This window comes from Haliotis rubra, unplaced genomic scaffold (genome assembly GCF_003918875.1).
Source record: "Haliotis rubra isolate DU_JTF1 unplaced genomic scaffold, ASM391887v1 Scf595, whole genome shotgun sequence".
NCBI classification, from domain to species: domain Eukaryota; kingdom Metazoa; phylum Mollusca; class Gastropoda; order Lepetellida; family Haliotidae; genus Haliotis; species Haliotis rubra.
In genome coordinates, this window is record NW_025767296.1 from 301249 (window position 1) to 373337 (window position 72089).

The 72089-nt window shown below is 41.3% G+C and overlaps 3 protein-coding genes, 1 long non-coding RNA gene and 1 pseudogene across 4 annotated transcripts; 4 read left to right on the forward strand and 1 right to left on the reverse strand.

Annotated features, from left to right (window-relative positions):
- Positions 1-1853: 1853 nt before the first annotated feature.
- LOC124255163 lies at positions 1854-4357 on the forward strand. Its single transcript, XR_006892633.1, has 3 exons — positions 1854-1939; positions 2555-2653; positions 4195-4357. It is a non-coding gene; the product is annotated as an uncharacterized LOC124255163 (long non-coding RNA).
- Positions 4358-13272: 8915 nt separating this feature from the next.
- LOC124255162 (acid-sensing ion channel 1A-like) lies at positions 13273-13958 on the forward strand. The gene is made up of 2 exons (XM_046688996.1): positions 13273-13485; positions 13739-13958. Exons 1-2 carry the CDS (start codon positions 13350-13352, stop codon positions 13882-13884), a joined length of 282 nt encoding a protein of 93 aa, XP_046544952.1. The 5' UTR covers positions 13273-13349; the 3' UTR covers positions 13885-13958.
- Positions 13959-22737: 8779 nt separating this feature from the next.
- On the forward strand, positions 22738-32913 carry LOC124255156 (alpha-glucosidase-like). Its single transcript, XM_046688992.1, has 11 exons — positions 22738-23003; positions 25015-25194; positions 25938-26092; positions 26884-27009; positions 27933-28058; positions 28563-28678; positions 29191-29373; positions 29654-29663; positions 30111-30296; positions 31155-31289; positions 31889-32913. The coding sequence occupies exons 1-11, from the start codon at positions 22760-22762 to the stop codon at positions 32231-32233; spliced, it is 1806 nt and encodes a 601-aa protein (XP_046544948.1). The 5' UTR covers positions 22738-22759; the 3' UTR covers positions 32234-32913.
- Positions 32914-36616: 3703 nt separating this feature from the next.
- On the forward strand, positions 36617-52864 carry LOC124255145 (annotated as a pseudogene).
- LOC124255157 (mucin-2-like) lies at positions 43081-44430 on the reverse strand. Its single transcript, XM_046688993.1, has 2 exons — positions 44314-44430; positions 43081-43884 (listed from the first exon to the last, which is right to left on the reverse strand). The coding sequence occupies exons 1-2, from the start codon at positions 44428-44430 to the stop codon at positions 43081-43083; spliced, it is 921 nt and encodes a 306-aa protein (XP_046544949.1).
- Positions 52865-72089: the final 19225 nt, after the last annotated feature.

Below are 72089 nucleotides of genomic sequence, written 5' to 3' on the forward strand. Positions count from 1 at the left end.
TTATCCAATTGTCAAGCTCTCCATACAATATGTGTTTGATGTTTTTTGTTTTTGTTGTTTTGGGGGTTATATTTTGTTTTGTTGTTGTTTTTGGATGGGTGGGGGGATTGTCTATATTTTGATGTTTGTTTTCTTTTGTTGTGATGTTGTGTGAAGTGTTTTGGATGTTTTTGTAACGTTGATGAAAACATATATGAGGAAATGCGTCTACGAACCCAAACATGTTTAGATTGTTACATTGTATACTATCCCAAAAAAGAAACACATAGATCAGAAATCTGTTGCGAAAATGATGTATTTTCAAACATGTATAACTCGTCCACAAATATACTTTAGTGCATGAATTTGTACACCAGTTTAGATGAAGGTAATGTCTATACCACCAAGTGCATACTCTTAGATAACGGAGACGTTGAGCGCGATGGTGACGACGTAGCGCGGTCCCGACGTCGGTTCTCCTGGCTCTCAGACCGATCTCTTTCAACCTGTTCCGTACAGTTTGACCGGATATCTCCGAAGTCCAGGCATCCTGGCTGCTGTGCTCTCACCCGTGGCAGTACGATCATTCAAATGTAGTACCCGGATGTACCGATCTTGGGCTGCAGTGGTGACTCGAGGTCTGCCTGTACGGGGAGGGTCATTTGTTATACCTGTTTGATTATAACGAGCTGCAAGCAGTGATATCGTGCTCAGACTAACATTCAGACGCCTGGCAACAGAAGATTGGTAATCTGCAACGTGCATTCTTTCAATGGCGATGTTCCGTGTCACAGAGTCAAGACGTGGCGTAGTGATTTGACCTTGAGATTCCTTCAAAACGAATGCCTATTTCCGAAAGTAATCTGGATTTTATTGCCAGACAGTGCATGCTCTTTGCTGCACAATTTCAACTGGAAGGTGATTTCTGTTGCGTTTTGGCGATGCCTTTTTAATCCTTGTCAGAAATCTCATCAAAATTAACATTTTCACGTAAAAATCGATTCTTTACTTGTGCAATTGTGTAAAATCATGTTATCAACACTTTTGTTACATATTTTGTTGATTGTTTGAACACAATAGGTAATAAATAGCTTTTTTAAAATACAAATCACCTATGCGTTTCCTTTTTTGAATAGTATATTTGAATGTTGACAATGAGTCATTTAGTCTCGTGTTTCTTAATGCTAGTCTAAGTTATCCACAGAACAGCGATTGGCAGAATGGAGTTTAGATACGAAGTGTCACCCTATCCCAGAAACCGGTTTGGTGTGAACCATTTCAAACTTCAAGATTACACAATTCTAAATTTTCCCAAAGAATTGATTATGTAGTCTGGTTTCTTCACAATTAAAGCAATCCTGCACAGTACCGAATATTCTTGTGTTTATTAAACTTGAAGTTTTCGTGTTCTTGCTTCAACAGATTGGCATGGATTTTGGCCTTGTGTTCAACTACGGGGTTTCTCGTCTATAACCTTGTGGGCGAGATAGGAACCTACTACAGCTACCCAACCGTCACCAAGATCACACCCCAAATCAAACATTCAATCAATTTTCCTGCCGTCACCATCTGCAACAGATGCACCTTCAACAACACTCGTCTTGAGGTTTACCCAGAGATGGAGAACTATTTTTTCAATATTTCTCAAGAAAGGAAGAGGAAAGCCTCAATTTCTGATCTAACTTCAGATGTGTTTCAGGAACCGTTGTCTTTAGAATGGTTGCAGAACATGTCAATGGAAGGATCCAAAATGTTGTTTAAATGTGTCTTTGGTGGTGACGACTTTGATTGTATGACCGACTTCCAACCTATTTTCACTTATGAGGGGTTGTGTCACACCTTCAACTTCAATGCCAGTAAAATTGTGAGGGCGGCAGGTGACGACGCAAACCTCATCGTCACTTTCAACATCAACCAGAATGACTACACCTTCATCAAAAACAAGGCAGCTGGGATTAAGGTAAATAGCCCCTTCACTAAGTAGCTCCCTAACGGATCGGAAACTTCCTAAAATCATTTAGTGTTGAAAGAATCTGCTAACTGTCATTAGAAATGGATATGATGTGCAAATACATAAACTGGTATTATCTACTCATCTGCGAAACTTATAATTACCGAAAAGATTACGTTTGTATAATTCAGCCACATGGCCTCATGAATTGTTTTGATTCAACTCTGTAAAGACCTTGGCTTTTATTTAGGGAGGACGCTTCCGGTTGGACAGGAAGTCCTCGTCCATAAACTGGTTAATTACTGGATGGATGTACATTTAACAAACACAAAACTCTTATGCAAAATCAACTAATCACAACCGTCAGATGGTTCAATCTCCACTGATGGTTACGAAAACTACTTGTTAAATTACGGATTCTGATTTTGTGTAGAATAACTTTCAGGCCGTTATCCGTGTAGGGATATTGGCTCAAAGTAAATATCCCATTCCATAAACTCTGGAGTAGTTGGTGTGAATCTGGGTTCCTGTAGCAGAAGTTGGTGTATGTGTGCCCAAGACATTTCATAAATAGCTCTCACAGTGTAAAATGGATAGAAATAATTGTTCTGTGTATGTTCGCAGGTATTTCTCCATCATCCGGACGTCCACCCAGACGCTAGCTCTACTGTGGTGATGGCTGCACCCGGGTTCTCAACATATGTTGCCATACAAACATTTCAGGTGGGTATGTGTGTTGTTGTTTTACGCCGCACTCCGAAATATTCCAGCTTCATAGCTTCGGTCTGTAAATATTCGAGGCTACCAGACAATCCACTGATCAACAGCATGAGCATCAATCTACGCAATTGGGATGACATGTGTCAACCAAGTCAGCGAACCTGACCACCCGCCCCCGTTAGTCGCCTCTTACGTCAAGCATGGGTTGTTGAAAACCGATTTTCACCTAGATCTTCATGGGTGACAAGTGCGTATGCTTGAATATAGGTGGGTACGTTTGAATATATATTCTAATTACTTTGTGACACGCTCACAGTAGCATTGACTTTGCACTAAGGACGCATCCTAGTTATATCCCTTGGAAAGTTGAGAGCTCCACAGAAGAATGATCAAACTCGATAATGTGCACTTATTCATGGTCATGTCTACATATTTAAAGAACGCATTAAAGATATTTATATTCAGAATTGGTACGCATCAGTAAATTCATCCAGTTGTCTTTATTGTTACTGACAATGTAAATCTATGTGCGGACCCGAAAAATATATCAGTGTTCTTAATGAGTCCCTTTTAAAAAAATTTATTTTTAAATTTAGAATCTCTCTATATGCCGTAAAAATACAACGTTTTAGAAAAGATAATAATACATTGGAAGATGTATCATGTTCTTATTGTTCTGCTGGTAAAACTGAAGACGAACGTTACTTATTATTACTCTGTGAGGTATTCTCTGCCTGCCGAGAATTTTAAGTTCTCTAATGAAGCCCCACAAACGATATATAATGTACTTAATTCTAATAATGCTGATATTTTCCAATCTGTTGCCATTTTCATAAAACATTTGATGTCCATCCGTAAAACTCATGTAAACCCATAATTTCATGTCACGTGACCAGTAGTTGTAATTGAGCAACTTTAATTGTACTTTGGACCACTGGGCCTTACCTACTGAATAAAACCTGTCTGTCTGTCTGTCTGTCTACATAGTCACTTCCCGTTAGCGATATATACCAGTTCGTTTGGGGATGTTTTTGCACCAATACAAAACATGGGAATTTCCAAGCACCTGCATACAAAGTTTTATGAAGGAGCAAACATGTATATGATATGGTACAAAGCTTCACAAGTCATGCAATCATATGACCATATTTTCTGTGAGAGAGAAGGACATGGTGTTTTCTCACGCATTTAACTTCAATACTTATAAACTTTATCTCAACTTTTAGTGTCTATAAATCTATAGAATCAATTATGAAAATGAGTGCCCTAATGTTAATTATTATCGCATTATTATTATATAATAATAATAAGGGTCTTCATATTGCGCAATACTCCATACCACAAAGGGGCATGCTCAAAGCGCGCAAAAATGTTTAAAAACAAACACATCAAAAAGTCAAATGAATATTAGGTCGTTGTGTATTTGGTGGTCATATCCAATGCAATGTCCACCATCCTACAACCAAGAACGCTCAATATGCATGCACGTACTTGACCCCACAATTTCAACACATTTCAAATAAATTATTGACTTTTGTTTCTAGTATCTTTACCTGCCCCTCCCGTACAAGGCATTTGATGACACTAATTGTCTGGACACAAACAGTCCCAATTTTGTGAATCCCCTGAAGATCTACTCCCTCTACACCTACGACCATTGCGTCATGGAGTGCGTACAGATGGAGGCATTTCGACAGTGTGGATGTCTCGGACCTTATGTCCCAAGTAAGTATTTGACTGTTTTGTGAGACATTTACACCACTTGTTTAAAGACATTCTCTTCCCACAGAGGTTACTTGTCATATCTTCCTACGAACCTCTGTTCTAATACGGCCATATTTCCCGGTTCTCGTAAAATCCCCTAGCGGCAAAAGATCGCAACACGAATGATCTCCCTTCTTTCTATCCAATCAGAACACGTGTTACATCGACTTAGATTCAACTTGACTAACACAAGCAAATGTGGGCCACAAATATCCCTCCGCTGCCGGGGACTTGTGTTGATGTTACACACAAGACGTTTAATGGCTAGCGTGTCCGTTGTCAACGAGGGCGATGGAGACGCCACTGATCCGCCATAACATGACTGAGTTCTGTCTAGAAGAAACGTTTGCGCATCGCGCAGGGGAAGAGGTTTAGTTTTCTCGAAGCATACGGAAATTACCGAGGCCTTGCGAATGATCACTTTTGAAACAACGTCGCTGATTGCACAACTAAATCTGATTGCAACCAATCACGAATCCTGAACACTCGCACCATGAAAGGGCCGTATTAGAACAGAGGTTCGTAGGAAGATATGACAAGTAACCTCTGTGGGAAGAGAATGGTTAAAAGAAGGCACAGTTCATATTCAGTGGAATACTGCAGTCCTTCAGGAACGGTACCAGAACCTTTTGACGAACTGCTTGTAAACCTGTATAGAAACAGTAACTGAGGACTGACAGAGGCATCAATGAATTAAGTGACCTACCATGGTGATACCACATGTTGACACTTGTGCTTCGTGTAAATATACATATTCGTGTTTCCACAATCAGGCCATCTACCGTCGCATGAGTGAGTCAGAGGAGTACAAATGTACACCTTGAGTGCGGATGTACACTACACTTGGGTGGGGGCTATTGTATTGGGGGAGTAGAGGTGTAACAAGACACAGCCCTAAGGTGTACTGTACATACTTGCCAACTTACGGTCTTATTACTCTCGTCACGCTCTCAAGACAGAACTGTTATCTCATGCTAAACTGCGTCTATATGTAAACATTTCTGGGAAGGGAATTTGCAATTATGTACCAGGCCGTGGACGGCGGCCCCTGGACCGCTATGACGTGTTGACCTCGATGAACAGTTTAATGTGAATCGCGTATGATCTCTTTGGTGTTCGTGATAAAGGCTTGCTGGGCTTTTTGTATCCCCTGTTCTATGTACTTTTTTATTTCGTCTTCGCTGATAGCAGACTTACGAGACTTGGAACGGATTTCTTGTTTCATCTTACGATACTTGTCGAGTTCAGAGAGGATTGAACGAAATTCCTCCTCTGAGATCTTACTGTCAGTGAGTGGTGTGGAAGTACGCTCGCTTACCGTGTTCAGCTTTGCTTCGGCTAGAACCCTGATCTCGTCATGTTTCAACGCTTTACGATGCAGTCTGCGGGCTACAAACTTAAACACCAACCCTGCCACCCCTACCACCCCAGCTGTTATTTCAATGCCTAACACTATAGGTGCGGCCACGATGGTGGCTAACAACTCAACACCTGCCGCCCCTAGTCCCATGCTGGTTGCCATAAGGGCAGTATCAGTCCCGTCCGTGATATTGAAAGCTCTGTGGTACTTCTTATATAGTGCTTTCCTCGCGTCGCGGTCTTGTTCTAGTTGGCGTTTTACATCACATAACTGTCTCAAGCGGAACCCGTCTACGGTTTCCAGTGTCTTCGCGACTTCCTCTACGACTGGGTACAGACTCATTCTGTGTGCATATAATATATCTTATGGGATATTTTTTCATTGGGCTTCAGTTAATGGTCGCTTAATGTACTTGAAGCTTATAAGGTCTAGATCTCTGTGCAGGGAAATAGGCGAGAGGCTAATAGGTAACACTATGGATACACGAACCCCCTTGGAGGATAAATAGGGTATATAATCCTTTCGGGAGTCCAGTTGTATGACGAAACGGTGGCGTTGTGTTTCGAAACTGGAGGCCAGGGGTCATAGACCAGGTAATCCCAGTATATTGTCACCCCAGGTAAAAATTGTAGTTCTATTGTTTCTATTGTTTCAGGTAGGGATACCTGGCGTATGCTGAGATAGAATTCTATGATGATTGTGAAGTCTTGTCTCGCAGTCATAAGCCCCGTTTGGGAAGCGGGACCGTCAAACCTTAACTCCCCCTTCACAGGTGAATCTAACATGTTGCCCGTGTCATCTTGTGTTAGCTTAGGAAGTATACCAGGCCCCGGAATGAAAGCCCCAGGCAAGATACCGTTGTTCTTAATTTCGGAGATATGTCCCTCTTGGTGTTACGAGATATAAGGTGCGGTGAGGGTCATGTTGATCAACCATTTGGGCTCTCTAAGGGCGTCTGCCAGAGGGTGCCGCACGTACACGCCGTTTTTTAAGTGTAGGACGTACGAGGTGTATTCCTTGCCAGGCTGATCGAATCCCTCCGTGTCTCCTAGACCCCCGAGTGTGATTTTGGGTAGATGGTCGGCCATTGCCGTCCGCCTATACACGTTGTTTTTCAAGTGTAGGACATATGAGGTGTCTTCCTCGCCTGGTAGATCGAATCCCTCCGTGTCTCCTAGATCGTTAAGTGTGGTGTTGGGTCGATGCCGATTGGACATTGCTATAATACTATTACGAGATAGTTTCCAATTGTTTTTCTGATAATTTCTCAGGGGTGCACTTCACCCCCATGAGGTGTATGTTATCAGGTAGGAAGATCTTGGTGAGTGATATCGTGGCTTCCACGGTCAATGTGACCCCTTGCAGACTGGTGTGGGAGTCGACACCCAACGGCACGCAAACCTGATACTGGTGTTGTTTCCCCCACCGGAGTTTGCCCCCCTTCACGATTTTGACTTCATCCGTCGATGGTTCCCCTAGGTAGACTTTGATGACCAGCGTGGAGTTCACCGGTAGGCTGGCCAGGATGTTGGCCACGCCAGCGAATTCAGACACCAACTGCAATGCCACATCTTGCACTCCCGGTTTACTCAATAGCATGTGGGCTGCCATACTGGCGACTGGGCTGATGACTACGCTACGTCTCTGAGCCGGGACGTAAGCCACGAGCAGGGTTCCGTTGTTCACGACTTTGTTTAGGTAGCTGTCTTTGTTCTCCGTGAACACTTAGGGGGAGCCGAGCCTAATGTTGAGAAACCAGTCGACTTTAGCGGGCAACAACACCCACTTGTCATCGTTGGTGAAGACGAGCGTATATGGCTTGTTTCGGGCGACCGTCGTGCTCTCAACATCTTCTAAGTCGAACAGTTTGCCTCCGAACGATGGGTATATCATCCATTTATCATCACTGGTGCGGACTAGGGCGTACCTAGTGTTGACGGTCGCTCCTGAGGTATCTACTATATCACTTAGGTTTCTAGTACCACCAATGATGGGGACTTCAACGCGTTTGTAAATGTTGTTTTTCAGTTGCAAGGCATACAATTTACCATCTACTCCGGGGTCGTCGAATCCGCGTGTGTCCCCGAGTTTGGATATCCCCGCATTGATGCATTTTTTCAAACTCATCCCGGGGCCTTGTGCGCTAGTCATTTTATGGGCAGCATTATGCTGAGGTATCTTATATTCACAGGATTATGATTTATATCTAACACCGATATTATCAGCTCAGGGATGTTGCCCCGAGTTAACATCTTGAACTGCCGCTGTGAAAACGACACGGTTCTACCATTGTTGTACTTCTCCGTTTTCACCAGTACGGCTCTCAGTATCGTGGAAGAGTGCCCCCCTTGAATGTTGTCCGTGCTCAGCTGACCAAGATGAACTGAGCACAGCTCTCGGTACGGTACTAGGTCGGGTAACTTCGTGCCTGTGACGGTAGTTGTTGGTTTTATCTCGTCTGGCGGCATACCGAGTGTCCTCGCCAATGGTCGGCCGAGCCTCAAGGGGTTTCTTCCGTTGTTGATTAACACCACTGTGCCGCCGTTTGAGTCAATTCATCTTGAGGTTGGCTCCTCAAGGGTTTGAAGACCTTGTCGCAATAGCGAGCGAGCACGCTGTAGTAGCCGTCAGTTATCTGGTTGCGCGTACCGGAATGACAAACAGCTTGTTGTTGTTGACATTGATGTTAGTCCATCGCGGTTGGTAGGTGATATCGCAGAGTGCGACTTCGAGTTGACCAGACGTGTTATCGATCGCGTGCATCAGCTGAACGGACTTGCCGCTCGTTATTCCTAGAAGTGTTATGTACATGTTAGAGTATATATACTCATTATAAAATACTTTAAAAAAATGTACTCCCCAGGAGTGTTTTACCCTAAACTGGACATAGATTTCCCACACAAGATCGCGGTCGCCGCCGGCTTGTACCGGGCCCAGCTCATATTTATAGATGTATTTGCTAGGTATAGGTTTTCGGTGACTAACGCTAAGGTAGTTCATGCTTGGTTCAACACCCGATGCAGTTCTGGCAGAATCAACTCAACTTCGCTGTGTGGTGCTCTACAACGGGGTGTGGTGTGACATTGACCGACTACTCGGCGGGACCATTGAGTAAGTCTGTGTTCACGTTCCACGTACTACCAGGTCGTAGGCGTATCCTCAAAGAGATCAGCACCCTGCTCCCACAGGACAAGGCGTGGGACGCAGTAAACAACCAGTACGATAGACGGGCCTAAGAACGCGTTTGCAACGAATTCGAACTAAACCCGAAGACGCATTGGCGTTTGTCGGGGCCAAACCACGGGTTGGGTATCCCCATCGTTCACAATATGCCTATCGCGGATGCCAGCGAGAAGATGAAAGAATGGGGGTACAAGTCGTATCATCACCTCACAACAAACGAGTGGGATGACCGTTACATGGCTTTTGACAACAGCAAGGATTACCGAGTCTGGAGGTTCGAGCAGGGGCCCACGGATGATGTTCATGCTGGACACGTCGAAAGGGTTTACTTCGTACGGCACCGAACGCTTGAACGACCGCAACGATTCGGAACGATCGCCAAGCTTGTGGCTGTTAGGTACGCGTTCCAGTATTATTTGTAAGGGAACTGCTTACAACGCGCAGAAACAGTTCGTTGTTAAAGTTGAGGATGCTATCAATGCTCCAGTTGATCTACCGAGTGCCATCAAACGCTACCAAGACTTGTTGGAATACGCCCGGTCGAAAGTCGACTACGTGTTCGACGTGGGACTGTGCATGGCTCCGAGCGATATGCAACTGAGAGTAAAAAAAGTGGTGGGTTACAACAACGAAATAGTCATAGCCACGGTAGACCAAAAGTTGGGCGTCAACCCCGATGTTAACACCCCCCACGTCCCGCCACCCACGACCGGTGGAACGGGTATAGTCGTACCACCCCCGGAGTCCAGAGTTCAAGCCACACCCCCACAGCCCCAACCCCCACAATCCAATCAGCAGCACAACGGCCGTAAAACAGCCCTGGTGGTTGGCAGGGTCGCGGCCGGTTTGGGACTCATTTGGTTAAAAATTCCTTAGCCGCTACGTACACCAGACACGCAACGGCGACGATGGCTGCCCACAGGTTTTGACTGAACCACGTGGCAGTTTTAGCCAGAGCGCTCAGCAACCACGAGACGATGCTACCCAGGATGCCGGGCAGGGCTTCGTCGGCCTTACCAGCCAGTTTAGCCAGGGCCTCCCCGCGGGATTTCAGGTGTTTTTCTATCCAGTCTCTGATGCCACCACCACTTGGGGGTGTGGGGGTACCACCTGGTGTACCACTGCCGCCGGCAGGCGTCAGTGACACCACCAGGGTTGATATGATGAAGCCCAATCCAGTCAGAAGGCTGGCGATAGTAATCCCTTGCTCTCGGAAGAGGATTCGGATCCTGTCAGCTAGCGTGGTGTGCTCATTTAGGACTCGATCGATGGTTTCCCGTACGCGACTTATCTGGTTCGAGGAAGCGGATTCCAACCGAGTCCGTCTCTCGTCTTCCAAGTTTTTTATTCTCTCCTCGATACGACGTTTCATATCATCGTCCTCCGTTTCAGTGAGTTTTATTTTCGTTCAGTTTCCCCATGTTGTTCACGAGTTCTCCGCGTACATGTTTCAAGGCTTCGTCTAGGCCTCGCAGTTCCCTCAGGGTAAATTCGAGGCCCGGCAAGGGGTTGGCATGGTACGTGGCCAATATTTTTTCGACGCTGTCCGACGTTTCTTTAGCACGTTGGGGTATATTACCTTCACCGCTGAGTTCGGCCCTGGCTGCTTGCAGATCTTGGACGACCTTCGGGGAAAGCTTAGGCCGTGCGCCACCGTAATCTATGAAGCCTAGTTCATCACGGATCAGTTGACTCCCACCAGGGCGACTGGTGAGTGTTGACAAAGCATACGGTCCTTTCCCGTCTTTTTTCATGATATCGACCCCCGGGTGAGCCTTCAATCGCAGTGTGCCGTTCTTATCGATGGTAAACTTGGCATAGTCTCGCCACAACGGCTTGATGTTGTCTCTCTTTTCAACTGCGTTGTAATAATCATCGACGGCCGGCTGTACAAGTTCAGCGCTCAAGGGGTTGCTCCCAAACGAGGTCTCCTGCTCGTCGAACGCCTGGGGAATATCATCCCACATATCATCCATCGGGATGTCCTCATGACCACCTTCAGCCATTATTTATATTAAACTTTTATATTTTATCTATATAACAATGCATGGCAGGAAACTAGATCCTTTCCGAAGATCAAGAGAGCCTCTAGGCGTCAGAGCCGTGCATCAGTCGGTGACCATCACCAACAATCCCAGCAAGATAGACCAGAATCAAACGCGAGAATCGACTGACGTTCAACCTCACGTTGACCTCCGACAACGACAAACGCGAGCTAGTGCGGAACGTAGGTCGAGCCATCATCAAGAAAACTAGCATCCTATTCCTACCCCATGACAAGAGGTACAAGTATGCCTTAACCGTCGTGGACGTGGCCAGTCGCTACAAGGAAGCCGAAGCCTTAACCATTAAAGACTCGGCCCAGGTAGCCCGCGGATTCGAACGCATGTACAAACGCAGTCCGCTGACGTGGCCCACAGAGCTGCAAGTTGACCCCGGGCGGGAGTTCATGGGTGTCGTGTCACACCTGCTAGACAAACACGATACCAAGGTCAGGCGTGGTGCTGCCGGGGCTCATCGCAGCCAACATTGTATCTTCTACTACCTAAGAGGCGACTAACGGGTTCGGGTGGTCAGGCTCGCTGCTTTGGTTGACGACACATGTCATCGATTCCCAATTGCGTAGAACGATGCTCATGGTGTCGATCACTGGATCGTCTGGTCCAGACTCGATTATTTACAGACCGCCGCCATATAGATGCAATATTGCTGAGTGCGGCGTTAAACAACAAATCAACCAACCCTTGATAGGAGAGCATATCAGCGTTCATAGTCCTCTCCTGTTTCAATTGTGCAGAAGGGTAAAGCAAAGGTTCACACACAAAATCCCACTTAATAGTTGTTACAATCGTGCTGTTAGTGAGTATATCGGCTATTTATCCTTAATAGGGGAGCATATCAGAGTTCATAGTCCTCTTCTGATAAGGAGAATCGAAACGTCGCATCACCTGAATAAAGAAGTTGTTCATCCATAAAGTTTGTCCTTATCTGATTCACCAACTTCTAAATATGCCACTCAAAGAAGTAGCCCTCTTCTGTTTCAATTGTGCAGAGGGGTAAAGTAGAGGTTTACACTCACAACTACATACAAACATGTAAGTTGGTATTGAGATTTGCAACAATTGCGTTCAATTGTTAAAAGTATGGGACCCAATAGACAACCAAGTACGTGAGGAACTGTTTGACGGATAATTTCTGAGCCTCACGTGAAATCATTTTACTGTGTATGGCCTCATAATGAGCTCTGATATCATTGGGGTCTATCCTAAAAAACATGAGTCACCTCAGCCTATGTTTCGCTGTGTGTACATTACACAGAGACTTCTTGTTGAGGTTTGTCAATCAATCCTCGTACCTGGTGGAGAAAGCACAATCAAGAGCTAACCTTGGCTTTATTTGGATATAAGGCCGAGGTTTCCCGGTTGGGTAACCCAGTGGTTGAAAATGAGACATACCTGTTGCTGAAACCACAAGTACGGGCTAGTCAAGTTGGTTTAGTGTATTTGGAAATGTCCAAATCGTGTAAACATTTCTTAATGCACGTTTTCTTTCACGAGGATCGTTGTCCAAGAATGGCACCTTCATGAGGAGGTGTCGCTGTGTCAGCGAGTGCGTGTTCGACAGGTACACGGCCCAGGTGTCCTCCAGCTCCTTCCCTGCAGACAAATGGGAATCCACTCTTCTCAAAAACACGAGGGCAAGGGACAGGCTGAGTTTGAAGTAAGAATTCCGTGTTCTCCAGACTCAAATGTTAAAAACAAATCATGGATATTTTATTTCCGTCAGTAATGCTATGAAGGGTTCCACCGATGGAAAGGGACAGGGGCCCCTTTTCGCAAACACCTGGTGTCATCACTATTTAATAGTAATTCATAAACAAATGCTCATGATATATTTGGAACAGTTCTGTTCACTCTGCTTCTGGCAGACATTTATCATTGAGGAGAAAAGTGTTTCGTCGTTAAAATATTCACACTATATCTCCGTTTCAAGCCGTATGTTTTAATCTGAAAGAATTTCGCCCGAATTCCTCAGAATTGCCCGGTTCAATACTTCATAAAAGCTTCAATGTTGATGTCACTTGCTTCAAACATAATAGTTTATGTTTGAGTTTTTTTGGCGAAAATGGGAATTTCCTTCTTAAGGTTTCGCTTTCGAAACACCAAAATAAAAACTTTGCCATTACAGCTTCAAAAAGAACGAAATGTTACCGTTGTTATGCTGACGCCATATCGGTCACATAAAGTGCATTTGATCGGACTGTGGAGAGTTGTTACCCCTTACTGCCAACGTCGCTAGTGAATGGTTTGAATCCAAGGTTGACGTCGATCCTATGTCTATTACCGCCATGGTCGTGGGTTTTCAAAATGTCAGCGGAGTTAATCACAGTAAATGTGCTATAGATGTATAACTATTTGCCGATGTGTGTTATTCAGAGACAACCATCTGGAGCTGAAAGTGTTTTACGACCAGATGATGGTGACATCCATCACACAACAACCTCAATATACCGCGGCTTCTCTGTTTTGTAAGTATCCAATTGCTAAAGCTCCCTATATCATTAAACCTTGAACGGGGCAGAATTTGACCTGGGGCGTCTGAATTTAGTGTACAGAGTTACGTCCCTTAGCCATGAGAGGATAATTGACACTAATAGCAGAGTCGTACATTCTGCACCATATGACAACCATTGAGCTGTTAATGCGTTTTCAGAATTATCATACGTCAGAGATAATTTCTGTCACGGCGTAGATGTTCATGTGATGGTGTTGTTGTTGCAGCCAATGTCGGGGGTCAGATGGGATTGTGTCTCGGAGCCAGCATCCTGACAGTCGCAGAGATCGCGGAGCTCCTGGTGTTCATCATCATCTTCCTCTTCGACAAATGTAGAGGAAGAAAAGCTCGTAACAGAATCAGCAACTGGTAGACAATGCATTTTCCCTCACATGCCGTTCAGAATACAGCTATCATGAGGATATACATTTCTACAATGTCTCTACACAAGTCTTACGGGTTGCTGAAGACCAATTCCAACACGGATCTTCATGGATTCATCACAAGCCGTAGACAATACATAATAAAGAAAGACATTCTACAACGTCCCAATACAAGTAGTAGACAATACAACTAACACGATGATAAGCATTCTGTTTGGACAGAACCAAATTAGTTCAGAACTAGTAAGAGGATAGTCACAAATCTGACAGGAAGATATCAGCCATTTTGAATTGTCTAAACAGCTACATATACTTCCCATCAACAGTTTACACTCACTTAAAGCACTCACTATATGCTATGTATATATATATATGGTTACATCGAAGACGAATTTCTCCACAAACTTGGGGGAACCAACTGCAAACCTTATGCAGATAAATTTCACGAGGATCATGCATATATCGTGCATGTGAACAGCTGCGTTTTGGTGTAAAGATTTGTTCAGAATTCGCCAATTTTCACTGAGCTTCATCATTAATTGAACTCATGACAATAATCTTTTCAACGTTACGAATTTGTTTTCATCAGTTCATGTGTAAACAGTACCTTAAACATTATGGGATATTTAGCAAAATCTAGTTTAGAACAGTTGACCGAAGTAAGTGGCTACATTTACACTAGTGAGTCTAAACGTTTGATGGTAGTATACATTACTGAAATTCAAGATATTTTGCTTCTATGTGTCAATATAATGTTCCTACTGTAACAGTGGAGATTCTCTCGCGTATCCTGTAAATATTCCTGTTCTGACTTGTACGATATGGCCCCGTGTTTGTAAGTGATCTATTGACATGCCTTTGCGTGTGTTTGTGACTGGTGCCACCAGTGAGGCAGGTTACGTTCACCTTTTCGCGAACACCTGGTATCATCACATGCTTATTATACAGACGAAATCGTACGATGCACCCTCTTTTGCATAGATTTGTCATGATTATCGAAATGATTTTGTTGCTTCTATTTCCATTATATATGGCATCGTGTATGGGTCACTGGGACGATTCCTCCATTACCTTTGACGCTTTGAAACTATATATGACCATTCAGTCCTATATCTGACCATTCAGTCCAATATCTGACCATTCAGTCCTATATCTGACCATTCAGTCCAATATCTGACCATTCAGTCCAATATCTGACCATTCAGTCCTATATCTGACCATTCAGTCCTATATCTGACCATTCAGTCCAATATCTGACCATTCAGTCCTATATCTGACCATTCAGTCCAATATCTGACCATTCAGTCCTATATCTGACCATTCAGTCCAATATCTGACCATTCAGTCCTATATCTGACCATTCAGTCCAATATCTGACCAGTCCAATATCTGACCATCTGACCATTCAGTCCAATATCTGACCATTCAGTCCTATATCTGACCTGACCATTCAGTCCTATATCTGACCATTCAGTCCTATATCTGACCATTCAGTCCACCATTCAGTCCTATCTACCATTCAGTCCATATCTGACCATTCAGTCCAATATCTGACCACCATTCAGTCCCAATATCTGACCATTCAGTCCTATATCTGACCATTCAGTCCTATATCTGACCATTCAGTCTATATCTGACCATTCAGTCCTATATCTGACCATTCAGTCCAATATCTGACCATTCAGTCCCATATCTGACCATTCAGTCCATTCACCATTCTCCAATATCTGACCATTCAGTCCAATATCTGACCATTCAGTCCTATATCTGACCATTCAGTCCAATATCTGACCATTCAGTCCTATATCTGACCATTCAGTCCTATATCTGACCATTCAGTCCTATATCTGACCATTCAGTCCAATATCTGACCATTCAGTCCAATATCTGACCATCCTAATATCTGACCATTCAGTCCAATATCTGACCATTCAGTCCTATATCTGACCATTCAGTCCTATATCTGACCATTCAGTCATTCAAGCCCGAGAAAAGATCAATTAGATATCTTTACGTCAACTACAAACTAGATGTGGTGAATGTCCTTGGCCATGTTTATAGGATGTTAGATGTGATAAATGTTGTTGCTAACAACTAGTTGGAAATAACAGATTTGCTACGATAATATATGGGTGTAGGTCGATAGAGAGAGTGTCCAGGTTCGATTCCCCACATGGGTACAATGTGTGAAGCCCATTTCTGGTGTCCCCCGCCGTCATATTGAATATTGCTAAAAGCGGCGTAAAACCATATTCACTCACTCATTCACTCTTTGGTGACTGGAATATATCTCAGGGAATATTTTATCGGTGGTTGATAAACACACGGTTTCTCTGATACAAGGAACCAAACAAACGTTGAGGGTACCGACACATTTTCTTCTGGACATTTGTCAACCATTTGGTCCTGAGCCTGGTCATCGATCCTCTTACACAAGATAGGTGACCGATACTAGCATAGAAGCCCACGTGACCTTTCCAATGTGATTTTGTTGTTGTTGTCGTTGTTTTGTATTTGTACTTTGAATAAATTGTTTTGAAACTGTAATTGTATTACTTGTATAAGTTTGTAAACCCAAAGGGATATCTGCGGTACATAATGGAACCGGGAAATTCAGATCACCTGGTTCTGACAACAACATACACCCTCATATCTATATTGTATTACGATTGTCTCTTGTTGTGACCGACGCCGCTGTTGCCGGGCAGCAGAAGACTGGTTCGATCCCCGGTCCATACCAAAATGTGAATATGGTACTTGTTACCCCGCAAGGTGCTCGGCATTAGGGGAAAACATTGATATGTATTCTGTCTGAGTAAGGTATCCGTGTTAAAAATGAGGCTTGGTATCTCATTTGGCTATAAAATTGCCAATTGCCAGGAAAAGGAAACGCAGGCACGCACGCACGTGGTTGAACGTCGCTCTAGAAGGTCAGTAATTCTGAACACGACGATTGACCCCCTCCCCCTCCCCCAAGATTTAAGCGTCATATAGGGGTCGATTTCTGTACCCAAAGGCACTGAATGTGTACCGTAATATGATAGTTTTCGGTATCTTGATAGGGACAGAACGTCGTTTGTAACGCGGTGACCTTGCGTTTGTGTTTGTTTGTTTGTTTGTTTGTTTGTTTTGTTAAACACCAAATTCAACACTATTCCAACTAAATGACGGCGGTCTGAAAATTATCGAGCCCGGACCACACACTCCAGTGGCAGATATCATGAGCATCGATCTACACAATTGGGATACGATGACCTGTGTCAACCAAGTCACCCGATCCCGTTAGTCGCCTCTTACGACAAGCATGTGTTGCACAAGACCAATTTTAACCCGGATCTTATCAAGTTTATTGCGTTTGAGAGTGTGAAGTGTGACATGGTGTAGTCCGTGTGTTAGGTAATCAAAACCAACCTTTGTCGGGCTTTGGCCCCTGAAGGAAAAGCAATGAATCTTCACAAGTAAGGCGAGTTCGAACCATCTGTATTTCATTGATGACAACAGCCCCGTGGTGAAACGACAATCGACCTCGCCTCACTGCAAGGCCAATGCATCGAAGCCACGCTGGGTGCCGATAGGATTGCCTCCAAGTGTTTTGTCTGCTCGAAGAACATGAAATAGCGGTTGTTTTTTTGTCTGTGTAAATCTGTGGTGTTGTCGAATTCAGGATTCATGTTATTGTCCAAATTTCCTTTTAGCAGTTAGAGAAAACTGAAGTTTGAAGCAGTGTATATCATTTACAATGAAGACCGATACTTGTGATGCGCCAGCCTTGTTGCGTCGGTCGGAGCGCCTCCTACTTGTGTTGGCGAATGTTTCCAAAGTCCATGTCTCTCGATTAAACCTGTACATACATAAAGTATTGTTCATGGAAAGGGAAGGAGGAATCTAGATCGAAAAAAACAACAACAAAAATTACGTTACGCTTTTAACAAATCAAAGATGTAAATGTAAGGGAAAGACTGTCCTGACGGTGAGATCCATGATCCCAGTGGTACGGATAGGTAAATACGGAAACCGCAGCTAGGTACACGCGACTGGATATGGTGATAGGCCGTATTTAAATACGTTTTCACAATATTTTAGTTACATCGTGGTTGTTTGGTTGGGTTGTTGTTTAACGCCGCACTCAGCAATTTTCCAGCTATCTTGAGGCGTTCTGTAAATAATCGATTCTCAACCAGACAATCTAGTGATAGTTATCATAAACATCGATCTATGCAAATGGGATGCGAATACGTGTGTTAACCAAGTCAGTGAACATGACCACCCGATCCCGTTAAACGCCCCTTACGACAAGCATGGGTTGCTGAAGACCAATTCTAACCCGGATGTTCACGGGTCAGTTATATCCAGGTGAAGAATTGAACTAATATCTTTGGCGTGATGAGCGAACCCGCTGGGCTACCCCACCGCCCCCTGTCTAAGTGGAAAACGGAAGTGACATGGGTTTCCCGTCATGAACACTATTTCAAGTGTAAAACACCTGGTTACCCTAATGACGTCGAAAATCTTGAATGATGGTAAAGCATACAAGCAGAGAAGGGGCTGTAGTGTTGTAGCACCTGGGATCATAAATCAAAGACAGGGGTACCGGATCCTTGTACCTACGGACGCATCACTACATAATACTATGCGCCACTAATACCACAATACACGACCAAAGTGAATTCAAATTAGTGTGCATGTGTTTCGGATATGGGGACATGGATTAGAAAAGAAAACTCGTAGGACATGTACAATTTCAATACAAATTGTTTACCACAATTTAAACCAACGCAAACTTGAGGTGCTGAGATTATATTTTATAAGTACCAGTAAAAAATAACTTCACAATCAACGACGTTAGAAAACCACTATCGATTACATCACGTACTCATATAACTCAACAACGGCAATATAAATATTTCATAACAGACATGCATACGAATGTCTTCACTTCCTACGAGGCTTCCAACCCACGTGTCCCAGATCCACCTACCCTGCCCACTAATTAAGAACGCTGCCAGATATGGTCCCATCTGACCTCGATAGTCATTCTCTGATCGACATGGCCTAGAATGATTTATACTGGACTGTACAAATATTTAAATGAATACAACACTCCAGTATCTTTGTCCCGTGAGATGTGCAGCTGTAAATACCAATGTGTGCTTGTGACCAGCCCCTGCAGTTCTCAGTTATTCTCCAGCTCTAACTGTGCTACTTGTTTATGCTTGAAAGGTGTGGATGAATCATCCATCGAATACAACCATTGTCTGGGGAATTGTTCAAAGCCACATTGAATTTTCTTTAGTTTGAAGTTGGTTGCAGATACACATTTGTGAATTTTCATGAAATTGCAAATGGCGGCCATTCATTCCCACCGTTACTGCAGTCAAACATCCGGCCAATTTCAGTATTAATTCACATACTAAACACTTTAAAACAGTCTGCTTAAATACCTTGAATATGCGGCCTTGTAAACATCTTGTCAGTAGCAGAACTCGGAACGATGCTGTAGTCAACGAAACGCAGAGCGATAAGTAGACTAAGTGAAAGCGATAGCGTTTCTGTTGAAAACTGAGGGGGCCGTTGACAACGACAACGGTAACTACATAGAAACGAATTCAGAACGAGGTATCATCAAACGTTTCCGGCAACGTCAAACAGCCAGATATAGCTTCATCTCATGGGACCAAAAACCTGATTCTTAGCTGAACATTAAAGCAATGCCTATATATTCAAACGCCGACTATACCGTAAACTACCACCTTGTACCTCTTAGTTGTTGAAAACACACTGATAATTCTCTAAAGCCGTGTCAAGATTAATACTAGTGAGGAGAGTTGAGGATTCGTTTTCAGTCAGAAAGATGCAAGTCTTCCGATTCCATTTTTTGTTATTTCACATATGTTTGTCTCCAAAAGAGACTATCCGTGAAGGTCCGGGGTAGAATATTGATCCTTAGTAACCCATGCTTGTCGTAGGAGGCGACTAACGGGATCGGGTGGTCAGGCTCGATGACTTGGTTGACACATGTCATCGGTTCCCAATTGCGCAGATCGATGTTCATGCTGTTGATCACTGGATTGCCTGGTCCAGACTCGATTATTTACAGAACGACGCCAATTAGCTGGGATATTGCTGAGTGCGGCGTAAAACTATACTCACTCACTCACCCAAAACAGACGTTGCGGTCCACCGGCATGCAGTGCCGGAAAGTTATAATGGACAGATATATACGTTGCCATGGTTTCCGTAGGCGAAAAAAAAGAAGATGAAACTTGAATGTTGTGTTTGTTTAAACCCCGAGTATTAACTGGCAAACTGGTGAACGTATGCAGTTGCCTGGTAAGTCCATTCATCTGATCTTGGAACCATCTGCTGGTGTGTAGCGCGTGGTGTACATTTAAGGTCGGCGGTAGCTGCACTATTTGCTGCGGAAAGACAAGCTACGCAATTCGCCAAGAAATCACCTGGCCAATAAACGTTCGCTAATAGTCTGGCAAGACTGGTCTCCATTCGTGCATCGGCCAAGATCAAGCTGGATAAGAGAGACTGGTCCATCCATTCACCAATATACAGAGTAGATAAAGGCTAATTTTCCTGCTTGCGCGATCAGTTTGCTGTGCATGATTCAATCAGGAAATTGAAAAAAGCTACATGTATACTTTTTCAATCTTTATTCGCTCATCTATATGCCAAGGCAAGACGTCTAATTGTTACGCAAAGAGCGTGATAACCTGCAGTTGTTTGTTATGATCGACCTGTTCTGACGGTCAACACTGGTTGTCCGTGCAAGTAAGTGAGTCTGATCTATCAACTGGTCAAGGTGTGCTTACCTACTAATCAACTGGCTGCTCCATTCTGTGGCCAGAGTAAGAGATGCAGATTAACCGGATTTTGATTGTGTTTATGAGTTGTGTTGGGCTAGGTGTGTTAACTTGCGACAGCATTTTTAATGTTTCGTGTTGCCACCGACATCTAAGTTAGGTCGGTCGGTCGGTCGGTCGGTCGGTTTATAATAAAAAAAATTGGTGTTTTTAAACGAAAGAAGACAAAACCATGCGTAACTTTGATTCTGCTTAATTTACCTGTTTAGGAGTGGCAATGGGAAATCGGCGTATGGAAAAAAATCAATGCTACCTTAAAGAACTAATGTTATTCATATATATATATATACGACAAACTCATTTTCTGTCAAATTTGTAGATTTTAAATCCATAACACAGATTGCACTGCAGACAAACAAAGAAAAGCAGGAAAGATCATCATCATAGATTTAATCAGATGTTGCTGTCACAAACTTAGACACCTCGTTCTTTAAAAAGTTTTTTATTCTTCAATATAACAAAGTGTACTTATAAATGAAATGTAAGAAGGAAGAATGTTAATTCCTAGCCCTTATACGGGTTAGAACTGGTCTTCAGTAACCCACGCGTGTCGTAAGTGGCGACAAACGGGGTCCGGTGGTCAGGCTCGCTGACTTGGTTGACACATGTCATCGTATCCCAACTGCGTAGATGAATGCTCACATTGTTGATCACTGGATTGTCTGATCCAGACTCAATTATTTACAGATCGCCGCCATGTAGCTGGAATATTGCTGAATCCGGCGTTAAACAACCAACCAACAAAAAACACAACAACAATGGTAAATAAACTGGAGGTGTAACAGTTGGGTGTTGTAGTGTAGCCTAGTGGGTAAGGCGTTCGCGCGTCATGCGAAAGTCCTGTGTTCGATTGCCCATATGGGTACAGCGTGTGAAGGCCATTTCTTTCGTTCTCCCAACGTTATATTGCAGGAACATTGCTAAAAGCGGCGTAAAAACTTACTCACTCACTCTTGGGGGACGTGGGAAAGTCTAGAGGTTAAAGCATTCGTCCGTCATGCAAAGACACAGGTTCGATTCCCACATGGGTACAATGTGTGAAGCCAATCTCTGGTGTGTCCTGCCATGATATGGCTAGAATATTGGTAAAGGCGGCGTAAACCCATACTTACTCACTTAGCCATTCTTAGTGGGTAGTGCAAAAGTCGAGTGGTTAAAGCGTTCGTTCGTGATACCGAAGTCACAGGTTCGATTCTCCACATGGGTACAATGTGGGAAGGTCATTTCTGGTGTCCCCTCAACGTCATATTGCTAAAAGCGGCGTGAAAACTTACTCACTCACTGTATAACCTGCCTCTGTTTAAGGACACGAGTTAAGCATATCGTGATATGGTACAATTGATCTCAAGGTTCGAGTGTACAGAGATAAAAGTATGTCATGCCCGTGTGAACCCAAATCAGACCATACATAAAAAAAATCCGTAAAACGAAATCTGATTTGCGGATGAAGGTCGGCTTGAGTGATCCTCCACCTGAGATAATGCTTCAACGCTGGTCTTTGTTGACACGAACAAGCACTACGAGCCCATGTCCTTGAATACATAACACAAGGCGGCTGAGAGAACCTCTTTTCTCCAGCTCGTCAAACATCATCGGTGTCATATGTCTCGGGTAGGTCAAAAGAAGAACACCCGAAACAGCTGACAGCTTTCGTATGACCTGTTACAGATATTCTCCAACATGCAGCTTTATATTTTATTGGCATTCAATTTCATGAAAATATTTACACTTTATGCGGTTGTACGAATTAATTATGCGTCAATGAATGGTTTGTGTGATGCTCAAATAAATAGGTTAATACAAAATGCGGTCGCCGACGCCTTACCTAGGTTAAGGTGAAATGTATACAAACTTGACCTATATGACGTATGGGAGCTTGCAGCGCTTGACACCGAGCTACAAGCGAGATACATATTTACAGAATTATTCCCTGTCAGCATTGAACGGAGTCGACGTTGAACGACGCTCGCAATAGTGGCTATTCCACGTGAACATGAAGGGTGCACTGAAGGGGAAAAGTAAGGAACGGCTACAAAATTCCCCAAATGAAAAACAAAATTTCAGTACCATCTTTCTGTTGGTCCAGCTAATCGTGGTGCTAGCTGCCATTGGAGGGTACGTGTGGTATGGTCGTCAGGGGCACAGTGGTCTGGAATGGTGGAAGACGTCGGTGATCTACCAGATATACCCACGGTCATTCAAAGATTCGGACGGGGATGGAGTTGGTGATCTCAGGGGTAAGGAAATGACTGGTGTGTGTGTGTGTGTGAGAGAGAGAGAGAGTGAGAGAGAGAGCGCGGGGAGTATGTTTGTCTGTGTGAGAACGTCCGTGTGTTTGTGTTTGTGTGCGTGTGCTTTTACGTTTTCTGTATGTGAGAGGGTGTGAGCGTGTGTGAGAGAGATCGTGTGTTTGTGTGTGAGATGTTGTGTGTGTGCTTTTACGTTTGTTTTGTTTTGTGTGTGTATGTGTGTGTGTTTGTGAGAAAGAGAGAGAGTATGTGTGAGAAAGAACGTGCGTGACGTTTGTGGTTGGCTGCTTTCACCTGTATGTGTGTCTGCGTTCGTTTGTTTTATCTGTGTGAGTTTATGTGTATTGTGTGTGAGTACAACCCATGAATTGTATATGGTACGAAGTCGCCTTATATAGTCCCTAATGCTGAAGGCAATACACATGGACATGCCTGTTTTAAGAATACGGATCGTTATTTTCATGAAGTAAAAGTACATCTTCCATCGTCATTGTGCAAAGACATTCCCATTGCTTCAGACTTCTTAAATGAATACACATGGGAATTAATTAAGCACCCACCCCCAACTGTAGAACAGAAAGGTTTCAGAACTCTCATACTTCTAGAAGGGCAGTAATGCCTGATTATCTGATGGAAGATTGAATAATTGATCAAAGAAAAACAACAAAATGTATGCAATATGTTAATTTGTATGCTCTGTTCGTGAGAAATGCCAACACTGTTGATATTGCCCTGGCGCGCCACATTATGAGATATTCCCGGATCTCGCTGTGTGTTTTGACATCAGTATCTCGTGTATCTATGATGTGTCTGGATGACACTCTCCACCGTTTGCCTCATGCCACACGCGAACCTGCGGATACGTTCCTGAGGCAATTGCCGCCACTCCTCACGCTCTTCTAGCCCGCTGACATCGCTTTCGTTTCGGTAGTGATTCTGTTGCTCGCCATACAAAGTTGCGTCCCTTCAAACCCGATTATGATCCGACCCGTGAAGATCCGGGTTAGAATTGATCTTCAGCAACCCATGCTTGTCGTAAGAGGCGACTAACGGGATCGGGTGGTCAGGCTCGTTGACTTGGGTGACACGTCATCGTATCCCAATTGCGTAGATCGAAGCTCATGTTGTTGATCACTGGATTGTCTGGTCCAGACTCGATTATTTACTGACCGCTGCCATGTAACTGGAATATTGCTGAGTGCGACGTTAAACAACAAACCAACCAACCAACGATTATAGTCCGTGGTTTCTCTCCGCTGTACCCGGCTTTGATAAATGTCTGTGACACGCTTCATCGTTGGATCTCTTCTCACACTGGGCGGTGGGGTAGCCTAGTGGTTAAAGCGTTGGCTCGTCACGCCGAAGACCCGGGTTCGAATCCCCACATAGGTACAATGTGTGAAGCCCATTTCTGGTGTCCCCCCGCCGTGATGTTGCTTGAATATTGCTAAAAGCGGCGTAAAACTAAATTCAGTCAGTCAGTCTTCTCATACTGACCTAAAAGAAATGGTGATCAATGCGGCGTTAAAGCCAGTCTACTCAGTCACTCCATATATTTGTATTAGTGCGTTAACCCGTGAAGGTCCGGGTTCGAAAGAACCCTCAGTAACCCATGCTTGTCGTAAGTGGCGACTAACGGGATCGGGTGGTCAGGCTCGATGACTTGGTTGACACATGTCATCGGTTCCCAATTGCGCAGATCGATGCTCATACTGTTGATCACTGGATTTTCTGGTCCAGACTCGATTATTTACAGACCGCCCCCAGCTGGAATATTGCTGAATGCGGCGTAAAACTAAACTCACTCACTATTAGTGCGTTATAATTACGTGAAATAAAACGACTGCTTTATAAAATGTTTCACCAATGAAATTTTAGCGACACTCATGCATATGTATGAACCAAATCATGATCACCTTCATGAATATGGATGAATTTCTATACAAGGTAAAGCGTTCTGGTACAAATCACACAACTGACAGATTGTACGCCATTGCAGGTATCATCTCGAAGCTGGACTACTTCCAGTATCTCAACGTCAAGGCGATATGGCTCAGTCCATTCTACAGGTCTCCCATGAAGGACTTCGGATACGACATCTCCAACCACACCGACGTCGACCCCATCTTCGGGACATTGAAGGACTTTGACGATTTAGTTACAGAAAGCCATCGCAGAGGTTCTTAAGTATTTTGTAGAATGTGAAAATATTTAATAACTGCAACTTTTTATCCAAAAAGCATGGATGGTACACTATTTCATCTAAACCAACATGGATGGGTTTTTAACGGCTTCACAAAACAGACAAAACCTGACTACCGTTTTTGTAGTAATCTGTAGTTTCCAAGTTCTTCGTAAATGTATTTGAAAATGAAATATGTGATCCAAACAATGAATGATAGTTCATGGTTCTTCACAACAAAACGTAATAAGATTTTTGTTTTAGTCATGGGAATTTTCCTTTTAAAGATTTATCATCATATGCCGATTTCGTATGAAATTACTTTATAAGGCTCCTTCGTACAAATCAACAAATGAAACGTAACATGATATGAAACGTAACATGTCGAACTTTGATCATCTCAACGACCTTAATTATGCGGCACTGCAACCATTGCATAATCGGTTTAACAGTGGGATTTGTTGTACAATCTGACAATTTATATAAACATTATTTTCTTAAAAACTTAATTTTTAATGAGAAACCTGAATACAATGACTCATTCTCGATCTCCTGAATGAGGGGCGATGAAATAGGCTAGTAGTTCAGGCGTTCGCTCGTCACGCCAAAGACCAGGGTTCGATTCCCTACGTGGGTACAATGCGTGAAGCCAATCTTTGATACTATTGGATTAATGATCAAAAGGGCGTAAAACTTACCTCACTCTCTCAGTCACTCACTCACTCAAATCGCACTTGCAGACATCAAAGTGATTATCGACTTCGTCCCCAACCACATGAGCGACCAGCATCCGTGGTTCCAGGAGAGCCTGAAGGGGACGGGGAAGTACAGGGACTACTTTATGTGGAGCGACGGCAAGTCATCATTTGGAAGGAAGAAACCACCGAATAACTGGGTAAAGTGACGGCTCGAACACGAGCGCATTAACCACCTTTTCATTTCCACCACAAGCTGACTCTCGGTGACATAACTGAAACACTATTCATAGCAGAGTCAAATCTTACTCATCCTCACAGGTGGTATATACCGTGTAACTTTATCATTAAATGTTCATATACAGAAAAACAATATTACCTTGGTAATGTTTCTAACATTTTTCGCTTCATGGTACATGCAGAAAGGTAAGTATGTTTGTGCCCGGTTCACGGCTGGCCAAAGAGGCGCCGCGAGTTGCTGTGCAGAGTTACATCCCTTGGTGTCGACAGGAACCTATGATTGTGATTTCAAATCCGGGTTCGCACCAACTATTTCTCTAGGTTTGTGAGCAAGTGATCAGAGTTCATGGGCTTCACCAATATGGTGAACGTATCTTACCTGCATCAGCTCACCTGCTTCCTTTGACCTCCGATAACAGGAATACTGTTTAAAGCCCTTCATTCTTTCTTTTTGTCCCAATTCGTAAAGCTATCCGATCGCTTCGAAATCGATACGAATGAGATTCGATAGCCATGTGCAAAACCGTTTTTCAACAGGACATTTGTAAGCTCATCTTCCACTGCCGTAATGAATGTGAAAAATGATATACTTTTCTGAAACAAACCCAGAACATCGTGCTCTGAAGAAAACGTTGTTTGAGTCGAAAAAACATGAAAAATATACTTCTTCTTCCTGTTATTTTACCTTGGTAACTTGGGCACAGTGTAAAATCTTCTTTGTTGTGTTTTGTTTGACATTTCTATCTTCTAGCTGGGCGTGTTTAGTGGGGAGTGCTGGCGATGGAACGAACAGCGGAAGCAGTATTACTACCACGCTTTTGTGAAGGAACAGCCTGACTTAAACTACAGAAACCCGGATGTAGTCAAAGACATGAACGTAAGTGCCACACAGCTCCTCATCATTATTTCCTTTGTTTTAAGCTTTCCTATTTCGGCGGCAGCGGTTGGGAGTGGAGTAAGACAAGGAAACAGTACTTTTACCATGCTTTTATCAAGGAACAGCCGGACCTGAACTATAGAAATCGAGACGTTGTGAATGATATGAACGTGAGTTATATGTTTGACGGGTAGTTCCACCTAGGTAATAAAAACTTCAACAGTACGATATATCGAGTTAAAGAGTGAGTAAGTAAGTAAGTAATGGAGTTACGCCGCTTTTAGCAATGTTCCAGCAATATCACGGCGGGGACACCAGAAATGGGCTTCATGCATTGTACCCATGTGGGAAATGGAACCCAGGTCTTAGGCGTGACGAGCGAACGCTTAATCCACTAGGCTACCTCACCGCTCCTCGAGTTAAAGAATATATATTATGTATTGTTATTTGGTTACACAGAAGGAGTTTGATAAATATTTGTGTTATACATACTTTGATTACTGTATCAAAACTATCTACACTTTTCAACCTATATTGATGAATGACCCTACCTGTATCTATGTATCATTATAATTCCATATGGAAATAAACATAAAAATGTTATCTGATTGTATCATTATTTATAAAATGACTACCAAATAGTATTGAGTAATTTTCAGGCGGTAATTAATGCAGGCGGTTGATATGACTTGAACCTTATGACTGACCAATCAGAATCGAATATTTTCCAAATCCATGGTTTAATCGATCATTTATTATATTTTGCCCTATATATCGACACCGTCCTCAAAATGTATAAATTTAGAAACTCCTGTTAAACAAGGTCTTCGGCTTGCTGATATTCTCCTGCTATAGTCAACTAAATTATTTTCGCTTCGTGAGAAAGAAACCTGCACGTCTAACTACTTGACCAACTGTTACAGGACGTGCTCCGGTTCTGGATGGAGAGGGGAGTCGATGGTATCCGGGTGGACGCCATCATGAAACTGTTCGAATCCGAGAATATATTCCAGGACGAACCTAGGAGCAACCGTCCTGGAGTACCTGCCGTACGTACTTTAGTTAATTCCACGAGCACGGATGTAGTGCTGACAAAAATATAAGCAGAATCAGGTCGAAACTGTATTCAAACCCACGATCATAGTTTTCTACCGTGCCCAAGGGGCGTAACTCTGCATAGTAAATGGCGGCGCCTTCAGCAACCCATGCTTGTCGTAAGAGGCGACTAACGGGATCGGGTGGTCAGGCTCGCTGACCTGCTTGACACCTGTAATCGTATCCGTAGATACGATGCTCATGATGTTGATCACGAGTTATCTGGTCCAGACTCTATTGTTTCCCGCTACATAGTTGGGATACTGCTAAGCGCGGGTTAAACAACAAACAAACTCTCAGCCACAGGCACACCTGTCCCAGACATTATTTAATGACTGCTGCAAAATAGCTGGAATATGTCAATCTGGGAATACAAGATTCACACAATGAATACGTATTCTTAAGTTACGACGATACTGTGTCAATCATTTCCTGTTTGATGTGGTTATTGTGAACAGTTCCAGTACGAGTATCTGACACACATTCACACTGAGAACCTACCAGAGATCGGGGACGTTGTCAGGGGATGGAGGAAGGTCATGGACGAATATGAGGCCAAGGACGGTCAGTCAAGGTCAGATGATCAAGATCATACATATTCAATATTTAAAATTACAGAACCCTGTTTTACTTTATATCTGTTTGGTATTTTGTCAAGAATCATCGCCAGCATGCCCTTTTCAGATTATGACGTGCCTCTTGCTATGAAGAAACCCACTCTTTCTGAATTCTAGGGGAAACGCGTAATGACAATGCCAAATGGACATGCCCGATCAGATTGATATATGTTGTTATAGAGGGATTTGGGGTGAAGTTAACCAAACCAATGGCAGCCACAGGTAGTTCAAGCCGAGAATCATTATCAGCGTTTAAAAAAAATGATATACATGTAATTAATTAATTGGGATATTAGCTGTTCGTGGAAAGGTGTGCCTCTCCTGCAATGCCTGCGCCACCAAAAACACAAGCAAAGCCAAGTCAACTGTCAACAGAAAAGAAATCATGGGAACATTTGTTCAAAACAGCGAACTGAATCAGATTCATCAGACATCATTTTACCTGCTGTCACACCAATTTCTCTTGCAGGTTTATGGTGGTTGAGCTGTATGATCCCCGGCCATTAGGAACAAGTACTACGACTATGGCGCCATGCCCTTCAACTTTGACCTTGCAGAGGGTCTCAAGGCCAATTGCGGAGGAAACTGCTTCAGGGAGGCTATCAGCAACGAATACGACAATCTGCCTGCAGGCACATGGCCCAAGTTTGTGGTAAGTTTGAAGTGTGATCGATATGATGTGGTCAATTATTTAAAGAACATCATTATCTGGTTCCTGGGGAAACTGCTTGCGAAGCGCCGGCGCAGCATACCCTGGAAACCAGACACCGAACGTATACTGCTGGATATAAAGATGACTGCATTCATGTATCACGTCTGACGAAATGACGAACTGATTTCATAGAATTTAGAAATTGATGAATAATTACTATTTGATCAAAAATCAAAATTATAATAATTGTAAGTGCTTATCAGAAACAATCGATTTTCAGGATGTATAACGTATGTGTTATGGGGCCGCTATTGGTCAGGGTACAGTTACACACAGCGATCTTAGCGCTAAGGTGATCGTAACTCCCATGCCTTATAATGAAGTTACGACAGTCGTAGCGCTAAGGCTGCTTTGTACAACTGCCCCATGGCCAATAGCGGTCCGAGTAAAAGTAGTTTGTAATATCGTGATCAGCAATACTATTTATAGAGAACATTACAAAACGTTACCAAACGCACGACTTCCGTCAAAGAAATCTACTGTGGTATCAGGAACCATTAATAAGATAAGCTTCAAATATATCCGACATCGGATTGGTGTGATGTCCCATTCCAAGTGATTCCAAGAATGACGAAACATTGTTCCTGAATGAAAATGAGACATAGAATATTCATGAAATGATATTACAGTTACAATTACTGAATTACTGTGTTTTCCTGCCTCTGCGGTAACTATAGCTCGGTAACCACGACCGTAAGCGGGTGTCCAAACGCTTTGGCGCGGAGTACGTCAACGTCTTGAACATGCTTCTGCTGACGCTGAAGGGAACGCCCACCACCTACTACGGGGAGGAACTGGGCATGGAGGAGATTGAGGTCAGCTTTGAGGACACACAAGATCCTTGGGGCATTAACTTTGGAAAGGTACAGTACAAGCTGTGAGTGAGGGAGTGAGTGTAGTTTTACGCCGCTTCGAACAATGTTCCAGTTGTAGCAGCTTTACGTTGGAGAAAATCTCGAAGTTTGCAAGTCTTAGACGTTTACCATGTTTTACTCACGAGCATGGTTATGGTGCTTCCAAACCTAGACACGTAATCGGGGCGAACTGGGATTCGAACCCACGATCATCATATTTCTGGCGTGCCTAAAGGATGCAACTTTGGACAGCTATGTGGCGCCTTAGACAAACTGATTCCCTCGTTCGTCCCGAATCAATGAATGAGAGGTATTGAGATGCATGCGTGTGTGTGTGTAAGTGGATCATTGTTCAATGGATAGTGTTTTAGCCAGTTGCATATTAAACCTGTACCATTATACCTGTGTGTGGAATCGAGCCGGTTTTCCTGGTTTTAAAAGTGTAAACCATAAGACTACCCAAGCATAACTTGGCGTTCAGTGACAAAATGTGTCCTCACACAGGTAGTTGTCAACGTAATTTACTAGCTTTCGAAGACTATACCTAACTGCAATTTATGTATCTTGACACTTGACATTTGCGAGAACATTTATATTGTCTAATAAGTGTTCTATACTACAAACAGAATTACCAGTCCAAATGATAGCACTAACGCAGTTAACATGACTAATTTAGGCTGTAGACTGACATTTAAAATTTGAGATTCACCCAAGTTTAAAGATGTAAAAATATTGTTTTGAAATGTGATAGACAGACGTGACATAGCAAAAGTATATTCAGACACTGATGTCATGCATATAAAGTGCCAATCTGTGTTTAACGCAGAAAAGTCTCTGTAGGCATGACATTTTTAACGACTTTTTCAGGAGCGGTATACTGAGTTCTCCCGGGATCCCTGTCGCTCCCCCCTCCAGTGGGACGCCTTCAGTCAGTCGGGGTTCACAACCTCCTCCAAACCATGGCTGCCAGTCCACCCGGGTTACAAGACATGCAACGTGCAGGTAAGACAGACTTTGCGATTAACACCGTATAGAGATGAACCTCCCAAATCCCGACCCTTTCTGTAGAACGGTCACAATTCGGATATCGTTAGAACGTCTTTATTGGTAACTCAATGTTCACTAGTCCAGACACGTCTGGATCTGAAGCATTTCTACTAATCTGACCGACTGGATGACCGAGTCTCGATATAGCGGTACTACATACCTGCGCCATATTTTGTATGCTAATTGATATTTGTCTTTCTCTACCACGAGTTCAACAGGTTGTTTTGTAACGTATTATATAGACCACAGGACAGAGAACATATCTAGTTATTTTATCATTTTGTACGGCCTTACTTTTCTCTATCACTATTTGCTAAAAACATTTTTGAGCAAAACAACTTTTCAATTTCGCTATGAACGTCGATGCAAACCAGTTCCAAGCTGAACAAAAGCAATGTTTGATCCGTTTCAATGGATTTTGGTCTATATTTGAAATATACAAATCACTAATTCGTTTACCTAGAAACACATGGTTTTCCAAGTATGCCTTCACGAATGCAGAGATTTGCATGTTATAACACTGCAATTATCTGCTCTTCCTCTTCATCTTCCAGGTACAAAAGAACAAGAAAGATTCATCTTTGAATATTTACAAATCCTTAGCAACGTTGCGAGAAGCGACTGCCTTTCAAGATCCTGATGTCCAGTTTGCCGTTGTCAACGATGAAATTTTATCCTATGTGCGAGGTACGGCCAACACTGGCCGATATCTCGTTACGATGAACCTCGGACACGATTCGTCGACAGCAGATTACACCAAGGACCCCGTCAGTGCCAAAAACGGCCGCGTTGTCGTAAACACGGGGAACTTTAATGAATCGAAATTTAACGTTGGGAAAAGTCTGTCATTATCTAGTTTAACTTTGAAACCTGGACAAGGTTTAGTCCTTAAGTTATAAGATATGCAGGAATCCTGTTCCGCAAAATTGTATGGCAGTGCTATGCCTCTTTTAGTATGGTTCTACTTACCTCAGCTCATAAGCCAACTTCTACCAACAATCAACATGGCTATTTTATAACAGGTAATCAATGCACTTTAAATAATATAACACAACTTAAACAACTTAAAACCAATTTGAACAACTGAACCACTGGGTTAAAAATGAGTTTTTAAAATATTGTTGTTTTTCATTTGAATTTCATTAATAATAATAATATGCTCGCCTTTTCAAAGGATGTATAAATCATGTCAATGACACTTGGTTACCTGGGTCTTCACGAGTTGTCTTGGCATTCCCACTGTTTAACCTGTGACAAGGCCACTCTGATTACATACATTGACCCTCTATACTTAGCACCAGCGTCTGAAAAATAACTGGTAGTTTCGACTCGATTATTTACATACCGCCGCCATGTGGCTGGAATATTGCTAAATTGTGCTACACTCACTCACTCATTATGATAATGATGATTATCTTTATTATGATTCACTTGTATTTTTTTAGGAACATCACTAATGGTGATGGTTTTTGTTACTGCAGTTAATCTGTCATGCCACGAAATCATTATGATAAAATCCCCATGATACAGTCACTGTGTTTTAACTTGCGGTGTATTCCCGTCTTTTCCTGAACAGGGTCAGTGTTTAACGTGTAAGAAAGGTATATAAACATTTTATTTATATCGATGTTAAAACAGAGAGAGAGAGAGAGAGAGAGAGAGAGAGAGAGAGAGAGTAGAGAGAGTTCTCGAAGATGCTGGAGAGAGAGAGAGAGAGAGAGAGAGAGAGCCATTTCTAAAGTGGTCGTAAGACACGCACATTAACCAAAGATATTGTCATAGAAACGATATCAGGATAGCTTCTGAAAACTCTAATCATCCAGACTGTTATTCGCCACAAATACCTTTGTAATATTGAATTGTATACTACGCCTGTTCCATATATTGGAGTGTTGCTATGGAAAAGCAGGGTATTCTTGCGGATAGCAATCTTAGCTCTACGACGATTGAACTCTAACACAGACTTAAGATAGTTCTAGCGCCGTGGTGTTATCATCCGTGAAGATCCCGGTTTGAATTGATCTTTAGCAGCCAGTGCTTGTCGTAAGAGGCGACTAATTGGATCGGGTGGAGAGGATCACTGGCTTGGTTTGATGATGTCTTCTCATCCCAACTGCGTAGCATCGATCTACGCAATCGATTGATCAGTCGCCAAAAAGCTGGACCATTGTCGAGTGCGGCGTTAAACAACAAGCAAAGAGAACCAGGTGTTATCACTGGTTGTCATCTAATGTCAAGGTCATCTATGGCCGACAAGTGAGTACGATTGCCGATGATTTTGGAGAAAATGCCTGCTTACTGTCGAGGAAATGATATGTAGATGTTGCAATCAGTTTTTAGACCCGTGGAATATGGCCGCCGGTCGAGTCTAGCGCAACATAGGTGCTGTCAACGTGGTTGGAATTAATAAACGAATTTAAAAGGTGAGTTTTCGCTGTCTTGGCTGATCCATGATTTTGGCTTGGAATTGTGGAGGTAGCTGTTTTCGGTGAGTTGTGGCGTATAACTTTTGAAATAATTATCCGATTGTGACCATTTATAGCTCATTTTGTAGGGAAATCATCTAGCTTTCCATCCGTAGGCCTCGACGGGGCCTTCGAAATAGTTTACGTGGTGAAATCTAACTTTGATCGAGGAGAGGGTGGTTCCGTCGTTACATCCCTTTCCTTTTATATAGTACTAGGGTAGGGTCTATATACCTATATGTCTTTCTAACGCTGTTTCTAAGCGAGACACGCCCCTCTGGTTGTGAGTGGAAGCAATGGCCAGTAAAAGTGATGACTTGAGTTGACGGCTCCTGACAGTATTCCCACGGGACGTCTATGAAGGTGAAACAGTCGTCGTTTTTCTAGTGCAGTATGATGCTGAATGATCTGTGCTGAGCGATATGTGGACATCATATACTGCTCGAAGATTGCTGGAGTTTGTTGACCAAAGACATGTGGCCCAACTGCAAAAAAGATGGTTGAAGTCATTTTGCATATAGTTCCCCAAATATTATTTTACCTTCCACCCAGCCTTCACTGTAATACAGACAACCTAATGAAGCAAGTCTAGATTTTCCAACCTCACTGGGGCTCCTTCAATTTATATGAAATTCTTTGTTTATATGAACAAAGCATTAGTCGACCTGCCATACATCTTTCAAGTGATAAGTATTCGATTATCAAACAAGTTTCCCATTAAAATTATATTTTGATATATTTTATATTTGGGGTTTTACTTTCGCAATGTCACATGTTGGATTTGGGGTAACGCTATAACACGTGACCGGGCATTTAGTTTTTGTTTGCACACAAACGCGCTTATTCTGCAGTCAGAACAAACTGGCACACAGATTTTAGATGCGCTTCACTCATTATTTTGCACAAATATACTACAAAAATTCCAAACTTTACTTAAACATAGATATAGAATTTATCCATATATCCATTTAAAACTGGATAAATAATGATATGGTAACCCTTCTTTAGGCAAAAAGCCACTTTAATCTAACATTATGCACTTGATACATGAGTAACCATTAAAATGTTTTTCATGGCACCAATCAACCATTTTGCAAATCCTTGAACGAGTCATTGACAAGTACACAACACCTGTCAATAGCAGGTATGGGATCCCCAAGATGAAATGACATACTGAAACCTAGGATCCAACGGCCAGGCAGCATCACAGAAAAATCGTCAAAAGACATCATAGTTTTCATTTAAATCAATACAGTGATCCTAGCAAAATGTCAATATAGACATCCTACTGTTACAGTTAGATGCATGAATCCTCATTGTACTTAAAGCAGAATATACTACCTATGTGACTGTCAAACAGAGTGAACACGATTACATCGTACAATGTGAAGCATATACCGTTTTTACTGATATTAAGCGCCCGGCTTCAAACCGCCGGGTTATGAAGCAGTTAAATAGGCAGCATGCAACCCTCTAATAGGCGCCGGATATCGACCTCCGGACTGCATTTTTTGTCCTAAGCGAACAGGATCTGATGGTCAGGCCGCTGACTTGGTTGACTAATGTCATGAATCCCTTTGCGTAGATCCGATGCCTCTTTTGATCAAGATTATCTGGTCTAAACTCAATTATTTACAATCGCGCGATATAGCCTCTTAAACTACACATGCCGGAGATCTATGAGGTGTAACGTTGAAAATTATAGCGCCAGAGGCTTCAAATACAAGGAAATACTATATATGGTACCTATGTGAGTAAAAAAATGCACTGTGAAAAACCTATACGATGATAACGAACTGCACTGTGTCATATGGCGTCCTCCTGAAACTCTGGCCATGAGGATCGGTTTTTACTTGACGGCGATTTTCAATAGATTCTATTACTAGCATATATAGGGTAGGTTTTTAAAGACACGGCGGGGCATTAAGTTATAGTGAGTGAGTGAGTATGGTTTTACGCCGCTTTTAGCAATATCACGGCGAGGGACACCAGGAATGGGCTTCAGACATTGGGAATCGAACCCGGGCATTTGGCGTGACGAGCTAACGCTTTAACCACAGAGCAACCCCGCATTCAGCTATAGATTCTAAAACGACGAATACACCACATAGCTGGGCTATTGCTTAGTGCGGCGTTAAACATCAAACAAACAAACAGAAGGACAAATAGAAATGGTGGGCCGGATGAGGTAAGGCTCTGACAACAGGGATCTCACACAGCACAATACATCAATAACATAAGCCAAGAGATGAAGCAAAATATTTCAAAAGTTACATTTACGGCATGTTTAATATTAATTTAAACTGTAACCATGGTAACCGACATATATTCCTTTAAAAATAACCGAAACAGATTTGTCAGGCTTGCTGACGTGAGTGGTGCATATCATCATATCTCAAATGAATGGATCGATGCTCATGATGTCAATCACTGGATTTTCTGGTTCAAAGTCGACTATTTACAGATCGCCGTCATGTAGTTGGAATATATATCGTCCTGAAAGTCACAAACAATTTTAAGTCAGATCAGTGGAATGAAAGCATGACATCGATCCTTGAAGTGTCTTTTGTTTATATTGTTCATCTGAGTGTGTAACTAAGCTCAGATAACAGGCAAAGCATTAGAAGAGAACTGGGCCATACCTTTAGTTTTGAAATGAAGGCGTTGAATAATACGTGGTATGAATGTCAACATGCGTTCGCGCAGTGAAACACTATCACCAGTTTTGCGCTTTCACGCAAAAAGAGAACAAGGGAACTAACTGCTTTGGAAATGAATTCGAAAGTTGGAAAGTACAAGAAGTCTAAAAATACAGCTGCTTTCTCTAAAGACGACGTGGTGGAACCAGAAAGATGTTGCGGAGTTCTACTTTCTCTTCAACAAATTCTGGTGATCAGTAACAGATCGAAGATAGCGTTTGTCGATGACAAAATGCTGATGTTACGTGTTGTACCAGAGAGCGGCTGAGTTCAACGTGTATGTAAGTATAGGTGTCATTTTTGATAAAACAATCAGAATCTGCTCAGATAGTGAGAGCAAAACCCCAGCCGGCGTAGTAACTACTTATCGAAATGTCTCATTAAAATCGATACCGCTGTCTAGACAGGGCATTTAGCCTCTGTATGTTACAGTACAGTAGATTACGCAACTAAAACTACAGATACATCAAATATCATACGCAAAGTAATCAATTAGTAAAAAGGTTCATGTTTCTCATAATTCTGGAAAAATCCCCTGTAACTGTTCTAGTGAAAAACTACATTTGTTAGCCCCAGTGACAGTGTTCCATCCTTATCATGGAGGCTGAGATTGACAGGGATTAGGATTGGGGTTGTGGTGAGGTGGGTGTGTCAAGCTTGTCCAAGTACATGATGCAGATCGACTCAGTTATGGCCAACATTATCAGTCATTTAGAAGTTAGAGCAGTAATGGAGGATAACAATATATAAAAGGATGGACAAGGTCTTTATTACAATGAGAACGACATTTCGGTGTTAAGGTTCCAACATCATAAATATCACTTGCATGACAAACATCCTCCCTGTGTAGGGGAACGGTTCTCAAAGCGGGGTGGGGGTTGGGGAATTATCAAAAGTATTGAAAATGAAAATGAAACTGTAGTTATGGTAAGGTAGATGTGCTTTGGAATTGAAAAAGGTGGGGCCCCCCCCCCCCCTTCCTACGCCCCTGATGTGACTCAGTGCATGAAAAGGGAGTTAGAACCTACACCGAAACGCTGCTCTCACTGTAATAAAGAAGTTGTTCATCCATATACATGTATTGTCATTTTCCTTAAGGGTTGGTGGGGTAGCCTAGTGGTTAAAGCGTTGACTCGTCACGCCGAAGACCTGGGTTCGATTCCCCACATGGGTACAATATGTGAAGCCCATTTTTGGTGTACCCCGCCGTGATATTGCTGGAATATTGCTAAAAGGGGCATAAAACTCAACTCACTCACTATTATTCCTTACGTTATAGTTGACTCAAGCATTTGATGTTAGTCACTAATTGCTTACAGTAACATAAGCATATCCAGTATCCAAGTAATGTCACCTAACAAGCAATATATAGGATATTATGTGCCATAGATATGATTAATATCCATTGCATGGTTTATAAGAGATAAATACACAAATATGTATGCTTATTGTATATGATAGAGTGAAAACCATGTTCACAGGGTAGCAGTAGAGACAGTTCAAGCCTCTAGCCTAACACTAAGTCTGTCTATCAATATAGATCTCATAGATCAATAATTATGATGAAAAATATCGATGGATATCAGCAATATAAATTTGCGGAAAATTGCAAAAAGATTGTTTAAGAAATCAGCGAATTTCACATCACTGGTTTGTAGTGACATTTTTTATGCATGGATTACTAAATAGTGTCCTGAACATTATTTAGAAACAGTTCTCATGAATGATGACCTAACACTGTGTATTTTGTGAGTAAATTTAAACATTATCTCATTACAATAGTTTATGTATACTCATGCCAATAATAAATGTCACCCCTCCCCACCCCAAGCCCACACACACCCCTCACCCCCACACCCAAACCCCCTCTCAATACAAAAAATTATATGATATTATCGATGACACAATTTTCATGCCAGTGATTTTTAATTTTTTTCCCATCAATGATATTAATGGGTATGAACTGACTAATGAGATTAAGATAACAGGGCTGCTGCATTGTTTAATAATTGTTTAATTGTTGTACTCCAAATGAATAGATCAATACTCATGATATTAATCACTGGACTGTCTGGTCCATATTTGATTTTTTTTACTGCCGTCATATTGTTTAGTACAGCATCAGACAACAAAATCTAAAATCTGAACTTTATGTCTGGCAACCTGTCTTGACCACAGCAGAAATATAGTAGACTCACGAAAACTGGATTTGCCTGGAACTGATTGTTAAGTCTTTTTGTCTTATATGAGATTCTATTTGGAGTTATCTCCCTTGACATCAGACCTGCTGGGTTTGAGAACAATTTCCTGCACATACACTGTCTGTATTTTTTAAAACAAGAAATGTTTGTTGCTTGTAATGTTCAACAGAATTTGTCCACAATAGGCTCCCAAACATTTTAATGCATCATGTAATCCCCTTTTCTTGTATTTTGATAGATATTTAACAAATTTTGAAACAGAGATGCGATGTAAATGCTACACGGTGTGGAGTTAACCTACAGATGACATCCCTTGTCAGCTTGCTGATGGGGTTAACCTCTATGGTCATGTGGCGTCTGACAATTTATTACTTCACATAATTTCATACCAAAATATAGATAATAGTTGAAAGAAATATTCTAAATTCAGCTCTAAGATGAACATTTGTTTGTGAATAGTTTGTAGAGAAATTACATGACCTTCGATCAAAGGTAGGAAAAAAACGAATACTGGCATGTTCCAATAAGACATGTCTGGCCAGTCGATGGATTAAAAAAGTTCAGTGGATAGTTACACAAAAACCTTAAGAGGGTAGTCTCTCATGCAGACCCTGAAACGAATGTTTTTCTCCAAATTTGTCTTCCATAGGAATTTGGAATCCTTGAGTGAGTGAGTTATGCTTTATGCCAGTTTTAACAGCATTCCTAGTCTCTTGTACAGACCCTGAAGCAAATATATCCAAGAAAGCCCACACAAGTCTAGTAAATGTGGCAAGTCTAGATTTCCTCAGCTTCTGAAAATGAAGAAGGTCTCAGGGCTCCTTTTCATTATATTTTATATTTTTTTACTATGAACATTTTTCAGTAAAATATGTTCATTTCAGAGACTAGTTGTTAGTCTACAGCATTCCAGAAACATTCATGGTGGGGGACACAAGACATCGGCTTCACACATTGCACCATGTGGGGAATTTTTGTGTGTAATGAACAAACACCTTAACCACTAGGCTACCAGCCGCCCCTTGGAATCCGACGAATTCATGGTAATGCTAACACATTGTATTCCCCTTAATGGACTCACATTTAATCTTTGATATGAAGGTATATGTTACAGAAACAAGCAGTTCTTAAATTTTCTATATAAAATATAATAAAACAAGCCCAGAGACTGAAATACTCTACACTCGCCTCATATACTTGGGCTTTATTGGATATATTTGTTCAAACTTGGGATTTTGTTAATTTCGGAGCTATTTTGACATTTTTACATGTGACATTCACTGCATAATGAAAAATGAGGTATTGAAGGATGTTCTTGTTTACTGATCCTGTAATCAATTACAGTCAAATCCCGAATATTATGCATAACTCGAAGTACCTGTCGGTCCCGACCATTCCCAGTTATAGTTGTCATCATTTGATTTCCGGTTACACAAATTCGTCTCATAAATACACACGATGACTCGAAAAGGAAATTTGGTCCCATGAGATTCAAACAACAGCAATCTTTTATACATAAGCCAAAGTCTGTCAATGAGAAGTTGATTGGTGTAGCAAACTGATCCAATTAACAAACCAGCTCGGCTCACACCTTTCCGCCATTGACGGGTGAGTTGAAAAGGCAGATTAGTGATTTTACGGAAATCACTGTCTGTGCTAATCAGACTGGAACTGATAAAGTGCCCCTATTAGTGATATGGAAATCATTAGATAAACAAATGCTTAGGCGGAGGAATTAGGACTGGATCATCTTTTTTTCTGCCCTCATAGACCTATGTCTCGAATAAATGGATAAGTTGAATTTATTACTTGGCCCCCAGCGATTCGACTCATCGGGATTTAACTGTATATACAAGTGATAGCTTGACCATGTTATCTTTTTAGTTATCAAGATGTTAACATGAATTGGAAAATGTTAAATTTTGGAATTTTCGCACACATTTGTTGCATATTTGGGGTGGACCATTAGGCTCTAATCAGGCGTAGATTACCAAAACAGGTCCAGAGGCAACAAATACCGGGGTCAGAATTCAGATTGGGGAGTGTGAGTCTTTCATTATCCTAAAGTTTTTGTTGAGTATCACTAGTGAAGCAAGTCCTTATTTCTAGGTGTTATTTGTGGATTAGTTGTAATATATGGACCATAGATATGGCCCAGTATTGTCAGAGATCAATGATATTTTGATTTGATTGTAAAATTATATCCTCTGACATTTTAACATTTTGGTGATGCTGTGTACTGAGTGGGTGGTGGTGCTGTGTCTAGTGTAGTCTGTCTCACAGTCCCTGAACCACATTATTTTCCCTACTGCCAAGCCCTATCTGCAGTGCTAAAGCCATAAAATAAAGCAAGTCTAGATTTCCCTCAGGTTCAATCTCTGGTCTCCCTGGGGCTCCTTATCAATTTAAATGGGCTTGTTTGTTACTATCAAAATTATATATATTCAGAGACTAAGCATTAGTCTATGTCTAGTGGTGCTGTGTGCTGAGTGGATGGTGGTGCTGTGTCTAGTGATGCTGTGTGTCTGGTGATGCTGTGGGTGGTGGTGTGTGTCTAATGATGCTGTGTTCTGGGTGGGTGGGTGGTGGTCTGGTGGTGTGTTCTGGGTGGTGGTGGTGTGTCTAGTGATGCTGTGTTCTGGGTGGTGATGGTGTGTCTAGTGATGCTGTGTTCTGGGTGGTGGTGTGTCTAGTGATGCTGTGTTCTGGGTGGTGGTGTGTCTAGTGATGCTGTATGTTCTGGGTGGATGGTGTGTCTAGTGATGCTGTGTTCTGGGTGGATGGTGTGTGTCTAGGATGATGTGTTCTGGGTGGTCCGATGTGTCTGGTGATGCTGTGTTCTGGGTGATTAGTGATGGTGTGTCTAGTGATGCTGTGGTTGTTTTAGGTGGTGATGGTGGTGGTGTATAGTGGTAATGATAATGGGTTTTGAATGTTTGTGTCTATGTGCTGGTTATGTTTTATTTTGGAGGACAGGCTGTGTTTGCTGGCAGGGTGGTGGCTGTGTCTGGTGATGCTGTGGACTGGCTGGATTGGTGTTGCATGTCTTCCTAGTGACTGGTTCTAGGTGGTGGTGTGTCTAGTGATGCTGTGTTCTGGGTGGGTGGTGGTGGTGTGTCTGGTGATGCTGTGTTCTGGGTGGGTGGTGGTGTGTCTAGTGATGCTGTGTTCTGGGTGGTGGTGGTGTGTCTGGTGATGCTGTGTTCTGGGTGGGTGGTGGCTGTGTCTAGTGATGCTGTGTTTCTGGGTGGGGGGTGGTGGTGTGTCTGGTGATGGTTCTGGGTGGTGGTGGTGGTGTCTGGTGATGCTGTGTTCTGGGTGGTGGGTGTGTCTGGTGATGCTGTGTTCTGGGTGGGTGTGGTGGTGTGTGGTGAAGTGGTGCTGTGTTCTGGGTGGATGGTGGTGGTGTGTCTAGTGATGCTGTGTTCTGGGTGGTGTGTGTCCTGGTGTGTCTGTCTGATGCTGTGTTCTGGGTGGATGGTGTGTCTGGTGGTGGTGATGGTGTGTATCTGGGTGGTGGTGCTGTGTCTGGGTGATGCTGTGGGGTGGTGGTGTGTGTCTGGTGATGCTGTGTTCTGGGTGGGTGGTGCTGTGTCTGGTGATGCTGTATTCTGGGTGGATGGTGGTGGTCTGGTGGTGCTGCTGTTCTGGGTGGTGTGGGTGATGGTGTGTGTCTGGTGATGCTGTGTTCTGGGTGGATGGTGGTGTGTCTGGTGATGCTGTATTCTGGGTGGGTGGTGGTGTGTCTGGTGATGCTGTGTTCTGGGTGGATGGTGGTGTGTCTGGTGATGCTGTGTTCTGGGTGGATGGTGGTGTGTCTAGTGATGCTGTATTCTGGGTGGATGGTGGTGTGTCTAGGTGATGCTGTGTTCTGGGTTGGGTGGGTGGTGTGTCTGGTGATGCTGTGTTCTGGGTGGATGGTGGTGTGTCTAGTGATGCTGTGTTCTGGGTGAATGGTGGTGTGTCTGGTGATGCTGTGTTCTGTGGGTGGGTGGTGGTGTGGGTGATGCTGATGCTGTGTTCTGGGTGGATGGTGGTGTGTCTAGTGATGCTGTGTTCTGGGTGGATGGTGGATGGTGGTGTGTCTGGTGATGCTGTGTTCTGGGTGGATGGTGGTGTGTCTAGTGATGCTGTGTTCTGGGTGGGTGATGGTGTGTCTAGTGATACTGTGTTCTGGGTGGATGGTGGTGTGTCTAGTGATGCTGTGTTCTGGGTTGGTGATGGTGTGTCTGGTGATGCTGTGTTCTGGGTGGGTGATGGTGTGTCTGGCGATGCTGTGTTTTGGCTGGGTGGTAATGTGTCTAATGATGCTATTTTCTGGGTTGGCGGCGGTGCTGTGTCTAATGATGCTATTTTCTGAGTGATTGGTAATCCTGGCTTCTCAAAAACATAAACATCCTGTTCCTGAAAACGCTGTGACACAGTTTGTTCTGAGGACAAGAAAACAAAGTGGTTCCGGTTGTGTGCTGGTTGGGCGGTGTTGCTGTGTCTGGGGATGATGTGTGCTGGTTGGTGGTGTTGCTGTGTCTGGGATGATGTGTCCTGGCTGGGTGGTGTTGCTGTGTCTGGGGATGATGTGTACTGGTTGGGTGGTGTTGCTGTGTCTGGGGATGATGTGTGCTGGTTGGGTGGTGTTGCTGTGTCTGGGGATGATGTGTGCTGGTTGGGTGGTGTTGCTGTGTCTGGGGATGATGTGTGCTGGTTGGGTGGTGTTGCTGTGTCTGGGGATGATGTGTGCTGGTTGGGTGGTGTTGCTGTGTCTGGTGGATGCTGTGTGCTGGGTGGGTGGTGTTGCTGTGTCTGGGATGCTGTGTTCTGGGTTGGGTGGTGTTGCTGTGTCTGGTGATGCTGTGCTCTGGGTGGGTGGTGGTGCTGTGTCTGGTGATGATGTGTTCTGGGTGGGTGGTGGTGTGTCTAGTGATGCTGTGTTCTGGGGATGATGTGTGTGTCTGGTGATGCTGGGTGGTTGTGGTGTGCTGTGTCTGGGGATGATGTGTGCTGGTTGGTGTGGTGTTACTGTGTTCTGGGTGGATGTGTCTGGGGATGATGTGTGCTGGTGTGTCTGGTGATGGTGTGCTGGGTGGTGTTGGTCTTGGGATGCTGTGTCTGGGGATGATGTGTTCTGGTTGGGATGGTGTTGCTGTGTCTGGGATGATGTGTGTGGGTTGGGTGGGTGTTGCTGTGTCTGGGGATGATGTGTGTTTGCTGGTTGGGTGGTGTTGCTGTGTCTGGGGATGATGTGTGCTGGGTGGGTGGTGTTGCTGTGTCTGGGGATGATGTGTGCTGGTTGGGCGGTAGTGCTGTGTCTAGTAATGCTTTGTGCTGGTTGGGTGGTGTTGCTGTGTCTGGTAATGCCGTGTTCTGATTGGGTGGTGGTGCTGGCATGTTCTCTACCTATATACAGTATTCCTGAAAATGCTGTAAAAACAATTTGTTATTTCCAGATCAAAATCTGCCTGTCTCATTTTGACACATGACTGATACACATTGTAAAACATCATGCTGTGACACTAGTTTCAAGCAGCAAACAGAAACACATGTAAACCTTACCAAGATATACTTTGTTTACTGCTACTTTGACATCACCCATGCAACTTTGTGCTATTAGTCATACTCTAACTCCTGAGTCTGTTGATCCACCCCTCTGTAAGGACAGAGGTTTCTCCTTTAATGATATCCTGAACATTTCATTATCATTGTCTGGATGTGACTGTCCAGTGATCCAGACCATCAGGATACGATGCTATGTCATTATCAAGTCTAATTTTTAATTTAAAAAATTGGCTTTTTATCAGTAAAAGATGTAACGTGTACTTGAGATGGTCCCCCGTTACGTGTACAAGTGACTACCTGAGAGGGGTTCACACATTCGCGTGACTGCCTGATCCCAGACAGGGAAATTCTACATGTCACACAAAAACGCGTCTTAAAAGTGTTATTTATGAATATAATGAAACAAAATTTGCTACAGTCATTGATAGGTGTTCAAGTTATTGATTGACATGAATGATAACAAAAAAAGAAAACATTAAATAGTCAAATTTTGACAAAAATGTGTAAAATTTAAGCAAATTTGACAATATTGAACAGCGAATTTCAACTATGTGCATATTTTTCAGAAACTTACATTTAGTATTTTCTGAAAGCTCATTCATCGCAGATTCAAAATATATATGCAGCTTTCGAGGCACACCAACGCACACCCGTTTGTTATTGTGTTGAAACATGTTTACTTTCTTCAAAACTGTGCAAACCGTCTCGCGTAGAAGTGACTGGGGAAGCGAGTCATTAAGGGGAGGTAACTGATGCCTGACTAAATAGTTCTGTCAAAATACAAAATGGTTATACATGTGAGTCGCCAGTCCACCTCACTTATTCGAGGTAACAATTATTTAAAAAACTGATTGCTTAATTTATGAAAGTTTTGATATGATTGAATGAAATATATCTTTCATTCATTGCTCACTCAACCATATGACATATTCTATCTGTAGTGGACAAACAGGATGGACAAAAAAGACTGGGCAAAGATCCAAAAGAACTGGGATTATCTGAGGAAGGAACTGGCCGCTGTCTACCTCCTCGATGACCTTAGGTCCTGTTCGGATGATATACTGACTGATGAAGATGAACAGAGGGTGAAATATGAGCCAGTTGATGTTGACAAGAATGAGAGACTGCTGCGTATCTTGAAACACAAACCAGCAAGCCTAAATGCCTATAAATGGTTTCTTGGTGTTGTTAAGAAGCATCAGAAATACATCTATGATCGACTGCAGGAGACAGAGCTGGATGCTAGTGATGTTACAGGTAAGAGTGAGTGAGTGAGCTTAGTTTTACTTCGCTTGTAGCAATATTCCAGCAATATCACGATCAGGGACACCAGAAATGGGCTTCACACATTGTACCCATGTGGGTAATCAAACCTGGGTCCTCAGCGTGATGAGCGATCGCTCTAACCCTACCACCCCTATGTGAAATGGAAATCCACTGGACCGATGAAGCTGAATATTCTTTTGCGTGTTCTCACATTAATGACACCTGTTTTCAGTATGACCATGGAGGTCCATGTGAGGTTATTGAGTTATCTCTTCCATCATCTGTCAATATTTGGCCATAAAACAATTGGGACTTGTCTCTGAAATGTCTTTATGGATGCGGAACCCAATGTTTTATGTTTTGTTTTACTGTACTATGTGTTATTTCTTTTTAATGTACATAGAAGGGACATAATTTGTAAAAACTAATGGAAACATTACAACCGATCCATCATGAAGTTTGGCAAGGATGAAACTGGACTTCTACAGCCAAGTTAACTTCTTTGAGTGGCATTTAGAAGTTGGAAAGTACAACAAAGAGCACACTTTATGGATAACAACTTCTTTTATTTGTGAGTGCGACGTTTTGATACAGATTCTTGTACCGTTGTCAAGCAGGACATTTGTTATCCATAAAGTTTGTTCTATGTTATAGCCAAGTTGACTATCATCCCTTGAGAAAATTGCTGACAAACATCACTCACTCATTGCCAATTTCAATACTGCAGACTAAATCATATTTGCACATCTCTGTTAAAGATGAGCCCAGCTATGACATCAACAGCCAGGTGAGAGAGATCCTTCTGAAGAACTTTGTTGATGAGGCAGGAAAAAGCTGCACCTTGCCTGAAGTGAGGAATGCTGTCCGTGTACTCAGGGGGAGAGGCATCAACTTTGACTGGAAGGATGAAAACTGAAAGAGTTTGTCATTGAGGTCTTCTCGGGAGTTATCTTTGAGCCAGGCAAGAAGAAGAAGGTGTATCCTTATCAAACTGCTGATAGATTTGTTGGAAATGTTTGATTTTCATACTAAAAAGGTGTTATCTGAATTTGTAAAGCTGACATCCTGAAATGTTAATATTAAAAGTTTAAAAAATGTTGAAAATACTGTGAGTTTGAAGAGGTTTTCCTGAGATTAGCTTCTGGGGGAGCTGCATAGACCATTCATTTCCTTGACTCAGAGAGTCCAACATTTTTTAACCTTGGCACAAAAGAAGAGAAGTCAATAGTTCCTGAAGTACCTTCACCACTTGAGGTGCCAACTACTACAGTTCCTGCAGCTACTAGCCCTGGTAGTGGTGAAGAGTGGTGCTGGAGTACAGTCGCCTGGTACCAATAATGGTAAGACCATTACAAATTGACAAATTATGTATGCTCTGGAGTGTAAATGTTCTCAGTTCATAAAATGTATTTTCCTCGGGTCAGTTGTCCATTATGATGACTGTTCCTGGAAGTTGGTTTGGAGTTCCATGCAAAGCTTTTTCATTTAAGTCTTTGAAGCATATAATGTGGTGTTATTCACAGAGAAGAGTTGTGTTTCTGTGTTACTGAAAACCTATGATTGACTTTTGTGAATCAAAGCTTCTGTTGTTTGTCAGGATAATGTCTCTGCTTTGTTACCTTCATGATTGAAATAAATGTCTGAAACCTGCATCATTTTCTCTCATATTAATCTGACATGGTGTGTTATTATTCTGTTCCAAGAGGCATACAAATTCAATTACACCATGACAACAAAGTTTAAATTAACTGTGAGGACCAACTGAGAATCATGCTCTTCTGCATTGTTTTCAGCTTCTAACCATTATTTGTTGCTATTTTCTTTTCAATTCAGAGCCTCCAAGTCACCTCAAAGATATAGAATCACTGACAGTTGATGAACTTATAACATATCTAAAACCAATTTTTAAGAGCCTTGATCTTGATGAAGATTTTGCAGAAAAATTCAGAGCATTAGAGATTGATGGAGTTGTGTTTCTGACAATGAAAGAAGAAGATTTCAAACAGGAATTCTCCAGTAAAGAACTCTCATTTGGGAAGAGACGTAAACTGATGTTAAAAATTAAGGAGATAAAAGAACAAACGACTGAAATTCCAAAGCAGAAGGTTATACTACAAATGGCACCAGGTAGTGTGATGGATAAAGTGGAAATAAGAGCTGGTGCAGTTCCGAGCCAACATTATGTGGGTAGCATATCAGCAGGATCCATTGCTGGATCAATAGCTGGACCTGTTTACAAAGAGCACTTCAGACGGTTTGATTCAGCTGTATCTCCCACAGATCGATACACAAGGGGAAGATTGATGGAAATATCAGGCTACTCTCGAGAGAACATGATCAACCCTGTAAAGAAGTTCCTGCAACTTGAAAATGGTGAGAAGAATGTGTACAGAAGGATTGCCAAAGAAGCAGTGATGTTTGCATCTGCTTGCATGAATGACCGAACCAATGGGACACTGTACGTTGGCATCAATCCGTTGCCTACTGATCTTGGTCAGGGACAAGTTGTTGGAATTCATCTTGACAGAGAGAAGTGTGAAGACACCATCAGGCAACTGATTGGAGAGGCATTTTATGAAGATCAGCAGGAAATTGCATTTCAGGCAGTTCGGTCTGCAAAGTTTATTGAAGTAGCTGATCCTGAGTCACAAGACAGACCACTCTGGGTGTTGGAGGTCGATGTTGTTCCCACTGGGAAGGTTGTGATGGAGGAAGCCTTCTTTGTTCGGGGAAAGATTGTAGGTGGACACAAAACCAAGAAAGAACAGTTGTACAGATTAATTGATGGAACTGTGAAATCGCTTTCTGAAAAAGAAATTTATGATTTCATGAAGAAGAAGAAGAGCATAACAGAACTGAGACTTCAGCAGGAGATCCAATCATCAGCTTCCTATATTCCACCAGATTTGAGGAAGAAGATTCTGAATCTGTTTACAGGTGGCAGTGAAACAATAGAAGATGAAATGTATCCAGTTTTACTGATGAGTCCACTGGATACATCCATGGATCATAGCTATATTGAAGAAAATCTGTCTTTCATCCAGTATTTTGATTCCAAGGCTATATTTGATTTTGATCCAACCAGTGATTCCAATGGGATCTATTCTGTCAATGAAAAGGAGCAAGTTTATGAAGTCCATACAACTGATAACTTTGACAAAAATGCAGAGGAATACTCAGATAAAGTTCTAGAATCTCTAAAGCTGTCAACAGAAAAATCATGGATTTTTTGCAATGGCTACAGTAGACTTTCAAAAGAAGAAATGCAACCATATGATTGGAAACAGAAGAGATTTGAAGGTTTCAAGGAGGCTTTGAGGTTCTTTCATTCAGGCATTCCACTTGGAAGGGGTATGCTATTGATTCTTCTTTTCTCCAAGAACTATGAAGTTCTGCTGGAGGCAGCTGATGAAGTTATTCTGAAGTTTAAGGATCAATGGATGGTTATTGCAGAATCTGAGGAGATAGCCAACTTGTGGATGGAGGAACTGACAAGGCGTCATGTCGCATCAAAGGAGTCTCTTGAGAACAGATGTGTTCTTGGGATGCCATGGAGACATGTCAATACGACATTCACAGACATTATCAATCCAAAACAGGCAGGAACATGTGAGCTGCCAACTTCTTCTGGAGCCTTCTGTACTCTAAAGGAAAAGAACATAACTGAGATGAATGATCTGGAAATACTCAGCAGCACCGAATGTGAAGGAAATGAGGAACTGAAAACAAACAGTCCAGAGAAACATTACGAAGGAGTCTTGAAGTGAAATTCTTCAGAGGAGGACAAGTCCAATGGATGAATTTCTGGTTCAGAGATAATCATGTCTTGAAGAGACATCAACACAAAGATCTCATGAGGGAGGTTGAATATGCTCTTGAAACCCCCAACCGGGATGAAGATTTCCGGGTTAATTTGGTCACGCTGATGCACCAGCCAGGTGCAGGTGGGACAACATCATCAAAGCAAGTTCTCTGGGAACTGAAGGAAAAGTACAGATGTTGTGTAATCAGGAAGATTACTGATGAAACTTCAAGTCAGATAACAAAGTTGAGAAATTATGATGAGCCAACAACAAAGAAACCACCATTGGTTCTCATCGACAATGAAGAGGAAGATAGGGTTCATCAGTTAATTCTGGAACTGGAGGAGAAGGCAAAAGTGGCCTCTAGATATGAAGAATACTTTAAGGTATTCTGTGTTGTCCTGTGGTGTCGAAGAGGTGTCAACCTGACAAGGTCTCATGAGGGACACAAGGTTCTCCTGAAGCATGAACTTCAGAAATGGGAATTGGAATGGTTTCAGAAGAAATATGACTCCCTGGAAAAGAAATTCAATGAAGATAAAAAGGTTGATCCCAAACTCCTGATTTCGTTCAACATCCTGAAGACAAACTTTGACCCTGCCTACATCAAGAGAACTGTCAAAGAATTCATGCGGGAAATTGATGACACCAAAGAATCAACACTTCTAAGATTCCTGTCCTTAATCAATGCATATGACAGCGATTTTCAAACAATTCCCATTTCCGCTTTTGACCCGATCATTGGAATGCAGTCAAAGCATAAAAGGATAATGCAGTTTGGAATATTAGAGAAAAGTGGATCAAGGGGAAAAGGATGGGAAACAACTATGAGCACATCATTGCGTGTCTTGGTGAATGAATCATCACAAAGAGGTGCCCATGGAACGCATATAAAGACTATTCGGATCACCAGTAATCTCCTAGCAAAGGAAATCCTTGACTACATTCTAAGGGAAAATAACCTTCAGACCAGTGAGATCATGCTTGAGTTTCTTTCCTCATCAATATTTGACTGTGAAAACAGTAGCACTTACAAACTACTGAATATCATCAAGAATCTTGTGAAGAAAAGGGTCATGCAGAAAGGTGGAAGACTTGCCAAGTTTTCACAACTTATATTGGATATCAACAAATCTGAAGGAGCTGACAAAGCTGCTGAAATTTGTACTGAAGTTTTCAGGAAGACTGATGACCCAATGATTGCCCAACAGATAGCAAGATTCTACATCCACACAAGCAACTGGTCTGAAGCTGAGAAGTATGCCAGAATTGCAACAAAAAGTCGTCCTAAAAACTCATTCCTGTGGGATACATATGGACAAGTGTACAAACAACAGTTGTTGGATCACTATGAAAGGGCCAAGAAAGGAATGAAAATCAGAAATGAAGATGCTGGTGAGATCATTGAAATTGCAAAAAAGGCCATGGAAATATTTAGAAAAGAGCAAAGTCTTAGTGAAACTGAGAAAAGTTTGATGACAAATCATGGTGGCTACCTCGGAGAACTGAGGGTCATCTTCTGCCTCCTGAATACATTTTGCCACTTTGAGAGCTTCACAGGTGGAGAAGACCTTCACAAGTTTCTTGTTAATCAATCTTACAAGCCTGACTCCTTCTCATTTTTGGACAGAGACGAAGAAGGAATGATGAAATCACTGGGTGAATCAGCTTTTAGAGTGATTCGGAAGCTGGAGGATGAGATGGTGCAATTAAAAGGTGATACAAGGGAGGAATACAGGCCAGACTGGTCGTTTGACAGAAAAACACTGATTATCCTGAAAGAAAATTTAAACACCCACTTTGGAGAGGATTCAGATGAGGTACCAGAATTTCTAAGTATTGAAGATGCTTGTGAATATAGACGACGACGTGCCAGGAGAATGGGTGTAACTTCATTACAAGGGGCTCTTGCTTTGAAGTATGAAGATGATTGGGAAGACAGTCTGGTGGCAGTCTATGATCTGATGAAAGAAAATGTCAATTCTGAAAGCTGCACAGGCTTTGATTTGGTCACAATACTGAACACAGTTATTGCCCTTCATGTTGCTGGCTCTTCAAAGACTGTATCAATTCCATATGCCAATATTTTAGAATGGAGCAACAGGTTGTACAATGCCAAGCAGCCCGAATACCGACCATATTTAGAAACATACCTGTACCTGGTTCTCTTTCACCTTCCAACAGACAGCAGGAGAGCAAAGGGATTCAATCTGTGCTCTGAAGTGAGAATACAGGAAGCTTTGTTCCGATGGAGGGAAGCGTTTTTCACAAATTATCCCAAACATCGTGATTTGGAACAGTTCTCCAAAAGGAAGGATACCACACTTTTCTTCCTTGGAAAAGGTGTTGGATTGTCTGAAGTTGTGTACCAGAAAGAACTCCTGAGTAAAGGTGCAAGAATGCGTGACAATGAATACTGGCAGTCTGAGAAAGCAAGAAGGAGATTCCAGCGCCTGGAAGGCACTTTGCTCGTAGGTGGGCAGGAAGTTCAGGTTCAACTCCAGCTCCCCGGGGGGAACAAATTCCACATCACAATCCAGACATCACTGCCAACATTCAAAAGGAGCATGTGGCAGAAGAGGGTCTACTTTGTTCTTGGTTTCAGTTGGTCTGGACCAAAGGCCTATGACATCACCCTTGACAACCCATCCAATGGGGAAGAGTGTGTGGTTGAAGGCAGAGAGCTGTTCCCAAAACCATCTTTCCAACGTGGCCATGAGATCTACACTCTGAAACTTCAAGAGATAGAGAATGAGATGGCACAATGTCTGTGGCAGCTGGAAGCACTGGGACAAAAGAAAAAACTTTCAAAGACTGTGAGTATGAAATAAATTAGCATGCCTGTTACCCTACCTCAAATCCATAAACATCTAAATGAAAAATTGTCTCCACACTGATCTTCTTGTGAGGATTACCCCTATGATTCAGTAGGTGGTTGAGCAGGAGATGAGTTGAAATGGGGTTTAAACATCTTGTTTGAGTGCGTTGTTTTATGTGTTTATTGCGAATTTACTCAACTTTTTCTCAATTTTAATCATGGAAGTTGACTTTTAATGTTTTTACCTAATGAAAAAAATAAATTACGTTAGTATTCTCCTTTAATGCCAACAGCCAGGCAGACTGACAAGTATAACCTTATGATGTCTATAACATGACTCCAGATTGAGCCTCCCATATTCTGCCCTCATAGCAGGCATTGTTTAACATTGATGTGTTGAGTGGCTATGGTAATGAAAGCTTCTGAATCTTGTTTTCAGGACAAGAAGAACAAGAACTCCTTTGAAAGAAAACTGGAGGAGCTGACAAATGCAAAGTCTGAACTCCTGGGAGATCAGACATAGATAGATTGACTTCAGATGGTATGGCTGAATGTAATACAGGCAGCAGCTTACAATATGTGACAATATCACAGTTACATTAGGCCAAATAAAAAAAATGTTGTGGTAGGGTAGGTAGATAGGATTCTTTTTACATTTTTTGTTAGAAGAAAAGTACAAACTAATAACACATTTATCAATGTGTAATTGTCTATTCAATCAAGCTTGCGGCCATAATGTCTACATTTCTCTATCAGAATGACCGATGTCGTCAGTGCCAGGAAAAACAATGGTATCTGAAAGCTTATTTTATGCATACCGCTTTAAAAAATAGGGTCGGCACCAGAATTCAAGGGTTGGTTGGGTATTCAGAAGCACAACATATTTATTTTTAGGCCTTACATGTACATGCATCACTTGTTCCTTGAATTGCCAGTTGTTCCATTTCATCTTAAAAACATCTTTCCTTGACTGATTCTCACCAGATAGGATTTGTCTATCTGACATTCTGTTACAATCTCGGAATGTTAAATGGGTGTTTCACAATGAGTAAGATACGACTGGATTCATTAATCAGATGAAAAGATGGCTGAAGGGATAATTATGTCTATTAGGATTTGTACTTTGAAGGAATTTACTTCTGATGTCAAACCAGGATTCCATGTTATTTGCCCAAGAGCAATGTGTGTGTAATTCATTATTTATTTACCATGTTTTATCTTAAGTTTGATGTCCTGCCTGAAGTTTTGTGTATTATCGAGCCTGATCAGGGTCACTGAAGATTTTTTCTAATTTCTTATGTTTTTCTGTTGCACTCAAACTTTACCTTTTTGACCATTTTTACAGGTTAAGAATATTTTGGCTCTCAAACATCATTTAACCTAGTCTACTATTAAATATCAACATTTTCTGATCAAAGTTCAAAATTTCTTAGCAAAGTTTGATCAAGAATTGACACAAACTAATTGTAATATTACAAAATGAAATATTTCATGAAAATGGCAAGCACTGCAGTTGTCACTTGAGGGGAGAATGGCAGTTGAGATAACTGCTCCTCCCAAAACATGGCATTGAAGCTCATCATCACTTTCCAGTTTGCAACTGTCAGAGGCTGTTGGTGCCCTGTTGCCTTACTGGAGCCTATACACTCTAATGGTCATATATCTTCGTCACTGTTACCTATTCAACCAAATTTGTCTACAAGATTTTCCTCATCACCCAGTTGGAAAAATGGACTGTTCCGGCCCGAACCGTCCGTGCACATTGCATCTGGCAACACCATGATTCTTGTGTAATGCATTTCCATGGCAACAAGTTCGACTTAGACTGAAATTGGTGGTAGTGCTCTTTTCCTGGATGTTAAGAGGCAACATGTTAACAATATTTTCACTGAGGTTAGCTTAAAAATATTTTGAAATTGGTGGTACAAACTCTAATAAAACTGACATACAAAAATGAAATCTACTTGATTTTTAAAATTAAAACTTTAAAAACCTACTATTTAAATTTTGACTTTTGATGGATGGATGGATGGATGCAAACAGAGGTTAGAGCATGTATCTACTATTACACTACTTGACATGGATGGATGGATGGATGGATGCAAACAGGAGAGCATGTATCTATTACGATTTGTGATCTGGCCTGCATAATAGAGTGCTTTATTTATTACAGTGATACACTTGTTGGTTTTATGTATTGACCACACTGACCACATCCACCCTGTGACTGATGTTGAAAGGTTGTGCCTAATTATGCTAACTTCTTGTTTCTCACCTGGATGAAGGTCTTGACTTATGTCATCCACAACTGGGAGTTTTCATATCCATGTCCAGGACTGCTTATGCTTTACTTGTTTATGCAATAGTTTTCTCAAACTTTTACAAAATGACTCTACATGACTTTTTTTAAGTTTTGGAGTGTTTTTTTTCATCATATTGTATTTTTGTTATGCTTATGCAGATTATTGTCATATTGAGAGTGCTGATGTACAAAATAACCTTAGCGTTCCACTGTTACGTGATGACTACCTTAGTGTTCGACTGTTGCATCATGATCACCTCAGCTCTAAGATTGCTTATTGCTGACTTCACCCCAGCACCTAATTCAGTCCATGTTTAAACATGGGGTGTTATTTGAAATTCATTCTGCTATTGAGATATAATGGTTTCATTTTGCATGTGGCATTACTGGGGAAGTTGAGAATGTGTTGTATATACTACTCAAAAGTAAATAAGGATCACTTGATTCTTCGATTTTACTATGGGTAATGTCATGCCGTGACAGACTCTTTGAAGATTTTCCTCATCACCCAGTTTGAAGTGTTGTTGTGTCTAGTCTTGCTGTAATTCTTGTTGAACAGATTTGTTCGGTGTATGAGGAAATATGATATTAAAAGTATTTTTGTTTTGGGGTGTTGGTGTGATATAAGAGCTTTTACAAAAAAATACATAATAATTAGAAATTGAGCATTTGTTTTGTAGTTTTTTTTTCACTTTTTATTTTCATACTTAAATTTGTATTTCATACTCATATATAGTATTCAAACATAGTTAGAGATCACTTACGTTTTCCTTTTGCCAGGATTAATGTCATGCCATTCAAAAATCAAGTCTGTCACTTCTTTTAAGTAGATTAGATGATATCACTATTGATATGATCACTCTGAATTTAAATTTTGTTGAAAAGCAATGTTGAGTTAAAATGGAAATGCAATTGGAAATGTCCTGATCATAGAATCATAGATACAAGTTTCACCTGTGTTATGACCTTATTTATGTATATTTGTCCTTTTGCTGATGAACATAATTATATTGCTGGTGATAGAATTTGTATGTCACCATTAGACTAAGACTGTTATTATGTGAACTTAAATATTGTCATTACTCAAAAAAATTAAAGAACACTATGGTTAACATGTCCTATGGCATATTTTTCATGTCTTTCTTTAACTTCTTTTGAGTAGTATATAGCAGTGTAAAGTAAAATTTGATTCAAGAATTGTCCATCGGGTTAGGTCCTCATGTTGTCAGTCTCATACAGAACTTTAAAGGTTAACAGTATGTGTTAGCATTAACATGAACTGAAGGTCAAGTGAACAGTGCATTTTTGTCATCCGAGAATTAGGGCATCTATCTGTCAATAATTTATAATTACGAAATCTTCTTTAAAGTTTTAAGGTCTACAAAGTTGATACCTTTCATGGATTCTTTAAAAAGCCCACCGAAACCTGGTTTAATTTCAAACCTTTCCACAATGACGGCAATACTGAAAATGTAGTATTTGTCTATCCCTCCTGTGAAGCCATGTTTAATATGATTTTTATTAGCATGTGATTTTGTACCTTGCTTTGGAATATTCATAATGTTGGGTAACGTCTTGTATCCATTTTTGCATTCCCTACTTCACCCTTTAATAATGTAAAATTAAAAAAATGCCCCAAAAAAATCAAGTGAGCTAGTGAACCTTTGGGCTCCATGTTTTTGTATTTTCACTGGCAGGATTAGGCATTCAGGTCAAACATTTCACTACAAACAAAGAATCATTTCTGTGTAATGTGTCTTGCCTTTTTAGAGGTGGTGAGGCGAGGTTAACTTGGGTTTAACGTCGTGCTTGAGGTTTGAGTGGATGTAAACAGATTATAGTTGCCATAAAGCATTATTCAAACTTGACATGAGGATCTATAATCAAACTTTATTATTACAAGTAAAATATAACTGTTGTTATATAAAAATTGAGCCTATGAAATAATTCATGCCAATGTCATTGTATATTCTTTAATACAGAATAAACCTATTTTTAAGGGGGGCACTATTTGAAAATGGTGTGTCATTGTGTATTTGCTCAAAAGTTCAAAATGCTCATCATAATATATATATAGGACTCAAGCATGACACAAAATAAAGGACAGACTGGTGGGGTGAGGTGGGGTGAGGGGTGAAATTGGCTTTGATATAGTGTTCAGGATTTTGGCATTTTTTCGCAGTGGAACAGTGCTGGATCTATAGTGCTAACCATAAAGATACAATACTGCAATTTGGACTTTGATTGAACCTCGTGCATAAGTTTGATATAGTTTTATATATAATTATGTATGTAATAAATCAACTTTTTTAGGCTGAAGATGTTTTATTTTCTAATTTTCCAAACCACATTATGCAATTGGTAACCACCCTTCTATATGCCAAAGAGACAACCTCATTTCTTTTCACATGTTCATATGTTTTGGTAATTTATGGTGACTTTTTATGCTGTTGGTAACCACCCTTCTTTATGCCAAAAGACCAGAGACAATCTCATTTCTTAATTCTTTGTCATATGTTCAGTTTATGGTGAACTGATCAACTTTGACAGGAAGTTAGGAACAGCATTAGACAGGAAAGATATTTTCAATATTTACAAGAAAATATATTGTTTATTTTGTTACACCATTGTAATGAACTGGATAAAATAAAGATGACTAGTTTCATTACATTGTACCTATTAGGTGTTTATGAAATTAATACACATTATGCAAATACACATGTTTTTCCATCTTTTAATAAAAGGATTAGCATAATTTTGTTGAAGCCTTTTTGGTAGAGAATATGCTCATATAAGCCATGACCTGATAAAACTCAATTATATTACGACATTTACAATGTAACTGTACCATGTTCTTTTGTTGTGTTTTTTGTTATGGCTACACCTAGTTTTTATGTATATTCCAAATAATTATCACTTAATTTCAAATAGTTATATTCCCTGTTGTCATCGTTCGAAATATCTGCCTGCCCGGCCGCCCGGGATGGGTTATTTTCAAAATGTACTGCCAGATTTTAAAATTCACCTGCCCAGCGGTCGTGATAAAATTTAGACATGTATATATATGAAGATATTTTGTGGGCAGGTAAGTTTTGGTCAGAGCTAGCAAGTTTTACTTCTAACCAGCCCTGTGGTCTTGCTGAAATTTTTGGGAGTTGCATACCCTGCTGTTAAAATTAACATTAACAGGTATTATTGGATCTAGTTAGACACTTCTTGAGAATTTTCTCTGTATTACGTACAGCCATTCTTTGGAGACTGATTTCTGTCTCTCCTTGCACTGCAGCAGCTTTGTTTCATCTAGAGTCAATTTCTGGACATATTTTAAGCAGCTTCCTTATGTGCAGTCTCAAATTGTTTAATTCTTATATGTTGCCAGATAATAGTTTTCAACATCTTGTTTTGAATTAGTATTTTTGGTTGTGTTGAACTGAGATACGAGAATATGAGAATATGAAAAGACTCATACTGTTTAATGTGTTTGCTGAGCTGGTGATGATAATACAGAATTCAAGTATTTTTAAACTGTGTTTACCAAAACCACTAATATTTTATGTTAATTGTTTAGGCAATAGAGACTTAATAAATTAATTCAAATTGAAACTCTGTATTTTCGTTATTTTCGAGTTAGTGAGTTCAGTTTTACACCGCTTTTAGCAATATTCAAGCAATATCACGGTGGATGACACCAGAAATGGCTTTCACACAGAGAACCCATGTAGGGAATCGAACATGGGTCTTTGGAGTGATGAGTGAACATTTAACCACTTGGCTACCCCACTGCCACATTTATTCTATTAATTAACCTTACTAAAGGTAGATATACAGGTGCAGCGGATAACCTCCTACTGTACATTGGGTTCATATCATCATCTGCATTCAGATGATGTCTGGTTAATGATGCTGCAGGTCTGTAGCCCCCATAGCTTGACATTTGTAATTGTTGGGTAATGACCTGCAACCAGCTCAAGGATGCATCAAGTTGATTCAAGGTTGTTTGTTGTTTACACCACACTCAGCATTATTACAGCTAAACGTGGGTGGTCTGTTACTAATCGAGTCTGAAGAATAATGACAATCTATTATGGATATACAACTCCTTTATTCTGTGGAGGCGATGTTTCGACATAGATTCTAATATCGTCAAGCAATTGATCACTTGCTTGACAACGACATTAGAATCTATGTCGAAACGTCACCTCCACAGAATAAAAGAAGTTGTATATCCATAATAATTGTCATTATTCTTCATCAACTCAACTTCTAAAATGCCCATCAAAGAAATAATCGAGTCTTGACCAGATAATTCAACGATCCACTGCATGAGCATCGATCCACGCAATTGTGATATGATGGCATGTGCCAACAAAGTCAGCAAACCTGATCATCCGATCCCATTAGTCGCCTCTTATGACAAGCATGGGTTGTTGAAGACCAATTCTAACCAGGATCTGCATGGGTTTAAGGTGTGCACAAGCTTGAAATGGCCTTGAATTTTTAGATAACATTAGGAAAGTCTTAATGTTATGTATCAACCTTGAAAATTACCAAAATACAGTCGAGCATCATTGTGTCGAACTCTGATAACTTGATATCTCGGTTGTCTCGATATAGCATCTCGATCCCTGCAAAATCCTTCATAATTTATCATTATTCAAGCTCTTTTAACTCGATCCGAATGTCTCGATATTTCAGATATCTCGATATAATTTGATGGTCCCAACAAGCAAAATTACCCTTTTAACTCGATATTGCAAAGAAACTTGATATTCACCTACTTATCATGGGCAAGTATCCCTCTGAACTGAGGTTGTTTCCACACATTTACACATGGTGCGGCATGAATCAAAGGGATTCGGTAGTGTAAACTAATTCGGGCTAATTGAGTTGAAGCTGTCACTTGTTTGTTATTTAATTAGGATTAATTAAGAAGGAATTAATTAGGAAGTACTCACTGTTACTGAATGAACACTACTGATAAAGGACTGTAGTTTCGAATCAAAACATACTGAGAAGCGTTTTGTTTTCTTTCATAGTGATATGAGATATGCCCTGATCGGATGTCTCGAAATTCGGATAACTCAATATTCTTTCTTGGTCCCATGAATGTCGAGACAACTGTACCATGAAAAGGCATACATTTTTACAAAATTTTATATACTTGTCACTAAAAGCATTAAAAATCATGTTGGATAAAATTTATTATTTCCATTGGTGGTGAGAAAATATTGTTAGAAAGTGTTAGATGTATGGGATGTTCATACTTGTGTCTTACAATTGACATTGATAGCTTGCTGGATTAGACAAAAACATTAGTGGAAGGCCAAGGATTATGTGTTTTATATCTGTATGGACCTTGTCATTTAAACACTGCCTCTGTCTCCACTGTCACCTGCAGTTTACCTTTAGTAATCATGGTGTTCTTAGATGGCTTTGACTGCAAATGTGAATATCATAGTCTTAGAACCATTCCCATTAAAGTTTCATCACAGTGTTATGGTCCACTGTCATTTAGATGCCATGGGAATATAGCATGGTAATACTTTACTGTAATCTGACTATTGTCTCGTATGAGAATGTACAGTAAGCTACGTTTATAACAAACACGAGTATAACAAACTGACGGATCGAACCGTTTTTAGTTCCGAACTTTTGGTGTAAATGTTAGTCGAAATGGGTATAATGAACTAATATTGTCCGTCCCTTTGAGCTGGTTACAACCGTAGTTGACAGTAATTAAACTTTCATTCAAAGTGTGTTGCAGTTGGGGTTGTCATTTTCTCTCATGTCTCCAACACCTGGTGTTAAAACCTGGTATCAACACCCGGGGTCATAAATGTTATGATTCAAGGGGCGGCGGGGTAGCCTAGTGGTTAAAGCATTGGCTCGTCATGCCGAGGACCCGGGTTCGAATCCCAACATGGGTACAATGTGTGAAGCCCATTTCTTGTGTCCCCCGCTATGATGTTGCTGGAATATTGCTAAAAGCGTCATAAAACCAAACTCAGTCAGTCAGTCAGTCAGTGATGATTCAAGAAATGGTGTGTAAGTTTTTCAATGTGTTGTTTCTATTTGTTTGGACTGTTGATCAATAATATTGGACTTATATCAAGAGAATCTCACCACACAGGCTTTAATGTATGAAATACACTTTTCGATTAGAGATTCTGGTGTTGACAACATCATAAGGTCATCGGTTAGACCCAAGAGGTAATTATTGAAGCCTCAATGAGGCATAAGAGACTTTGATATAGGTACCCGATATACCCGATATATTGTTTAGAATAAAGCAAACACCCACCTTAATCGCCCACTCTTCGTGTTTTCTGAAGTGAGGTTATAACGAAATTTCATTTGTTCTGGACTCTGTCCGCAACAGTGACTGCTGAAGCATTCGTAAAATCTGTTCAACCACTCCATGAAAACCCTGAGCACAGGCCAAATGATTCAATTCAGTTCTCAGTAATTACTGAACTGTCTTGTTTGATTTTTTACGCCACACTCAGCAAAATTCCAGTTATGTGACGGGGTTCTGTGTATAGTCCCGGCCAGATAATCTAGCTAGCCATTGCTGGGAATCTTTAGACCTTTACGACTGGATCTATTAATGTTATCGGCCGAAAGTAGTTCCGCCAGTTGGTAATTATTGGACAGCTTTTATACTGACTTACTTCCGGTGCAGCCCGTGAACATCCGGGGTAGAATTGGTCTTCAGCAACCGATGCTTGTTGCAAGAGGCGACTAACGGGATCGGGTGGTCAGGCTCGTTGACTTGCTTGACACGTCATCTTATCCCAATTACTTAGATGGATGCTCATGCTGTTGATCACTGGTCCAGACTCGATTATTTACAGACCGCTGCCATATACCTGTAATATTGCTGAGTGAGTTAAACATCAAACGAGACAAAACAAAATATTTCCGATGCAACTGCGCTAAACCTTCCGACAATCGTATTGAACAAAACCTTTGTTTATCTAGTATTCTGTTAAAAAGAATTATCTTTCAGCTTTCTATATTTGGCTTGAAAGTAAAATTGCCTGTATACTTTTTTCCATGTTAGTTCAAGAAACTTTGCTCTAAAAAAGTAATGCATTTGGGCGTTTGGTCTATCTTTCAATTCTAAGGATAGATCCCATTTCTGTCCATAAAGCCAACTCCCAGGATTTTATTGGTCACCGGTAATTTAATCACCTGTGTATGCATTTTGCTTGTTGTCTTGTCAGTGTTGGTTTTGTCATGTTAGGTAATACCTGGTGTACAGTTGTATAGTTAATGAGTGAGTGAGTTGGGTTTTACGACGCTTTTAGCAATATTCCAGCAATATCACGGCGGGGGACACCAGAAATGGGATTTACACATTGTACCCATGTGGGGAATCGAACCCGGGCCTTCCGCGTGACGAGCGAACACTTTAACCACTAGGCTACCCCACAGCCACGTATAGTTAACAAGCCTGTATAGTCCATTGTATATTTACCAGTGATTCATTTATCATTTTACCTGCGGCAAATAGGATCAGGCCACTTTTAGATTGCCTCTCGTTCATTATATCTAGGTTATGATGATAAAACTGTGACCTTTTACCACCTTATCTATCACTTGTCTTTTTACATTTTCTGAACCCTAGTCACAAGAACCACACAGAGACACTGGTTCTGGCGCAACTGTGTAAATCCATCTCACTTCTAGGCCTTGATATACAACTGTGTAAATCCATCTCACTTCTAGGCCTTGATATACAACTGTGTAAACCCATCTCACTTCTAGGCTTTGATATACAACTGTCTCAACCCATCTCATTTCTAGGCCTGGATATACAACTGTGTAAACCCATCTCACTTCTAGGCTTTGATATACAACTGTCTCAACCCATCTCATTTCTAGGCCTGGATATACAACTGTGTAAACCCATCTCACTTCTAGGCCTTGATATACCGCTGTGTCAACCCATCTCACTTCTTGGCCTTGATATACAACTGTGTAAACCCATCTCATTTCTAGGCCTGGATATACAACTGTGAAAACCCATCTCATTTCTAGGCCTGGATATACAACTGTGTAAACCCATCTCACTTCTAGGCCTTGATATACCGCTGTGTCAACCCATCTCACTTCTTGGCCTTGATATACAACTGTGTAAACCCATCTCATTTCTAGGCCTGGATATACAACTGTGTAAACCCATCTCACTTCTAGGCCTTGATATACAACTGTGTAAATCCATCTCACTTCTAGGCCTGGATATACAACTGTGTAAACCCATCTCACTTCTAGGCCTTGATATACAACTGTGTAAACCCATCTCACTTCTAGGCCTAGGCCTTGATGTACAACTGTGTAAACCCATCTCACTTCTAGGCCTTGATATACAACTGTGTAAACCCATCTCACTTCTAGGCCTTGATATACAACTGTGTAAACCATCTCACTTCTTGGCCTTGATATACAACTGTGTAAACCCATCTCACTTCTAGGCCTTGATATACAACTGTGTAAACCCATCTCACTTCTAGGCCTTGATATACAACTGTGTAAACCCATCTCACTTCTAGGCCTTGATATACAACTGTGTAAACCCATCTCACTTCTAGGCCTTGATATACAACTGTGTAAACCCATCTCACTTCTAGGCCTGGATATACAACTGTGTAAACCCCATCTCACTTCTTGGCCTTGATATACCACTGTGTCAATCCATCTCACTTCTTGGCCTTGATATACAACTGTGTAAACCCATCTCATTTCTAGGCCTGGATATACAACTGTGTAAACCCATCTCACTTCTTTGCCTTGATATACCACTGTGTCAATCCATCTCACTTCTTGGCCTTGATATACAACTGTGTAAACCCATCTCATTTCTAGGCCTGGATATACAACTGTGTAAACCCATCTCACTTCTAGGCCTTGATATACAACTGTGTAAACCCATCTCACTTCTAGGCCTGGATATACAACTGTGTAAATCCATCTCATTTCTAGGCCTTGATATACAACTGTGTAAACCCATCTCACTTCTTGGCCTTGATATACAACTGTGTAAATCCCATCTCACTTCTAGGCCTTGATATACAACTGTTCAAACCCATCTCTTTTTACGGCCTTGAACACATCTGATTTCCTTTTCACTTTATTTCAAAACTCCCTATCAAAAGCCCGAACGATTTCGTAAAAAAAGTCTATTCTTCAAACACCAACTATCAAAAGCATCGTTCAACGGTTTGTAAACAGGTTGAAATAGTTTTGTTTCAATTACATCTTGTAATCACTGTCAGATTGAATATGGAACCATTCCTGCGATGGTGATCTCTGTACCCTCAGATATCGAGACCCCAACTGCTGTCACCACTATACCCCACTCTCTCATGTAAATTTGGTTAAGACGAATTTCTAAACCTTTTCGGGCATACCACAAAATCTCCACCAACTGTCTGAAGTAAGCGAAAGGCCATACACGCCTTCTGTCGTGAGGATTTCCGGTTTATTACGGGTTAAGACTTACTATGAAGAAGGAGGCGATTTTACAGACCCTGTTTCCTCGTGTTATCGTCACCCGATCGATGCTCATAATATGAATCATTTGCTTCTCTGGTCCAGATTTGATTATTTATTTTATTTATTTTTATTTCATACACATGAAATCTATTGATAGTATAAACAAACAAAGAAACAAACAGTATAATACCGCGGACGCTTATGCATTGTTCTGGTATTAACGGACTGCGATCGGCGCTAATGTAGGGTTCGAATCCACAACAGGTACCCTTTAAATTCTACATCCGCTGATTAGATCTCTTATCACAGAACGACGTGGAATCGTAAAAGCTCTGAAGTTCCAAAAGGAACCACGAATGTTGGCGACTGTAATCTTTCCGACGTTTTTACTATTTTCAGAATGTGTTAAAGGTCGAACCTTTATGTCAAGAAGTTTAATACTTTTGATGAAATACACTTTCAAATACATTTCATCTGATCGTATCGACATTCTCACCTAGCCCGGGTTGATATATACGATAAATCTCAACTCTCGGGTTGTAATACTGGACTATATTAATGGAAAGTATTAAGACAAAAAAGCAAAACTTTGTATAAAGAATCTCAATTGCCAAAATAAGTAGTTGTATTTCAAATACGTATGGTCTGATTGTCCAATTACGTTCAAAATCATTGCATACTAAATTCCAAACAAGAACACCTAAACATATGTCTTCAAGAATACTGATACTGATTTCATATCTTTTACGTTACGGTAGCAATTAGCTGCAAGATTGACGACGCGGCGTTAAGCAACGCTCAATCATTCACTCAAATCTTTATACAAAATTAAACTAAAATTAGGAAGTATTCAAAGGCCACATAAAATACCTATGAAATACAAGACTGACAGCAATGATTGAGTCTCAAAATGTTTTCTGCCAGACATGTGGAGGGCATTTCAACTGTTCCGTATTCGGACTTGTGTCTTGCGTTTATGTTATTTTTAAGGTGAACAAATGGCATTCCTTTGCGTGTGTTTGTGACAGACGCCGCCGGTTGTGCAGGATACGCCCTCCTTTTCGAAAACACCTCGTATCAATACCAATCGATGGTGATTTATAAAAAACACATAACATTGACTCGTATATTGGACTCTGCTTCTAGTAGAGATTTCACATGATTGTGTATTGTTTTTGGTCACATATACTATCTATCAAACATTTAGACTCACTAGTGTAAATGTAGCCACTTACTTCAGTCAACTGTTCTGAACTAGATTGTGCAAAATATTCCATACTGTTTAAAGGTACTGTGTACACATGAACTAATGTATTATAAAGAAATTCGTAACGTTGAAAAGATTATTGTCATGAGTTCAATCAATGATGAAACTCAGTGAAAATTGGCGAATTCTTAACAAAACTTTACACCAAAACGCAGCTGTTCACATGCACGATATTTGTACATGCTTTTCAGCAATTTGATGCATGATCCTCGTGCAATTCATCTGCATAAGGTTTGTAGTTGGTTCCCCTAAGTTAGGGGAGAAATTCATCTTCGATGTAACCACATATATATGCATAACATACAGTGAATGCGTTAAGTGAGTCTAACTTTGGATGGGTAGTATATATATTCTCGCCTTCTGGGGATGCGAAAACGACCTAACTCTTTTAAAGGACTATCACCGATCTTAACATGTGTTCAATTCACAATTTGTATTTTAATATTTGCCTTTTATGGGGATATGTAAAATCTTTTTTCCTTTTTTTATCCACCTTTTGAAGCTACTTTTATCTTAATGCAAACTTTTACTGTAAACTGTTTCAATCCTAAGTACGGTTGGCAGGCTATGACTCGCCATTTATTTGAGACACTTAACATTTTGAAAGGCACACATTTGATCCGAAAGCTAGTCGTATAACCAAGGCATTCCCAACGGGCGGTTTGCTACTGATATGATTAGCATTGATCGTTTGTCAGCTGAATGAGTTACCACGCAGAATGAACAATTAGGTACAAACTCAAGCATCAATCGGTATCCGGACTCAGACCTGTTTGAGAGCACCCTGAATTGTATAGAAATCTTAATAAAACAGATTGGTTTATTGACGTACTTGTTAAACGGTGGGCCCTTTAACGAAGGGATTTGGTCATTTTACATTCTGTAGGATAGGATATGTATATAGCGCACATATCCACGCAACTAGTACATGCTCAAGGCGCTGGTATTTTCCCCTCGATCATTGGATGTCAATCTCAACGGCTCATCATCTTATCAATCTCAACTCCCCGGTGAGTATAAAACTCTTGCAGCCACTAGGCGCACCGAGTTATTGCGGCTTTCTCATCCTTACGAGGTACCCATTCACAGTTGGGCTGTGACACATAGTCACAGTACATTGTCCAAGGTTCACTGCACGTTGCTGTACCCACAACTAGGTGTTTGCAAGTATTCATGTGGCCACCATCTGGTCATATACCAACGGATTAGTGGGTTCTTTTAAGTGCACAGGGTTGTGTACTGTACACTAGGGGTTGTGACAACACTGAAAGAGTCTGCACACAAAGTTTTTTACACCCGGTCACAGGTGGGCTAGATCCCGACACCTCAAGCTCTCTGGATCACTAGCCTGGCGCCTTAGCCAGCTCGCCCACCATGCCCCATTCTGTAGACGCGTTACATATTTTTGTTTGGTCTAAGGTTTGATCAATATATTTCCTGGGTTGTGAGAGTCGAAGGGGAGTACTATGAATGATTTACTTTGGAGAGTTGAGTGAGAGAGTTTAGTTTTACGCCGCTTTTAGCAATATTCCAGCAATATCACGACGGGGGACTCCAGAAATGGGCTTCGCACATCATACCCATGTGAGGAATCGAACCCGGGTCATCGGTGTGACGAGTGAATCCTTTACGTACAAGGCTACCCAACCGACCCTTTGGAGAGTAGAAAAGGTGCTACATCTTCATCACTATCGCAATACAGAACTCTAAGAATGGGCTTCACGTGGCTTCCTTGAGGGGAAGAAAACAGGAACTGACTGACTGACAAGGGAACGTTTCGACAAATCGGCTATTCAGCCACCCCTTAAATATTGGGTGATTTCCACAGCAGTTTATCCTGGTCGTTAGCAGCGATTATTGGATCGGGGTGTGGTCTGACACGTTGTTTTGGTTGGCTTGTCATGGAATCCTGACGGCATGGATTGTCATTCAAAGTATCGATCACTGGTTTGTCTGGTCCAGACTCGAATATTTACAGGACGCCGTCAAGCAGCATGAATATTGTGTCAATCAATCAACCAACCAACCAACCAACCAACCAACCAAAGAGCCGAAATCTTTAGTAGTGATGTGTCAATCGTAGGAAACAGATTTGCAATACTAAATTCTACTTAAAGGAATAATTTTCCCGTAATATGTGAGGATATACCGACTGTAGTATATATGTACCCAAGGTATATTTCTTCTTTTCAGGCTATGAAATAGTATTTATCTACGGATCACGGAGGGAATTGATAGCAGAAAGCACACAGGGTTATTTTTAATTTGATTACATTTCAATAAAAAAAACTATGTGATATATCATCGGGACTTTTTAAAGATCACTATCGCAAGGCCTTATTGTAAATGTCAACATCCACATTCCTGTGAAAACCCGATAAGATTTGCATCATTTCCCCTTAAATTAGTTATTCCACATTTTAAGAACTCGAACGGAAAGCGTATTTTTGGCAATCAAGCATCAAATCAACAGAAGATTAAGGAGTGCTTTTTATGACGATCTGTATTTGACAGTGACAAATGGTACAACTACGAGTCTTCTTCTCAGCGATCGTTTATTGCAGTGAATCGTTCTACGTGAAACAAGATTTCAAGAAAAAACAGCCTTAAATTGTTGAATTGTATGTTTTCGACTAAAGAATCAATTGAAATTGTCGTAGCAGGTGGTCCCTGGGGTTCCAACCTTGGACCTGTTTTTTCAGAAGTTATTTGTGGATCATTCGACGTGTTATTTTCTGTTCCTGTTCGGCATATTCCCAAGACTATTCAAATCCCCGAGTTACAAAGAGGTACAATTTTTTCTCCCACGCACTAATCATGATGCTGATTTTGCTTTCCTGTCTCTTAACTCAACATTTAATCCGAACCAATTTATGTTTTTCTTGCTCAATCAAAATATTTTTCAACTGTTAGAACAATCTGTTAATGTCGCGAAAGACAATAGTCCCCTAGATAACAGAACAAGATGACAAAGACAGATGGAACGGGTTAAGGCCAGAAGTGTCAAATTCTCATTATCTTATAAAATGTTATGATCACAGTATATTGCGTGTCCATTATTTCTTCCGTTATGTGCGATTTGTTAACAATTTGGGCAAATTAAGCCCGATCAATTACGATTCTTCTTAAGGTTGTTGCAAATCATCCGTATATCCTTTACTAATTCCTCCCTGGTACATTTCTCAACTTCCCCAACAAACCGATTTGTTGATCACACGTTCTCAAACGATTTGTTCATCACAAAGTTCCCTAACATACAGCCCCGTTAGAATTGATCTTCAGTAACATATGCTTGTCGTAAAGGCGACTAACGGGATCGGGTGGTGAGGCTCGTTGACTTGGTTGACTACATGTCATCGTATCCTAATTCCGCAGATCGATGCCCATGATGTTGATCAGTGGATAGTCTGGTCCAGACACGATTATTTACAGACCGCCGCCATATAGCTGGAATATTGCCGAGTGTGGCGTAAAACTAAACTCACTCACTCACCCTAACACACAATTTCTTCCTGATGCCTCCATAAAACAATTCGTACCAAGCACAAGGATAATTTAATGACCCAGTTCGTCGGAAAAGATTATTCCACCAATGCCCACCTTCCTTACTATATATTTATTTCATGCGTAAGTTCTTCCCCGCCCATCTCCTCCAGAAACAAGTCGTTCCTCACAAAACTCCCTGAGAAACAATTCGTTCCCCGCCCATCTCTTCCAGAAACAATTCGTTCCTCGCACAACTCCTCAAGAAACAATTCGTTCCTCGCACAACTCCTCAAAAAACAATTCGTTCCTCACAAAACTCCTTGAGAAACAATTCGTTGCCCGCCCATCTCTTCCAGAAACAATTCGTTCCTCGCACAACTCCTCAAGAAACAATTTGTTCCTCGCACAACTTCTCCAGATACAATTTCTTACTCGCACGTCTGCTTCGGGACATATCCTTCACAAACATGTTTTTCCTCAAACCCCTCTTCCAAATACACACCTCCCACGATATTCAGTGATATGATATGACAGTGAATTGTTGTATCGGACTATACGTAGAACCCTTCCACTAACTGACACCATACATATATATATTACGTGTCGCTTTATTCTTTAACTGAAAACATATCTGGATCCCATGTGGGAAAATACATTTGAATTTACTGATGAATAATTGCTAACAGACCATTGTAAATTTTGTTTCGGGGTACTTTTGACCGGATTGTCTTAACTATTTTTTACTTTGTGGTCTAACACAGTATTTTAGGTATATATCCCAGCCGTATGTAGATGATCGAGTCTGGACAGACAATCCAGTGATCAACGTCAATATCACCCATCTACACTTTTTGGTACGTTCTGTCAGGCTTACTGACTTGAAGATATTGTCATTGTGTCCCAATTGCGTAGATCGATGGTCATGTCAGTTAATTTTGGTATGATGTTTCAGGTATTTTGCTAAAAATGCTTGTCGAAAATATATAATATCTTGTGACAGTCTAGTGTCCTAACCGTGTATTATTTCCTTCGGATTTTTTAGCCTAAGAGCTGAGAAACCCTCTCCGTTGTCCCTCCATCGTCATCTGTATTAAAATATTCACATTGTCCAAGATTACTCAACGACGAGGGACGGTGGATCAGCCTAGCGGTTAAAGCGTTCGCTCTTCACGCCGAAAACTCGGGTTCGATTCCCCACATGGTTACAATGTGTGAAGCCTATTTCTGATGTCCCCGGCCGTGATATTACTGGAATATTGCTAAAAGCGGTGTAAAACCATACTCTCTCACTCACTCACTCAACGACTATTTAATTAAATCCAAATGAACCCATGCATGGACGAATGCATATTGGTTCCTAACTAAAACTACCACAATAAAATGGCGGTAGCTCCATAGTGTATTCCGATTCCAGGGAACATGTTACATTTCTTGTGATGGGGAAACGTTGGTAGCGGCGCTAACACCACACACGACGTCGTTCTGTCTTGCTGAAAGTGCGGCCAAGATAAAATTATTATTGTAACACTATTCGTGTCTAGGGGGAAATTTAAACAACCTTTAGAATCTGCCTTTCAGTTTAAGTAACTGTACTGTGGCGCCGACAACCCTCATGACGTCGTTTTGACTTGATGAAAGTCGGCAAAGAAAATCATTATCGTAACACTACACCTGTCTAAGGACAATTGAAGCAACCTTTAAACTCAGCCAATTTAGTGGAAATAAGTTCATGCATATGGGAACACCATCCTGAGACAGACTGTATATAAGTACCTGAATACTAGTATACAACTTGATTAACGCCGAACTCAGCAATATTCCCGCTATGTCACTGTGGCCTAATTTGAGCCAGGGCTGATATTCTGCGGATACTGTTATTTAGGTTGGTTGGTTGTTTATTGATTTGGGCCGCACTCAGTAATATTCCAGCTATATGACGGTGGTCTGTAAATAATCGAGTCTGGACCAATGATCAACAGCATGAGCATCGATGTACGCAACTGGGATACGATGACATGTGTCAACCAAGTCAGCGAGCATGACTCTCTGAACGTTAGTCGCCTCTTACGACAAGCATGACATGCTGTAGACGGATATTCACAGGTCGAACTTTTGTGTAGTGCCACAGATGTGGTATTCCGGTTTACGTGGTTATTCTTCAATTGCGTTAATAGATTTGCTTTGAGGTCCTGCATGCAATATTAGCAGCATCAGCCTTTTTGATAATGAAGACTCTAATTTCGAAGTCATATTGCAGCTCGGCTGGTCCCGAAACGTTACGCACCTTGTGACTCGCCAACTGTCCGTTGCTCACATCATTAATATACGCCAAGAAGGTTGAAAACAGATCGTGAACTCAGCTTGGAATGTATGTCCGTGTCTATATGTAGATCCCTGCCACATCTATAGAAAATAGCAGGAACTGCTTGATTAACAGAATTATGGATACATTTTCTCTGAATCACAGTTAGGTAGTAATTCACAAATTGACACGCAAAGGTTAACGTAGTACTTTGTTCGTAAGGCATTATATTGTGAGGTAATTAAATAACTATACAAAATCAAGGAAATATAATCACATTATACTGATAAACAAAATAGCTTCACAATCAATAAAATGTGTCAAAATATGCGGTAACAGAAAAACATATCAATCCTTATTACACAAGTTCGTGCATTCGCAAACGTGAAACATTTAGTACAGTTGAATGGCTTGACTGAGGCACATGTTCTAAACCTTCAGAGACCATGGACTGTTCTATCCGTGGCTCATGAGTTCATGTCAAACAACAGATATTTTGTCGTTTTCGAATAGGTATCCTGTCCGTACTATACCGTTTGATGGGGCTCAAGTCAATTCGTAACAGGTAACCTCGGATTTGCACTTCATTTCATAGTAATACAGGTAGAGCCAGCCTTGTCAAAACTGCTGTATCGAAGAGATTAAAGACAGTACATTACCGGAAGTTGATAGCGGAGCTCTTTATGCCGGCAGGGTAACAAAGGTAACAAACACTGAGACGGAGTTTATGCTATAAAGAAAGACAAAGGGAGGTCACTCTATTACATGCTGAACAATTCTCATACAACTCGAATCGTCCTGAATAAACCCACATCAAATACTGACACATAGCAATATGAATACACGCTATCAGCCAAGTAACCGAGCCTGAACATCCGAGTCATTATATTGTCGGCTCTATATTGTGATAAGCAACCCCTCCAAACCTGAACTCCCAACAGAGACATCAGGGATATTTCTATTAAAAGGCGGTTATCAGTTCCTGATAGATTGTCCGTAATCTCTGACAGTAAAATTTTAAACATGACTTTTATTTGTTTTCTGGATTGTATTACCCACATTTGTGGACAGGATCATTAAAATTCATATTTACCA

Bases quoted from the DNA above. Each gene is read 5' to 3' on its own strand.
- LOC124255162 (XM_046688996.1), top strand. From the start codon at position 13,350: ATGTGCTATAGATGTATAACTATTTGCCGATGTGTGTTATTCAGAGAC. The intron at 13,486-13,738 runs GTAAGTATCCAA...TTGTTGTTGCAG, and splicing joins TACCGCGGCTTCTCTGTTTT to CCAATGTCGGGGGTCAGATG.
- LOC124255157 (XM_046688993.1), bottom strand. From the start codon at position 44,430: ATGGTCTGGATCACTGGACAGTCACATCCAGACAATGATAATGAAATG. The intron at 43,885-44,313 runs GTATGACTAATA...CATCATCCCCAG, and splicing joins CAACAGACTCAGGAGTTAGA to ACACAGCAACACCCACCCAA.
- LOC124255156 (XM_046688992.1), top strand. From the start codon at position 22,760: ATGAAGGGTGCACTGAAGGGGAAAAGTAAGGAACGGCTACAAAATTCC. The intron at 27,010-27,932 runs GTAAGTGCCACA...CAACTGTTACAG, and splicing joins ATGTAGTCAAAGACATGAAC to GACGTGCTCCGGTTCTGGAT. The intron at 28,059-28,562 runs GTACGTACTTTA...TATTGTGAACAG, and splicing joins ACCGTCCTGGAGTACCTGCC to TTCCAGTACGAGTATCTGAC.